This window comes from Artibeus jamaicensis, unplaced genomic scaffold (assembly GCF_021234435.1).
Source record: "Artibeus jamaicensis isolate MK-2021 breed Jamaican fruit bat unplaced genomic scaffold, CSHL_Jam_final scaffold_474, whole genome shotgun sequence".
Classification (NCBI taxonomy): domain Eukaryota; kingdom Metazoa; phylum Chordata; class Mammalia; order Chiroptera; family Phyllostomidae; genus Artibeus; species Artibeus jamaicensis.
The window spans coordinates 25786675-25858763 of record NW_026522046.1 but is presented as its reverse complement, the minus strand read 5'-3'; the positions used below and the strand labels follow the sequence as shown (position 1 = coordinate 25858763).

The window sequence follows — 72089 nt, the reverse complement described above, 5'->3', positions numbered from 1 at the left end:
CATAACAGGATCTCCAGGTTCAGAGAATCAAGTGCCTATAGAAGCAAGGCTCGCTGCTTGTAACCTATGTCTAACTTCCTGTTAAAGATGAAATCTAACAAAGAACTAGCCATGAGGAAAAGCATAAGATTAAGTCAGGCCACTGTCTTTATATCTTAATAAGTTAACGGTTTGAAACTTTTTTTGGGGGGTACACGATTCCCGAATGTATTCTCTTCTCCCTACCCTTACCCTGCAGCGTTAGGGGGAGGCAGCCACTGTGCATCTCCGAAAGGTGCTGCTGACCTCCTCCCATTGAGTTTCATTTCAGGAATCTTAGTGCCACGCATGCAACCTTTCTCTACCCAGTGGGTGGCCAGAGCATAACAACTTGCAACCAAAGGCAAAGGCGTTACTGGGATGACACACAAAGGGACTTGTGGGGTTTTATCTTCTCTGCACCCGAGAGCCAGCACAACCGTTGCTTTTGGGAGACTAGGGAGAACCTACCTTCTCCGCCTTCTCCGGGTTGGAGGACTGAGTGAATATGTTGCCTCTTGGCTCAGTATTTGTTTCTGCAATTTTGTCTTTTCATTTTACTATTATCCTCTAATAAACTGATGCATCTGCTTTGCAAAGTATAAGAATATGGAGTTATTACATGTGCTTATAAGCACACTTTTGGGTAAATGGTTCTTTTTATTTTCCAGTAGTCTTCATTTTCATCTCATTAATTTTCAGGTTTCAACAGTTATTTTTTTAAGTAAGGATTTAAATATAAAACAATATCCTAGGTAAAGAACTAAGGTATTTTGATATGTCATAGTTATTCTTTCTGTTTTTAGTAGTTATTTGACCCTTACAAATGTTCAGAATAGCCAGTCACTATTCCTGTTTTCTCTTCTGCTATAAAAATTATAATTCTAATATAATAATGCACTGTGTTTTAATCATAAGCTATAATGAAGTCTTTGTATTTGAACATAAACTACAATATGGATTTGTGAGATTCTATTTTTATATTAGCATCTATATTTTGTGATGTAGTGGTATATCTGTGTGTGGGGGGTATGTGTGTGTGTGTGTATATATATATTTTATATATATTTTATATACATTTGACTACGTTTATACCTTCACAGAGATTTATATGAAGGCATTAAAATAACAAACAGGCAGAGTCATTCACAGTGTTCATTATATATAAAGGTTATTGGGGATGCAAAGATATAAAAGATAGAAGAACCTAGTAATTGCCTTTAAGATCAGAGCACAAAGCATTAGTTTGGATTTTACAAGGCCAGCCAGCAACAAAAGAGCAGTAATTTATGAGCTCAGCGTAAAAGAATAGCATAATTGCATTAAAAATTAATGCTAATGAACACTAAAATGGGGAAGGTGGTTATGATGAAAGTTTGTATTCATCTTCTCTGGTTTGAATGATGGCTAGTGGCTTGATTAATGGCTTAATTTCTATCAATTAGCGGGGAAAAATCTCCTGCGAGACAAGGGTAAATTGAGCATTGAATTACATATCTTGCTTTTGTGTGCTAAGAAAAAAGAGCTGCGTATCTCTGATATTAGCCACAGTGACAAATGTGGTGTGCCCTGCGATGTCTGCATTAGCTCTCCTGACAGGCGAGTTGTGTGTGGTTATGGGGTGTTTGGAGATGGCTGGCAGACAGCATTCACTGCCAGTTCCTGGGAAACACACAACTCTTCCATCTACAGAATTTTAATTAGAGTCAATAAGAATTCTAGGATTAAAATGGACAGCAAATGGCCACTCTGGAGTTTGTATTCTGCCCTATTAATCTGGTAAACCTCAAATTATATTTATTTCTTCTATCCTATTAAAATAAGAAAACTTCCAATGGCTCTAGCTTTGTTAGAATGACTATTTCTTTCTTCTCTACTAAAGTCGATTTGACTACCATTGTTTATTTCATTTGAAACCCACGTAAGGCAGTAGTCTCTATAGTTGGACTGCGCAGTGGTTATTGGTTTAGCCAAATTCACAAATGCCATTCTTGATTTTTATAACAACAATTTTATACAATAGATACAGGACAGCTCTAAGTGGTAATTTACTACTCAGGTCGTTTTCAGGACTAAATGAAGAATGCTAGGTTTCCTAAAATTTTTATTTTTTGTATTTGTGAATAAAGGTTTTGGATGTGACAATTCCTTAAAAAAAAACTTTTTCAAATATGAAAGAGTCTGAAAATATACTTCTGCAATCTAACTCAAGAAAATGCCCAAAGACCAAGATATATATGGCATCTCCTCTACAAATAAAGCCACATTGTATTTTACTGAATGAATAAGCATTAAAATGCAGAATAAGAACAACAAACACCAAGAACACCTATCATTTCTTGTAAATGAATGGGAAGGAGGCAAAAAATAATTTGTTTTGGCAGGTGTGTGTAAAGAATTCATTTGACCAGGGAATAATGACTGGATCACAGTTCAGAGATTGTGCCCCTTTTCTATGGCTAGCTAGTCATGTGACCATGACCAAGGTTACTTAGCCTCAGTTTCTCATCCATATGAGAATTTTAATAGTTTTATCTCTCAATGGTTATGATAGTTAAATGAGGTAGTGTGTGAAGTGCTTAGCTCAGCAGAGTGCCATGAATGTAAGCTTTTGTTACTGTTGCAGTTACTACTTCTGCTACCAACATGGCTCATCTGGCCTTTTAAACAACCATTTAAATGAAAAATTAGCCAATATGACCTTCCTTGCTAGAAAACCATTCCAAATATTGATGATCGAAACAAAGTGTCTGTAGACCTACAGACACTAAACTAAAACACGTTTGCTCTTTAACATGATGTCTACCACACTGCTACCAATTTGGGCAGTTCGTGTTACTAGACATCCATTAGGAAGTAACAGGACCTCCCATCTCTTGAGTCACTGGAGTCTGGGAGGCCATGTGCCAGCAAAGCGCTGCTTCCCCACTCCCGATTAGTGAGTCAGCGTGGACTCCAGCGTCTTGGTGGGTGGTGAAATTCAGCTGGCCTTCTGTGCCTTCTCAGAGATGTGCCCAGACCTGTCCCCTCTTCCCGTCATTCCCACAAGGCTGCCGCGCCACAGGTGATGCCACAGGAGGTGCGACTGAAGCTGGTTACTGCCAGCTGAACTCAGATAAAGGTTGCCCTCTTCAGACCATATGGTCAGAAAGGGAGCTTATGTGCAAATTTTTAGCCAACTTCCATGTCTTTAGTACAATTACTAAATTAGCATGCTTGTACTATCATAGTACTATCAGTCATTTACTAAGAGCTTTTAATGCTTCTTTAGCCTTGTACTGAGCACGGATACCACCTCCCAGATTTTCACGACCAGCTCTTTTACACGATTGTTCTCGCTGCTATAATGTCCTCCTGTCAGAGTTCTTCCCCGGTGACCCCATCTGAAAGCACCCCTCCCTCCATGCTAGCCCTCTACCCTGCTCTGTTTTTCTTGATATTATATAGTTTATTTACAAGTTTATTATTTGTTTCTAAATCCTAATGTGTCCAGCAATGCCTAGTACATTAAATGTACTCAAATATTGGAAAGGACAGGAGGGAAGGAGAGTATATTGATCGTCGGTATTTGGAACGCCTTTCTAGGGAGGGAGGGAGCCAGCCTCTCGACTCTCCTGACCCGTGCAGCTGCTGACCCCGTGCCTCAGAGGGACAGTCCAGCCCACCACAGCTTGAACCACTTGCCAAGGTCACACAGCGAGTAAGTGGCAGAGGCCGGGTTTAACCTGGATAGTCTAAACCTATAGCTGTTCAAACTAACCACTTAAAGACATTTAATTTTTTGTTATTTTTATTTCTTTCAAGTACAGTTTACATTCACTGTTGTTTTGTGTTAGTTTCAGGTGTGCTGCGTAGTGGCCGGTCAGACAGCCCTACACTTGACAAAGTGGTCCCTTGATCCTCCCAGCACCCAGCTGGCACCACACGTAGTCATTGCATTACGGACTTTGTTTCCTCTGCAGGGGCATTTAATTTTTTAAGTTACAGAGACTTCTAATAATTTGACATTTCTTCCCCGTGAAGTTTTATTTTTTATATGTTTACTTTAATTCCTCTAATTTTTAGTTTTTCAACAAATGTTTATTGACAGCTTACTAAATAACAAAGCGCACTGCACCAGGCCCTGTAGTTGACACACGAGGGAATTCTCCGCCCTCTGGCTGGAGAATTGAAGGGGTTAATGCCAGCACAAGGCAACATACGGGGAGAGCCCCACGAGTTATGGAAGAGAGCCCGTTCTCACAGGTGGCAAGGGACAGCATCACGAAAAGGTGGGTGTCAGGCATGGCCTTAAATGACAGGAAGGATTCAGAAAAGTTGAGAGCATTCTGGGTAAGAGAAGCTAACTGAGGTATTCAGTGTGGATTTTGTTTTTAAGAATGCCTGGCCTAATACCTAATTCATTTGCACTTATTAAAGTATTTATCAGAAATTCTTCACTGGTACATTCACAGTAGAGTTATTCCTGTAACTTAATTTGATATGGAAAGCACTTTAATGTAGGATGACTCTATCTTGGAGTCCATCCAAGGGGTTTGTTACTGGAGACACTTCAGGAGCCTCACTGACACATAGAACTTGGTGCTGTAGCCTGGGCTTCCAGAGGACTAACAAACAAGCCGCGTTCTCCTTAGGGAGCTTTCTCGTCTCTCCAAGTATTTGTGGGTAGGAGCTCTGAGAGTTTATGTCCAGGGACGTGGGACTTAGGAGCACGGCCGTCAGACGTTGGGGTTGGTGGTTCTCTCGTCTGAGCTCGGGGTGCTTTGTTTCAGAAGGGAAAGCAGTGGCTGCATTTCGTTCAAGTTCAGGTTCATAACAAATTATTTTTAAAACTTTAGAATTTCAGGTCAGTTTTATGGTGTGTTTCATTTGCTTATAAATTTTATTGAGCAGTTTTGTTTATTTATTTATTGAATAGCCACTATGCTGCTGTCTGCTTTTTCCCATTCTTGTAAAGCACACGAAAACGCTTCACATTTCAGTATCCAAATGTTTTGTTTTCAGTATCTGTGTTGGACTCTAAAAAAGAATCTCACAGATATTTCCATTCTTGATGAAAATGTGAGTCAATTTAAACTGAAAGTAAGATACCCTTTTGTATTATTCATGTATTTGTGGCAGTACTGTTAGTGCACAAATATTTTTTTCATGGAAGAGTTGTATAAGTACCTCAATAACTGTGAAACCAACAATCCCAAACTCTTTGTAACATAAAATGCATTTTAACTTTGGGTAAATTCATGAAATATTAATATTCAAAAGGAGTCAGTTGAAGATGAGATTTTCACGAGTGAGAAAGTCCCGTTAGCTTATGCCATGATTACATCTTGGGTAATAGTGCCATCTGCTGTTCTCAGTGTGGTGTTGCTGCCAGTTTAGAGATCTGTTTATGTTTATAAATGATGTACAGATTAAAATTCTGTCTTTTCAACTAAAAGGTTTATATTGGAGTTTGTCTTCTTTACAACTTTAAATTTGTGTACCATTTGATAATATCTTAAAAGAAAGTTCTATAAATGTTGTATCATGTGAAATTGATTATCAAACATATAATGTGAAGTAGCAGATGAGCCTAATTTTCATATTTTAACATCAGCAGTAACTAATAAAACATTTGATTTTAACTTCCCATCACAAAAGTAGCAAAGTGATTTTCCATGCCCTGAGTTAGTATCGGCTGTCTCAGTCTGTCCTGACTTGCCTTTCTGACGCCGTTATTTTTTATTTCACTGCCTCCAAGTGTCTCCCTTCTACAGCGCCCTACAACCCTGTGCAAGTCATTTCACCGACCAGTGGTGTGTTTACCGAGTGCTAGTAGATACTTCTTTGTGTTTACCACATTAATATTTTAAGTCTCATCATTTTAATTCTCCAAGTAACTTTGTCAGTTATATTTTTACCTCACGTTGGATGAATTCAAGGTACTTTATATGCTAGGCATTCATGCCAAGTATGTAAACAATGGCTAGTTTTCATTCACATTTTTCTCAGTCTTAAAATCGGTACAGAATTTTTAAATGACAAAGTGGCATGAGTAACTTAACCTGAGTTTAAAACAATTGAATATGTATTACTAATCTGCTTTGTTGTGCGTCCCAAAAGGACAGGGTTATACTCAAGACATGCACTTGAGGGCGCTGATGTTAGAGTTTGCGTGTGGAGCAGTGCGAGGCCAATAGATACCTGTCGTTGCCAGACAGAGCGTTATGAGGCTGAAGTTGCGAATCTCCCAGGGATCTCTCAAATTTTAATTTAAAGATCACTTTTACTCTTTAATTTAAATATTATGCTCCTTAATTCAAATATCACCAGTAAAACGGTTCCCACGTTGAAAGGTAAAAGCTCTGCTGGTTGATTGTCAGATTCTAGGTCAGGCAACCCGGCTGTCCCCATCTGCCCTGTCTCTTTGTAGGGTGATTGGTAACAAGGCCCAGAGACAGTGTTCTGTTTTTCTCTAATCTTCCTTTCTTTATAATTCTCGAGTGCTATTTTGTGAAGCATACTAGTGGCTGTATGTCCATATTTAAAGTTCTGAACACTATAAGCTTTATACATCAAGTATGGCTTGTGAGCTCACCTCTGACATTTAATACTAATGACGTGCTTTTTAAATCCAAATGAGAGAATATGTTAAAAAAAAATTCCAAAGGCTAAACAGTTGATAATAGATGGGGCATCATTCTGAAATCAGAAATATTTGACTGTTGTTTGTGAAATAAGAGTGAGCTAATTAGGGCATGTACAAACAAATTTTCATATTGATAAATTAAAGTCGGACCATGTGGTATAGTACACAGTATAATTTTCCTCTGCTATATTAACACTAATAAAAATATTATCTACTGGTATGAGATATGTTAATATTAAAAATTAGCTGGGTAAAGAATCTCCTCTTATTTCACATGCTCCATTGGTACACTGCATAACTAAAATGCACAGGAGCTTTTATTCTGCAGCACGTGGAACTATTAGCTCTTCCATGACACTGTCCCAGTGCTCGCTTCTAAGTAGGAAAATACCTTCTTCCGAAGATGGGAGTGCTGGCTCTGGCGGCTCTTACTTCCAGCCATTCCGTGTGTGATTTCTCACGGGAGAGAAGGCTCGTTACAGCCGCCAGGGATGCACCTTAGGGGGCACTGTCTTTCTCTTAAGTTAACTGGAGCTTGCACAAGACTACAGTCATAACTTGTGATTGGCCATAAGTCGAGAAAAATATGTTTATAAAATGTTCATTTTTAGTGAAGTAATAAAATCAAATTTTTTTATATTTTCTAGAACATTTAACCTCTTCAGCTTATATCTGCTGGCATGTAAATATTACTTTGATGCAAATAATTTCACCTTCTAGTTACCGGTTATTACAGTTGTTTCTTAGAAACTAAATCCAGCTGTTAACCAGAGTCTAAAATCCCAACATTCTTGGATGACTTAGCTGAGTGTACGGTAGCTCCTAATTTCGCTTTTTATTCGTATTAGCTTAGAAGAAGGGTTTAAACAGCAAGAGTGTGAACCACAATGTTGCAGTTTCAGGCCCAGCTACTATGTGAAAAAATATATATATATGAAATGGCAAATGCATGTGGCTATTTATTAAAGCATTAATTGTAAATGCAAAAGACTAGAAACTATTCAAATGGCCATCAGTTGGGCATTGGTGGAGAAAACTATCATAAACTCTGAGATTGCTACAGCCCTGAAATAGAATGAGAAGTCTCCGTATTGCTATGGAGTGATAGTGAAGACATATTGTTAAGTGAAAGAATATACATAGGGATGTGTTATATGCTGTTTTGTGTAAGAAAGAAGAGACTGTGTATATACAGTTCTATTTTCAGAAATAAACAATGGGAGTATAAAACCCAAAACTTAATAAAAATGATTACCTGTGGCTTGGGGAGAGAACTAGGAGAGCAGGAATGGAAAGAAAATCTACACCTCTCTGATGTTGTTTTAAGTTTTTACTCTAGAACCATGCATTTTATACAATTTTAAAAAATGAGATATTAATTGCAAAATCAATAAAGCAAGACCTAAAAGTTAAAAATGAACTGAAACAATGACTCACTACAAAACAAGTGTTGAAAGCTATTTTTGCTTTTTGCCTTTTTCCATAAAAATGAAAATCCTCTTCAGATTATTCAGTTGACAAAAGCATGTACTAAGGTAGGTCTTTTGTAAAAGTGAAGTGGTGTAATGGGAACTTTGGAAAAGCAGGGGAATACATGTGTGTTCTGTCCCACTCGCTGAAGAGGCTGAGAAACAATGACAATCCAGCAACAATGCGCAGCCCTACTGCCCAGGTTATTGTCTCTAAAACCATTCCTCACTAAAAGGAGGCCAAGCTCTTTAGAGAAATGGCTACTTTCAAGTCTGGGGCAGGAACTATTGGATGAGCCTGGAACATCTTACCACATCTTAACTACTAGGGATCACATCAAAAGGATGCAGGAACCAACTTGAAGATGTTTCCACCACCCAAAGATAGGATAATTGGAGCATCAAACTATGAAAATGACTACCATGGACTGAAATACATTAACTATATAAATATTTATTAATTCATATTGGTCATCTTGGGGCCAAAACTGGTAGAGGGAATGAATTAAACGTATATTCTTTCTTCTGTATAGACTATGTTTTACAGTCCTCGAGTAGTCAATGAGGGAAGTTCTTCATTATAGAGGAATCAGAGCTAATAAATGTGGGAAGAATAATAGAAAATCACCACTTTGCAACCTCTAATGAAATGATAGATCTAAGCAACAAATTAGTGTCTGCTGAAACATTTAAGTAAGAGATGGGTGGAGAACTTCACAATAGAAGAGGCAGACTGATGTTGCTTTGGACCCACGCAAGCTCAACCTCACTGTAAGTGGGAGCAGCGCACCCTGCTGTAATGCAATAGGAATTACACAGCGGCGCCTGTGATGTATTCTGATCAAAGAAATTGAAACTGAATCTTATCAAGCCTCTAGACCTAACTACTGGCTTATACAAACCGTGAGGGGTAGAGGAATGTGTTAAGTGACACCATGAGAATGAAAATAAGCAAATTCCAGAAGGTGCAACTTTTTAAAGAATAAATGATCCAATTTCATCAATAAATAAATGGCAATGAAAGGAAGTACAGTGGACTGGAGGTGATGAAAAGGGATTTGAGATATTTGTTAACCAAGTGCAACATGTAGGCCTTGTTTAGATCCTGTTTGAAGCAAACCAACTGTATATAGAAGTGTTTTGACAATCAGTGCAAATAAAACACAATCTGCATAAGGTGATATTAAGAGAATTGTTGGCAATGCTGGATGTGAGAATGGTATTTTCATTATGTTGGTAGTTTTTTCTTAAGCCCTATCTGAGATGTCTTTCGAAATATGTAGGGATAAACGTGGTATGATATCTGGAATTTACTTTTAAATACTACAGGCCTACCCCCAAAAAACCAAAATGGGGATGGACAGATTGATTAAGAATGACAGAAAGTTAACGGCTGTAGAGCTGGATGATGACTGCAGGCGGATTTATTGTGCTTGTACGTGTATGTTCAAAATCAGGGGCCGGGGCATGCTTGTTGGGTTTTTTCAAAGTTCTCCTGCTAGATTAGCCCAGATCAGCTGAGATCATTGGAGCAGTGCCTTGTCGGCAGTGCTGTGGGTTTCAGGTGGGAGTCTTAGTGTGCAGGGACGTTGTATTTGCAGATCTTAAGGGAAGGAGAGTTTCTTGCTGTAGCTTAACCATAACTGTAGCTTTTCATCCAGTTATATTTGTCTTTTCATGCAGTTAAATTTTGTAAGGCAAAAATCACTTCATAGAAAGAAAGAACACCGCTTGGGCATAGTGGCGTTAACAAGCTCACACTGACATTGTACATTTTTTTAGACCAACCCACCCTGGTAGAACAAGTAAAAAGAGTAAAAGAAATCGAAGCCATTGAAAGTGATTCTTTTGTTCAGCAGACATTCAGATCAAGTAAAGAAGTCAAAAAGGTAAGTTTTCATCCAGGCATTATGAATAAACCTTTAGATTCCAACTGAAGAGATGTTTTATTAATGGATTTCACTTAAATGTAAGTGCTTCTTCTAATAGATAGATGAAGTAGGGTGAGAGCATGTCAGCATGTTATTGAGAGAGAGAGCGAATGAACCAGTGAGAATCAGTTTAAGTTTAACTTGTCAAAAATGTACTGTAGAAATGTATCCGGATGCCATTTTTGTTTTAAAATTCACTGCAGAGACAAAACGTCGGCCCAGCAGTCCTGTAGCAGTAACACGCATTTCATGGACACACATGCATGGTTTCCTCTTCAGGTGCACATGCCTGCTTTTTGAATTGACGTTGGTAGAGGAAAATTAGAAAAGGGCTTTAACAATAAAATTATAATCCAAATAGTGTCATAACATGTATCTCCACTCTGGCCCAGGTGGGCGTCGCTTACTCTAGTAAAGGGGGCTTTCACTGGCATTTTTTTTTCTGTTGAATATTTTGTTTATTCTTTCAGTCATCATGAGGACTGCTTTCTTTTTCCTTTGGTAGGAAAATGCATTCTACATGAAAGACATGTAGTTCTTAGTAACATACATATAACAAAGACAGAGAATTACAAATTATTCAAAAATATTTTAGGTCTAGGTCTACAAATCATAGAAAATAATAAAATCCATTGGAAAGCCCAGAATTAGCTAGTTTTAGGTTGGATAAGTATGACACAGAAGCAAAAACTGCCTAGAAACATGATTAATTCAGCACTGAGATGAGCCAGTTATAAATGTATTTAGTTAAAATATTTTACCAGCATTTTTGTTACTTTTTTGTAAAATCACAACTGAATTACAGAAACCTAGGGTTTAGCGATGGGGAAGCAGTGATCAAAAGCATGAAATGTAGAGTCAGACACACGTGGAACCATTCTGATTCCACCATTTACTGGCTGTGAATCCTTAAACTACGTAACTTCATTAAACGTTGGTTTTTCTTAGTCACTGCATTTCACAGTGATCAGAAGAGCAGTGATGGGCCAACAATGAGTAAATTCACACTCCACTGTAATATAAAACAGGGAGCCAATTTATTAGTTTAGAAAGTGATATCCTTTTTCAGTTTCTAAAATATCTGTGTCTACAGTATAAGGTAGGAATTCAGAACGCCCAAGAAGCTGAATTATTTATTAGGAGATTACTTAGCACAGGGAAGTAAATTATCTTGTTTCATCCAGATCATGGGGAGACAGGATGGGCTATCCCTGACACATAGCAGAGACTCTCATAGGACTAAGTTACCCATGACCCAGATTTCAACATCCTTCTCTCCTAGAGAGTTCTGCATTCATGGGTACAGTGTGTATCTCTGCTAAAGGCTTTTCTATACTAGCCACCCCCTCAGGTGGTAGAGTCTTTATCTGTGTCAATTCCACTAATTAAGCTAGGGAGCTGTTACCAGAAAAGTAGCTATTACTAATGACATGCTAGACATTGTGTCGTGTGTGACACACATCGAAGTAACTAGAGTCACCCTCTGCAATCATACTTCTCTTGTAAGTAGATGATCGGATAGCTCCTGCTGCAGCATCAACTGCAAGAACCAAGATGCAGCCGGTTTTCAAACTGCTGTCCCTAATAAGCTTATTTCCAGTTATTCAGCCCTAAAATTGTTATATCTGGCAGATATCCACTTATGTTTAAAAAGATGGCAATTTGTTCTTTAACTTGGAAATACAATTTCAAAATAGTTTTTTCTAAACTGAACCACCAGGTGGCTGTACTACCCAAAGACAGATGCGTGATAGTGACCGTTCTGAAGGGGCTTTAACAGTTAGGTTTTCGCTAACAGTTCTCCTCACTTAAAGAAGCAGTTAGTGATTCTCCTCACACATTTTAAATTACATATTATTGAATAACTTCCATTGAATAACGTCCACACTCTGATCCAGACCTCTGAGAACTACACTTATGTGTGCGTAAGGACTTCTCAAAGAAGTAGGGACTGTGTAGGTAAAAATATAATGAGATTGCTTGATTTTTGTAATAAAATGTTATCCCTGACATACATTTGGCAACTAGAATAACAGCAGTCCACAATTGTTCAAGGCAGTTGTACACAGACAACCAATCTTCTAGCTAAGTCCTATCAGAACAGCTGAGACACACAGAATGACATGCTCTTATATTTTCTGCACAGCACCAGGCTACCAAGAGATGCCCTGGCCCCCACTGGATTAGAATACTTCCCATTTTTCCCTGTGTAGAATATTGGGCTTTACTGTTATATGTCCTCAGTTTTATAAAGAGCCAGTATAATACCACTTTATGTAAGGGCTATGAGTCTTCCAGGCCCATATGCTGGAGGCATAGAAATGTTTGACACTTGGCACAGTGGGGCCAGGTCGGGAGGGGGGCAGTATTGCTCCGAAATATCAGAATAATGCTGCCAAATCAAATTTAACAAATATTTCTTTGAATATTTTTATGTCACTTGTTACAATTTGCGATTCTGTGTTTATTTTGGTATTTGTTAGCAATCTGTCAGTCCTGTTAGCAAAATGGAAACTCCAATTGGAACAGAAAACACAACTATTCCATTCTACCTTGTGTACCTAGTGCTTAGTAATTAGTAGCACTCAGTAAATACTGATTAAATAGATGAATCTCTATTTCTAAGGTAAGTTATTCTAAGAAAGGACCAACTCATTCATGCATGTTTCACTTTCTAAATGATGTTCTCAGGGAAATCTGTCTTGCACTTCATTCAGAGAAGTGAATGTTCAGAAGTAGAAATCAAAAAGAAAATGGAAATTAAAAAATAATAGGTACAGAAAAAAAGCTAATACATTGAATTAATCTCCAATTGTCTTGCCTTTTTATTTTATTTTTTTTTATCTTTAGGGGGGAAGGGAAGAAGAGAGGGAGAGAAACATCAATGTACGGTTGCCTTTTGTGTGTCCCCTGCTGGGAACTGGCCTGCAGGGAACCCGCCTGCAACCCAGGCATGTGCCCTGACTGGGAATCGAACTGCGATTGTCTGATTCGCAGGCCCGTGCTCAATCCACTGAGCTACACCAGCCAGGGCCTTATTTTACTTTTTAATTTCAACTTCTCCTCCAATCTGTTTTATATTATGCCTGAAATTTTTCTGCTAATCAGCTACTTCCCTGGCTTTCTCTTTTTCCAGAGAAAGAGATACTGGGATGAGCCCAGGTCAGCGCACACTGCTGGCTTTCCCAGGCAGGAGCTGTGATTTACTGGTCCTTTTGTCCCCAGCACTTAACACGGTGCCTGGTACATGTTATTCAGCAATAAAATAAGTGAAGTCCTGATACACGATATAACATGAATGAACCTTGAAAACTGTGCTGAATGAAAGAAGCCAGTCACAAAAAACACACATATTTTATGATTTCTCATATATGAGTGTCCAGAATAGACATCCATAGAGGCAGACAGCAGATTAGTGGTTGCCAAGGGATGGGAGGGTTGGGGAGAAATGGGAGCAGTGACTTCTAATGGATACGGAGTTTGGGAGAGGATGATGAAGGTGTTCAGATGTTGCTTGTGGTCATGGTTGCAAAACTATGATTAGGCTAAAAACTCCATAATTGTAATATGTAAATTAGATCTCAGGAAGACTGCTATTTTTAAAAATAACCTATGAATTTGCCTTTTATAGAGGCCAACTAAGTGCTAGAGATTTGTTGCAAGCTTGTTTTCTGATAGAATTTACACATATGAAGTATTTTTTCAATAGTATAGACTCATAAGTACCAATTTCTTAAGAAAATTATGCTGATCATACAAAATGATAAACATTTTCCCAGTGTTTTTTGGAGGGGGGTTGCTTCTTTTAGGAATAATTATTTCTTCTCCAGTAATCTAGGGCTTTTTCATGATTAGTATCATCTCAAATGAGACTATTGTACAATTGTTATTCAAACTCAGAAATATTATTAATGCAAAATTCTGTTTCCAATGGTAAAATCAGTATGGATTGTGTGTTTCAGTCAGCAGAACCCAGTGAGGTGAAGCCTGCAGCAGCAGCACCAGGACCAGCATCGGTGGTTGCTGATCTGCCCAGTAGTGAAAAAGAGGTGGACCCTAACAGCATCCCTACTGCCATCAAGTACCAAGATGACAATTCTCTGGCTCATCCAAATGTAAGATCTTTAAACCTTAAGACTGTCCGTTGAAGTCTGGTTGACTGAAATTAATTCATACTGTTGTCCTTTTGCCTTGGTGATAAGAAGACCATTGAAGGAAATGGATTCATATGTTCTGATTTGCTAAACACAGGCAGATGAGCCAGAGGGCAGGGAGGAAAGGAGAAAGGTGGGAAGAAGGGGAAGGGACTAGTCAGAAAGCATGTATGAATGACCCGTGGACAACGGGGCGAGGCCTGACTGTGGGGTCGTGTGTGGGCTGGGTGGAGGGGGACAAAGGGGGAAAATTGTAATACAATAAACAATAATAAACAAATAGGCAACTGACCCTCGGCCCTTGGAGCTGTCGCATGTTTTTGAATATGGTATGTCCAACACATGTTGCCTGACCTTTAGAAGTGGTTTTTCTATGGTTAAGAAAAAGTATCAAAAAGAAGAGTTTTGTTCTGTGTTTAGTGTGCCGCTGACAGACCTAATTCAGGCTCAGCTCTCGTGGACTCACTGACTACGAGCAAGCACATCACGGACATATTCCGTGACCTCTGTAAAACGGTCTCATCTCACTCTGTCCCACAGAAAGACTGTAGGAGATACACTTCACAAAATAAGGTGTAAAGTTGGAAACTGGTGATGCTGATGTTAGTCCTTTTACTCCACAATTGTCTGGTCATTAGTAATTCCAAACAGATGATCTTCGATTAAGAAATCATCAGAAGTTAAAACGGTACCCAAATCTCATACTGAAAGATTATTTTATAAAGGCAATTGGTGTCATTTAAGGTCAAATCCAAGTTATTGGCAGACAATAACATTTTTTCTTTCTTTTTTTTTATTTCAGCTATTTATTGAGAAAGCTGATGCTGAGGAAAAGTGGTTCAAGAGATTAATTGCTCTTCGACAAGAAAGGCTAATGGGCAGTCCTGTGGCCTAAATAATATGTGTGGTTGAATCAACAGCAACATTGAAAATTTAGGCTTTTAAATCCCAATTTAACTTTTTATTCATAAAAAAATTGACCCAATTATATAAAAAGGTAATCTTACTTCATTCTTTTCTCAAGTGGGCTTAAATATTTGTTTATTTGAACTTAAACATTGTGAATATTAAAATTAGTATAAGATTGAGGAATGCATGAAATTGTCCTACTGTTAATAAAACTAATGCAAAAAATATCAGTCTTAATAAATAGCACACGGTAGTGTTTCTGTGTGTAAGTTTTAAAATATCAAATTGTCATTTAAAGACATAGTTTTGATTGACCATGCATATGTAAGAATCAAACTCTATGCTATAAATCAAGATTTCCTCTTCCATGTATTATGAAACCATTTTGAATCTTTTATTTTACCTTACTGGAAAATTTTAGGCCCAATAAAAAGCACTCTTAACAATCTAAGCAGAACAAGCATGTTACTATTAAAAGAATAATTTCTTTAATGAAAAACTTTGTAGAAAATGAACTACATTGATGATTTATGGCTTAGAGATCAGGTTTCACTAAGCACTTCTTTTCAGCATGTTAGCAGCGCTCAGTCCATCCTTGTAGAAATCACATGTCCCTGCTAGACCTGATGAGCTGGCCAAACAGCCGTCATAGGGAAGGCCCGTCTGAGGAAGCAGGTAAGAGTTCTCGCCTCAGTCCTGCTTCATATTCCACTGTCCCCGGGAGAGGAAGCCAGCTACCTGTAATTCTGAGGAGACCGTCTCTCACTGTAGAATGAATGCCTTTCTCTAGTAGCTGAAGGGAAATCAACAGCGAGTCCATCCTGAACATGCCAGAGATAAGGACTTTCAGGCCTTGTGTTATAAAACTAGTTTTCACCAGCTGGCCATAAATATTTCCCTTTCCTATTTTGTTCTGTTGCCTGGTCTCACTCTGAGTTAGTCTCTGTGAAGACTGTACCTCAGAACACAAGATAAACATGAAGAATTTTGGGACAGGATGACCAATCTGTGGGATAGCTAATGGTATCTTTTTTTATGTTTCTGAAACTTCAAAGGCTAATTCCTGTTAAAAATGAAAACTATAAAGAGCTTACACTTCATTTTAAAAGGTACGGAGAGGAGACTCGTGGTAAAGTACACGTTTTCAGACACAGTTTTTCACATTTTAAGCAGACGCCAGTGCCCTTTTTGCCTTGGCTGTAAGTGCCCAGTATGAACTCAGGTCTGCATGGGTTTTAATTCAGATAGATACATTTTTAGTGACTTTAAAAAAAGATTACTGTTTCTGAAATATTTTGTATTTCATTCTTTGCCTAACTCGTGAACTGTAAAAGCACTGCCCCCCTTCTGGAAAGTACATTCTAGTGGCAAGAATATGGGTTGTCACTGGGGCCCCGAGAGAGTCTCCGAGGACCTGGACGGGGCACTTTTTCTCAGAGCGACCGACGTTCCTCGCCTGCGAATACTGGGAACACTGTGATGTACTTTAATTACGAGTAATGCCAGTGTTCTTCCGTGGTGAGTTGCCTGAAATACAGAAGCTTGTACTGCCATGGATCTGTATTTTAAAGCTAAGTTTTTCATGAAGACAGAGAATCGGTTTTCTTTTTAATAACTAAACTCTAGTCCCTGCAGGAACTCTATGACTATTCCCCCTTCTTCCTGATCCCTTTCTAATGTGATTCATTTGAAGGCATTATTAGCTGCATTTACCTACATTCCTGTTGAAGACGACAGTATTACCACACAAGCCAAATCAAATTTAATGAGGAAGACTTCGTAGAACACTATCAAACATATCACCAAACTCGGGCTAAGTGATGAGTGTCCTAACATACCTCTAGGATCCTAACATAATGAGCCTGTAAAGCAGAGCAGTACCTTTCATGTCACTTGAATGGTGACAGTGATTTGGACTTAAATGAGACCTCCAAGTGTTTTCTGAAATGTTGACTTTGTGTACAATGACAAGTACTAATTATACAAGTTGGATTTTCATTACTGAAGTGAGTCCATTCTCAGGAAAAATGAGTAAGAACACCTTTTTTTTCTGGCTCTCCTTACTTACGGGGAGGGAGGTACATAAGTACTAAGGACAGAACACTTTGAGTCATTAACCTGCTTCCCTTCAGCATCCCCACGTGTGAAATGAGGTTACTGATTGTGGACTTGCCTACTTTGACTTTTCAGTAAAATAACCTAAAAGAAAGCCCTAGATAGAAAAGGTTTACTATTTATGCCAGTGTGACATTTGACTTGGTAGCCATCTTAACGTGATATGAAGCGAACAGTTGCACAGAGAACTTGAAAACGCTGCACCCCAGCTTCTGTACAGTGCGCTTCCTCTGCATGTGTTTGAATGGGGGCCAGTGGGCCTCCATCCCGCTGTCCCCAGCCGCCCCTGATCCCCCTGCCTGCCAAGACCACAGGAAGCCCTGTTGGCTCTGCAGTTACGCCCTAACTGACTCAAGGAGTCTCGGGTCTTCTTTGGTCAGATTTACCCACTTTTTAAACTTTTTCTTAGATACCTAGCTTTTTAAATATCTAGGCACAATGAGGGCAGCTGGGTATACAGAGGTTTCATTGTGAAGCCAAGAGAGGAAATATTCAGTGGCAGGGGAGAGGGAATGATTGCAAAGAGGACAGAAATTACTCGTTACAAAATTAAGGTGGGCTTCATGGAGAAACCTCAGCTGAACGAAGACCGGAAGGAGAAGAAGGCACTAGGAAGTACAGAACTCACGTCCAGCCACTGTCTGTCTGATGGCTGCACTAAGCGGCTGGGGACTGTTGCAGCTCTAACCCAGGGAAGAGTCCCTTTCATAAAAGACCCAAGTGGCCCTTCCCTCTCAATCTTATGAAAAATCCAGAAAAAAATTTAGGTACCTGGTCACTCTCTGGCATTCTCTGAGCCGTTCTTCCTTTCGGTGGAGAATTGGCGGAATAAGCTAGCCCTTCATTTGGCCACTAGCTTCGGCAGGCTTCGGCTCACTACTGCCTGTCAGCCAAGGTGACACGAGCCAAGCTGTGCAATGGTAGTTGAACGGAGATTTCCGGTACCTCTGGGAAAGAGTCATATCTGCCAGGAAGGCCTTGCACAGCCACATGGACCACTGCATGTCCCCTGGCACTCTCTGTTTCTCTACTGTGTGTTATACAAATCATCAGTTTAAAGCTGAAGGACACAGTTCACTTACCTATGATGAGATCTCTCCGTAAATGTCCTTTGGTTGGGCATCAATGAAAAGTGTTAAGTGAGCAAATGAGATCATAACAAAAGCTAAGAATGAAACAAGACGTGGAAGATTTTTGGTCCCCAAACCATGGATGAATTGATCTAGAATTCTTATACCTGTGTTACTCCTTTGTCCCCCCATTTCCCAACCCCCATGCTCCTGGTGAGTATTACAAATGAGATTTTAAACCAGCTCTTCGCTATTACTCAGTTGAATCAGTGCTTGAATTGTTTAGGAAGTGTCTAAATGCCATCCTTTAAATGTAAGCCTTACTCTTTGGAACTCCCTTGTGGAATAAATGGAAAAACAAATCGTCTTGATAAGAAACGTCTTAGTGTGTGCAGCAAGACAGGAATGAAAACGGAGGTGAGAAAGAACACTGAATTCTCAGGTCATGTTCATCTTTCATCACAGGAATGGACGTCGGTCAGTATATTCAGCTCTTTTTGGTGGGTTTTTTCCTAAATCAAAGAAAATGTTCTGTCATGATATTTTACAGTTATTTTTGCTATTCTTTTTTAAATATTTTATTTATTTATCTTTAGAGGGGAAGGAGAGAGGGAGAGAAACATCAGTGTGTGGTTGCCTCTTGTGGGTCCGCTGCTGGTAACTGGTCTGCAACCCAGGCATGTGCCCTGACTGGGAATCGAACTGTGATCCTTTGTTCGCAGGCTCATGCTCAATCCACTGAGCTACATCAGCCAGGGCTTGCTATTCTTGTGTCCCCAGAATCAAGCCCATGCCTGACACAAGGTTTTCAATAAATATTTTTCAATGAAAGAAGAGTGGATTTCTTCATCTCAAGTGGGCAGTCTGTTTAACAATCTGGTTATTTAAGTTACTGAAGTTATTTGGAGCCAGCGCAAAAATAAATGGGTGTCTGGGTGTGTAGACCCACGACTGAAAGCAGAGTCTTGCAGAGATATTCCTACACCTATATCCAAAACAGCATTATCCATAGTAGCTAAACCATGGAAGCAACCCAGATGTCCACGGCTGGTTGAATGGATAAGTAAAATATGGTACATACCTACAGTGAAATATTATTCGGCCTTGTGGAGGAAGGAAATTATTCTACAATGTGGATGAACCTTCAGGACATTATGCCAAGTGAAATAATCCAGTCACTACTTTCTTAGAATAAGTAGTCAAAATCATAGAGACAGAAAGTGTAATGAAGGAAGGTTGCCAGGGGCTGGGGGAGGAGAAAGGGGGGAGTGGCTGTTCAGTGGGGACAGAGTTTCAGTTTTGCAGGAGGAAAGTTGTGGGCGGCTGGGCGGCTGCGGGTGGCGGCTGCACGACTATGAATATGTAATACACTGAGTTGCACATTTAAAAATGGTCAGTATAGAAAATGTCACGTGTATTTTACCACGGTAAATATATGTAAAATTTCATACACATACATTAAATAGATAAATAGGTGAGTTTTATAACCCAGTTTGTTTGGTTTCTCTGATTTATATGTCCAAATGTCTCTGAGCAGACAAAGACCGTTGGATGTCAAGGAGAAGCACAGAGGACGTCATGCCTGCTCTTGCATTAGGGACTGACCACAGGGGCTCGACTTGGTCAGTGCTGTACTTGCCGGGCTGTCTTCTGGCCTGATTTTCTTACTGTACAAATAACACTTCAACTGACGTGGATGTGGTCATTCAGGGCCCACCCACTGTCTCCTGTCGGAGGTGGCTCTCCCTGGCAAGCCACAGGTCAATTTTCAAGAAATAAAGGCCACCAGTATTGTAAGACAACACTCAACTCAACAATGTACCACTTTATTTTTAGGTCTGAAAAGGAGTGGCAAAACGATCCTGCTGCAGTTCTCAGAGTGATGAACTGAACTGACCCTCCCTTACTAGCATCTCCTAACATGACACTCGGGCTTCAACCCCACGGTGTAAAAACCTAGTGTACGGCACACAGTCTTCGTGATCATTTAAAATGAACAGCGAAAATCCCGCATCCCAGATAAAACCCAAAACTACAGTCTCTACCTGTGTATGTATCACAGAAGTTGTCATAAACTTAAAACCAAATTGAAAACATATATTTGAGAAATCAGTGTTTTCCAATTACCAGCACCACAGATTGAATTGACTATATTGATGACTGGGTAAATTTTTTAAAAAACAAATTCTGTAACTGCATTACTTTTATAGCCCCATCGGAGCTGTTCTCTTTCCTCTTCCTACTCTGGTAAGTCTAATTGATCTGCAGAAAACAACTCATGATAACTTATTTTAATAGTTTGGGAAAAATACTTTTTTTTTGAAATGCTGTGTATCTGAATCAACTGCAGTCTCATTATTAAGTAAAAATAGGAAGTCATCCAAAGTTATAATCTTGGATAAATACACTTATCTCTATGTTGAAACGTTTCATTAAAAGATGTGTGCACCTACCACAGAGCATCATTAGCAGCCCAAGCCGTGTCGCTTAATGGTTGTTCCACCAGAAACACTTGAACCTTCAAGGAGAAAACCATTTTCACATTAACACATGTTCTCTAATGACCACACCTTTCGAAGATCATGTGTGCTGTTTTCAGCAAAGGTGCTCAGAGACTTTTATTTCACTTGCTTTATAATTAATAAGGTGACAAGTGATTGGTAAGTAGATTAGCATCACCACGGCCTAGAAAATACCAGAGACCCAGTTTCTATTTGGAGCCCTTAACATCCCACCAAATATTTTATCTTGCTATGAAAACGGCAATGCAATTCCCAAGAGACATTGTTCAACTAATTTCTAAATTCCTTTGAAAGGCATTTACAGAGACCTTAGAAAGCTGTGAGTTATAAAAATATTGTGCTTTTTCTTTTATTTTTTGAAAAACCCATGTTAGAATTCCCACAATCTATGACAAAAAAAATCTGTTCTTTTACTAACAAAGGCAGCATGGATTTGAGATGTATTGTTTACTTTTGGAGTTAAAAAAAATCAATATAATTTAAACATCAGTGAGGGTTTGAATATTGGATTCCAGTTCAAATGGGCAGTTTTTTAATTAAATATGAATGGCCACCATTTACTAATTCTCTTTCTGCTAGCCACTTCGACATTCTTTTCAATATGCATGTACACATTTTCTAGAAAATTACATAAACATGGCAGCAAATGGTCACATGCAGTTTATTAAATGCGCTCATTTGCTCACCTTGTGTGAACACAGGCGACCTGATGGGAGAATAAAAGTGATATCAAGAATTACACTTTCTATGTGTTGGTTTCATAATTTTGTGATTCGCATTTTACTTTTTCATCAGAAAATACTAAAAACACAGAAGGAAAGTAAATTGACTCGCATTCAACCAATCTGTGAATGCGAAGAAATGCCTGCTCCTGGTGTCCTGCTGCTCTGTGCTGCGCCAGGTAACCACGGTCCTCCCAGCCTCTCCCTGTGCTTAAACACACACAGCTCTAGAGATACCGACATGGGCACTCTGTTCAGACCATGAAAACACTGGTGTGCCTCTAACTTTTTCCCTGGACATAAGCCTTGGATACTCTCCGAATGGTGCTTACTCTTTGTAACAGCCGCATGGAGTCCTGAGACTGGAACTGCTGAGGTGTAGGGCACGTGCCTTTCACACATAAACTACTGTAGGAACAGCAACAATAAGTAAACTTCCAAATAGATGATTTCATGCAAAGTAAGATTGTATCAGTCTCTTCAAATCATTTAAAAGCTAAAAGGTCGTTTTTTAAATTGGTGTATATTGTATGTAGCTAGTTCTCTCCATCACCCTTCATAATTGTTCTCCACTTTCTTTTCCCTCTGTAGTGTGCCAGGAGGCTGACTTTTACAGAGGCCATTGCCCAGTTCTCCTTGCCCTCTGCTTCTGGTTAGGTCCAGCTGATGGGACGCTCGACCGCAAAGCAAAGGGGAGAGAACTGGACATCTGTAACCATGCTGGACCAGGTCTCTGGTGTGGCTGCTTTCCTGAGGCCGCAACTCCTGGGGGCTGGCCCCTCCCTCAGGATGCAGCTCTCACCGCGTTACAGTAGCAGCTCCCTCCTCCTGCCTCTTCCCACCTGGAGGCTGGAACAGTTTCCTGTAACTGCTAGTCCCTGACTGCCTCCCTTAACCCTGTCCACATCCCTGTGAGCAGGGCTTTCATTAACCTTTTGAGGTTATGTCATCATCTACTGCCAGGACGGAAGCTGATGAAATTACCTTTGGTGTATCAATTAGGGTTAATTAAGTATACCAGTTTGGTTTTTCATAAATAATGGCAATAGCAGCAACAGTGAACAGTGCCTTACATTTCTTAAATGTTTATTTTTCAAGAGAAAGTCATTTAAAGGCAGCTGTGGTGGGTTCGTGTGTCAGGGACACAAGCTCCAGTTCCACCTTCCTCAGTAGGCGGCCCCCCACCGCGCGGTGGGGGACGGCTGCTGAAGCTGTGGCCCTCGTGCCCACATTCCAGGCTGGGTGAAGGATTGGCTCCCTTTTGAGAAGACTCGGGCATCAAAACTAAAGGATACTTGGAAGTCTGTACCTCACAGACTAGAACTTGGTCGAATGACTATTCCCCTGTTGCAAGAGAGAGTGGGAAATGCAGTATTTCAGCTTGTCATGGCAGAAAACATCCTGTTCATCGCAAATCAGAAGATGATATTTTCTTTAAAGTCAAACCCTGAAGAAACCCAGCTATATAGCATATCTACCCATTCAAATTTTCATTAATTTTGAAAACCATTTTGTGGAATACTGCTGAGTGGCATCGGCCCTTTCTCGGCCCTCCAGAGGCTGCTAGGCAACCGCCCTTTCCACGAGCTTGTATGAAGCAGTAGCCACAGTAGCTGTATGCACGAACGTTCCAGGTGGCGTGAGTGGCATTTAGACCCCGAGAGTGCCTCATCACCATTGCTCCTCAGCTCTATTCCAGGCCCATACTAATCAGTTAAGGCTGTTCTCTGAACCTGAATATATCCCGTCTAGAGAGGTCCGGCGTGAGTGTTTCAGCTCGTCTCTATGTCATCATGCTGTATCTTGGGGGAAGGCTCCAGGGGAAAGGAGGCACCAAGTCATCAATTTAACTCTGGTGCCTCATCACCTGCTCTTCCATTTAAATAGTTTCCACGTCTTTATTCAACTTTTTATCCTTTAAAGGTTAAGAAAAAACACCTTTCATTGATCTTGTATTGTAAGCACATGGACAATGCTCGATTCAATTATAATTCTACATTTGTCAACCAACCTTGATCAATGATTTCTGTCTCCACCAGCAGGGTCTTCCTGTCAACAAGTATTTTAATTTACTGAAGATTGATTTAGCCAAGTGCATGATCTCATGCGAGTGAAGCAATAAATTTGAATTTTTTCAGCCTGCTCTTGTTCCTGAAAAGCCAAGAGAAACCGTCTAAGGTAAATGATAGGCATATTCTGGCTCTCTCGGTCTTCGAAAGGAAAAGTTGAAAGGAGTCTGCCAATTCAACAAGGTAGCAGATCAGCTAGGGATGAGGGCAAGGGCCCCACCTGGTAGTAGAGGTACATTTGCCTGGGCATGCTTGTAATTCTGGGAACCGAGTGAGCTGGCAGGCAGGGTCCCACAAGGGACATAAATAAGAACTCCCACTCCAACATCTGAGCCACAAGAAACAATGTGTAGTTGCGTGTTTGTTACCCACTGTGATTTGCATGTCTACCAATTCTTTAATACTCCCATGGAGAGATAGGGTCGCTGTGCCCTTCCTTGAATCTGGGCCATTCTTAGTGACTTGCTTGTAACCAACAGAATATACTAGAAGTGAGTGGCACATCATAACTTCTGAGGCTAATTCAGAGAAGGCTAATGCCTAATTCTCTTGGAATACCCCTGGAGCACTAAACTGCCATGTACAGCAACCAACTATTGAGGGACAGTCCTATTCTAAGAAAACCAAGGCGACGTGGACAGTCTGTCTGCATGTCGCTGTTCTGTCTGGCAGCCGCATCTGAGGTTCCGGTCAACCAGCATGTGAGCAGAGGCTCGTCCAGCCACAGAGTCTCCCCGGCTGAGTCTCCTAGAGGTAAACTGTCCATTTCTCTGCCTAAAATCCTTATCCACAGACTCGATGAGCCTAAGAAAATGGTTCTTTTATATCACAAAGTTTGGGGTGTTTGTTACACAGCAATAGTGACCAGAACACCAACCCTACAGAGTCACTAAATACCTGTTTGAAGCACATACTGATAAACACTGACATTTATTGGAGTTCTGAAAGCCGGGTGGCTGCCACCGTGGATGGAGAGGCTGCATGACATTATGTCATGAATATATATACGCTCTTGTCAGTGATCCTTTTGTATAAAGCCAACCCACCAAATGCAGGTAAGTTGCACAGGCAAATCTATAAGAGTATTTGGGTTAAATGACAAATATAATTAGAAAACAAGAGTGCCATGTAAAAACAAATACAGGGTTATTTAGTGCCTTTAGCCAGCAGTCAGCTTGTCCTATAAAGCCAACTGCCATGAGTAAGATTGAACGAGCTGTAATCATTAAAGTGACTGAGAATTAGGAAAGAAAATTAATTCCTAAAGGAAATCACTATAGATCTCATTAGTTCAGGAATAACCCACCTTAGGACTTTAATTAAAAATAATATTTATTCCAAATAAATGAGTGTTGGCAGGTTTCCATAGAATCCACAATCTTGGTTATGCCGAATCTTCTCTGATATTAAGGCAGACATCATTAATCTTGTCTGAGATGCCCTCCAGCCCGACAGCCCTCCCAGCGCTGGGGCGGTTTCTTGCAGCAGCCTTTTTATCTTCAGAAAAGCGTTATAACTCATGCAGATACCTAATGTAAAAAGGTCTAGGCAATTAGAGACAGCACTCTGAGATCTTCCCTGGCATTTTATCACCTTAGAAAGCACCTCATAATGAGTTTGTTCCCCAATGGAGGCCCGCGTCCCAGCGCTACCATCAAATGAACAGTGGTTACTTTATTGTCTTATTTCTTTCCACCATTCTTTGTTCCAGGAAGGTATCAAGTGTTTTATAAACACATGCATGGAATATGAGCAGATAAAAGAGAAATTTCAACAAGTCAGTGAAGAAAGTAGGGCAAAGGAGAGGCTGACAGTAGAAAGGTAGGAGGAACTTTCATGAGATGAGGTTAATATCCAAAGTGCGTGACATAAAGCTCTGTAAAGGTACACGCTTCCTAGCTTGCCATCTGAGTTTTGGATGATAGTTTTGAAAACTTTGTCCTGTACCTGTTTTATTATTTTTGTACCTGTTACTAATAGATGCACTGGGTTGAATCGTGTACCCCCCAAAATTCATGTCTCCCTGGAACCTATGACTGGGACCTTATTTGGCAGGATCCTTGCCAATGTAACCTAGTTAAGATGAGGTCACACTGGATTAGAGGGGTCCCCCAATCCAGTGACTAGTGTCCATATAAGAGAAGGAAACTCGTACTGAGAGGCACACAGGGGAGAGGGACGTGAGATGCCCAGTGACAGAGGCAGAGGTCGGAGGGATACACGGCCGGCCGGTGAGCACTGAACACTGTCCGCTAGGAGGAGGCGAGGAGGCCGGAGTCTTCAGACGGCGCGGCCCTGCGGGCAGCGCGGCTTCCAGACCCCAGAACTGTGAGAGAGCACGGTTCTGTCATAAAAGTCCCCCTTCTGTGGTGCTGTTATGACAGCCTCAAGACACTAACATAACACTGAAACATGTTTTCCTAAGGACCTGGAGCACAAGGCCGGTACAAATATAAAGGCTTGGAAGGGAAACAATGAAGAAAAAGAAACAACATTCTGAAAACGTTGCCTGGTAACTTTCTGTTTTAACACCTGTGGTTTTCCCATGCTCGCTGGCTGGTGACAAAACAAGTAGCAAGTAAACTGGTGACAAATCTTAAGAGGGAACAAAACAATCTGGGAAGCATCTGGTCACATGAAGTTTAATAGGCTGTTTTTATATGGATAAGTAGGCTTTTGATTTTTTTATTTGTTTATCTTTAGAGGGGAAGGGAAGGAGAGAAATATCAATGTATGGTTGCCTCTCGTGGGTCCCCTGCTGGGAACTGGCCTGCCACCCAGGCATGTGCCCTGACTGGAAATCGAACCGTGATCCTTTGGTTTGCAGGCCTGCACTCAATCCACTGAGCTACACCAGCCAGGGCAGCTTTTGATATTTTATTGCATACTTTAAGAGCCTACTATTTCCAAAACCGTACAGGGAGGACCGTGTTCAATAAACACGAATCTGGAATGCAGGCATTCTAGAGCATAGGCAAGGCAATTTCAGATCCACTTTGAGGCTGAGCAGAATGAGAAAGCGAATATAATACCCAGAACCAGATAAACTTATGCCAAACTCCGAATCAGATGCAATCAATAGTTTGTAACCTAAATAGCCTACAAAAATGAAACTACTACCTAATGGCCCTCCTATTTTAACATATGAACAGCCACTAATGAGGTAGTGATTGGTGTTCACTTATAAAACCCTTCTGCCCAGATTTGCCATCAACCCAGTTTTGAGTTACATTCAGAAGCCAATATGTGGGTACGAATGGGTTCGGGCATCTTATGCCATGAAAACTCAAGCTCTCAATTGTTGAAGACCGCTCTGCCTAGTTTTAGGAATTGTATCTCTACCCCTTGTAGCTAAGGGCGAGAGACGACCTCTGGAATGCCAGCCACAGGAGAAAAAGCCTGTCTCTGGTAGCAAACGCTGCCTCAGTTCCTCTCCTTACCCCCAGAGCTTGGTTGGAAGTCAGTGACAAGTAAGACCCCTCACAGCAGGGTGCAACCTAAGCCAGAATGGATCACTTGGGAGGCCTTCATGGAAGGACTGGTGGGGGACTGCAACAAAGAGCAATGGACTCTCGCCCCCGGCTTTGACATAGCCCGAGTCCTCATGTTCTTTGGGAGAAGTGCTTCCTGGCTGTAATCCCCTTAAGCCTGAATACCTGATGGGGAGGGGTGCAGCTCCTTGCCTTGCTAGAGTGTGTCCTGGGGAAAAATCTGGCACCACAAAGACTTCCTGATAAACCTGTGAAATTTGTTCTGCTAAGAGTGCTTCCATTCATATGATAAGGGTCTGAGAGGAAATGAGTATGTCTCCCAAAGTTTCTGCAACTCTCTTCCTGACGGACACTGACTCATAGTAAGCCCTTAGATTTATTTGTAATGTTATCTACTGTTTGATCCTTGCTGCCCTGTATTCCTATGTATTACAACCCAGTAAAAGGCTATGGAAAAAGGTGCTCAGGGCCTTTTTCTCCTCAGAGGAACTGGCAGCTGCTGGCCTTTGTCTCCCCTGAGAAACTGGCCACAGCCCACTCCACCATCCCCAAACAGATCTCATCTTGTCTCGGCCATATTTATTCACTCACGCGTGTCCGTGGCACCGGGGGGACCTCACAAAAGAAGCCGCCCTCACATTCAATAACCAGATCGCACACGCGAAGCCTGTGGGCCAGACTCAGCCCAGAAGCTTGTTTTGTTGGCGTGCTCGCCAGCTTTGTTTTAAATTCATTGCTCACTTTAAAAAATTGGAAGTTATTATGTGAAATCCCGTATTACCAGTGAACATGAACTTCTGCAGGGCAATCACCTGGAGCTGAATAGCAGCTGCCCCCCTTTGCTGGAGTCAAGCCCCCTCCAGTTCCCCAGAGTGCCCACCCTTCTGGGGGCCTGTGTCTACACAGACAGAACAAGGTTAACAGAGCAGGTTCTCAGCCAGACTCCTGGAATGTGTGACCTTGAGCCAGGAGTGTCTCTTCTCTGACCTTTAGCTTCCTGTCCTGTCAAATGGGCATAATAATGGCAGCTATTCCATCAGATTGTTTGGGGGATTAAGGGAATTAAAACATGCAAGGCACATGCCCCTCACAATGAAACTCAATACATGTTTGGTATTATTTTGATTATTGTTAATCCTTATCCTCTTACCTATCCCATTTCCCTCGCCTTTATTACCTGTGTGCGGTTTGTGTTTTTGACTCCAGCTCTAAGTAAAGCCCCACCTGCAGTGGGAGGTGGAGGAGACGTCTGGTCTCCTGTGTGCAGTGGGGTGGCAGGGGTTAGACTGGGTGTATTGATGAATAGCTGAGAGTCTACAGCCAGACAGCCCGGCTTCCAGACCCAACCCTTCTACTTTCTATAAATATGTCCTTCGACAAATAACAACTCTCTGAACCATGTGTTTACTTCCATAAAATAGTAATGGGACTGTTGTGAATCAACACGCCTAGTACATGGTACATTTTAGCTTAATATTATCAACAAACACAGAAGACCACAGCATTCTCCTGCCAACCAGCAAACCTAGGCCTCGGCTGCCAGGGCCATTCAGTGGTGTGAGCCTGCAGGAGGTCGTGTTCCGGGCGGTTTCCAGGTCCAAGGGAGAAATGAATTAGAAGGAAATCAGGTATAGCTTGAAGCTACTCATTATTCTTTCCCCATCGCCCCTTTGTGAGCCCAAAATATATGCCTCAGATAGTATTAAAACTTGCATGCCCTTGAAATTAAGAACAGTTCTTCCAGGATGGAAGCAGATTCTTCCTGCCATTTCAAATAGTAAAAGCATCTATGCATACGACAAAGGATGAAAGTGTTTCAAGTCCTTGATGTTTTCCAAAATAATTTTCTCATTCCCTGCACAGTCTTCTCAAATGGTTGCCTTCGAAGTGGGACATCCACCCACAGCTTGAATTCTTTCCAAATCTTATCAGACTTAAAAATAACCTTTAAAATAATGCTTTAGACCATCACATCAAATAGTTCCTGAGACAGATGACCTCAACAGTATTTCTTAAAGAATGCTTTCTACTCCTCAACTTGTTTTAGGCTCCATGGTTCCAAAGTTAATCATTTTTTTAAAAGAAGCAACAAAGTGTTTCTTCTATTTCATACATGAAAGCAATGTAGACAGTTACAGACATCAAAGTGTTGACGCGATGAGAAAAGCCTCTCTAGGAAATTGTCTACAGGAAAAAAGCTTTTCCAATCTTACTGGCAATAAAGATTTTAAAGTAGCTGAATGTTAGACTTACTTTAAAAAGTAATCAAGATACACAGAAGAATGGTCACAGAGCTTTAGTCTTAAAAGAAAAAAAAATCCAAAAAGCTATCAATTGTAGTTGGGCAAATTACATGGGGTGAATCCATACAATAAAATACTACACATAAACCAGGAAGAATAAACCACTGTGACACCCAACAATACAAATGAATTTTGCAAACATAATTTAAGCAGGAGAAGAAAGTCTCAGAATACTGGTCTTTTTTGAGAGAGACTGACTGAGAGCAAGCCAGAGGGAATTTTCTGGGATATTTTGGAAATACTTTATATCTTCAACTGAGCAGTGTTCACATAAGTTTATGCATCTGTAAAAATGTATTACAGTATGTGCTTAAGGTGAGTGGGCTTTACCATATCTAAATTATCACTCAGTTTAAAAGTAAATTTAAAAAACTAATCAGGCCTTAGCTGTGGATTTTCAGCTATGCCCCATTATGGGTTCTGCAGAAAGTCTGGGTTTTGTTGCTAAGAGAAAGTTAGTGTAACATACTTGCATTTTACATTGTCACTCAAATCCTTGGTCTTTGGAGTAATGGCTGTGATTTTAGTCATGAAAGGACAGCGTCGTTGTTCTTCAGGAAAACACAGAAACCCCCTCGTGTATTTAAACCAAACAGTCCGCGTCCAGGTTTGCTCGGTCCCGACAGCCTCGTGTGTACGGGACTGTACGCTGTCCGGTCCTTTCTCGTCGTGAGTGCTCTCCACGGGCGTTCGGAGACAAAAATGGCCCTGCCAGGGTCGGGGCTGGGTCTCGGCCAGGTCCTGTTCTACTGGTCACCAGCTAGAGAACCCTGGTGAGTCAGCCACTCTGCCTCCCTCAGTCTCTGGGTTCTCACCTGCAAACTGGAGGGCTGCTGAGAGCGTCAATTGGAATAACGTTTGCAAAAATCTTGGTAAACACTTTTTAAATGGAAGTTATTACTAAATGCAAATGAGCATGTATCTACATCTCTATTTTAAATAAGATTATGACACATGCTCCAAAGTGTCCAAGCCTCAAAAATTTACTTACATCTAAGAAATGTGGGAAAGGCCAAAACTTTTGGACCATATTTATTAACCGTAATATAATCTTTGGCTTGGCCCTGTTCCTACAGTGGGTCCTCGCTTCCTCCTCAGGTTTTTCTAGCATCCCTACCCCCTCTGGCCTTCCACCACTGGAGCAGAACATTCCTCTCTTATCTCCTCCCAACCCACTCTCTGCCACCGAATGTTAAAACCCTGTCCCTGGGGGACGGAAGCCTCAGCGTCTGCCCCCAAGAGACTGCCTGGAGCATCTTTCCTCAAAGGCCGTCTCATCACCAACACCCCAGAAGGTGACGTTTTCTGATGTTTCCAAGTAAAATATGACCCAATGACAATTTGTGCAAAACCAACTCCCAGCCATGGATAGGCACAGCCACTGAGAAAATGAGCTGTAACAGTCAACATGGCTGAAACAGGCTGCTGCCTGTTCACAGTTTGCCGTGAACAAAACTCCTGGCCCTCACCTCAGTGGCAGGCACCACAGAGGAGAATTTACAGTAGGTACTTCCCTCTGTGAACTCAGATTTGCTTGGAAGTTTTACTTCACTGGAGGAAAACGTGCTCTAGAGAGTGTGCTCCTTAAGGGAGGCATGCTGTTGGCATTCAGGACAAGACAGTTCTTCACTGTGCCAGCCGGCGCCCCACGCTGTGAGATGCTCAGAGTCCTTGGCTCCACCCAGTGAGGAGAATAAGGACGTCTTCAGGGATGCAGTGTGGTTGACAACCAACTACACCTTGACATTGTCTGGCTGGGGAGGAGGGGTGTCACTTCCAGTGGAATGGGAATCAAGAACATAAATTCATTAGCAGGAAAAGTACATATTTGCACATGAGTTTGGATGGAATTTGGCACTCACACCCTTATGTTAGTTGAAAGAATTCGGGCTCGAGAGTGGGGCTGCCAAGTACGAGTGTGCAAGACCAGAGAGGGCCCCAGGCATATCATACACATGGCTGATTTATGTATTTATTAGACATATATTGCCATTAATGATGCATTGTGAAAAGGCACCTGTTCCTAATTGAACAAAGATGCCATGTGGACTAGAGGCAGCCCTGAGAGGGGGTTTGAAGACCCTGGGACCTACGCTGTCATCGATCAGTCATGTAACTTCTCTGCCCCTTTCCCCACCTGTAATAAGGGTACTGTGCAGCCTTGCTAGGGGAATGGTAAGACAGCTAGGTGAAAAAAAGGTAAACACTGAAGAGAAAATGAATCATATCCTTTAGAGAAAATGGATTCATGATATGACTTTAAATTATTTTTAAAATTGAAAAAAAGAAACATCGAGGGATGAGGACAGAGGCCCCCAAACTGTTAGTGTCTCGGTAGTACTTCCACGGTGCCCCCAGAACCAAAGAAAGTCTGAGTGGTTGTGTTGATTATGTAGAAAGGTCCAAACAACTTAGGTATTTATGTTCTAAAAACTCAGCATCCTTGTAGAAAATAATACAGGTAAGTGGATAAAACATACGTCATTCTTTTTTTTTTCTTTTTTTTTTTTATATTTTATTTATTTATTTTCCGAGAGAAGGGAAGGGAAGGAGAAAGAGTGGGAGAGAAACATCAATGTGTGGTTGCCTCTTATGCGTCCCTTGCTGGGAACTGGCCTGCAACCCAGGCATGTGCCCTGACTGGGAATCGAACCGCAATACTCTGGTTCACAGGCCCGCACTCAATCCACTGAGCTACTCCAGCCAGGGCTAAACATATGTCATTCTTAAATAATCACACTTAATGGGTGTGTGTGCGGGTCAAGCACAGCTCAACCTCTCAAACTCTGTAAATAGACTGGTCTCTGCCACCGGCATTTCCTGTTCCACACTGATTTCCACAAGCTACTTCCTCTTCACCGTGTCAACTTTTAGACACCTAGCTTCCCAAAGATAGGACATCATGTCAAGGGATGGAACACAATCCAATATTGAAATATGTGAACCATGGCAAGGTAGGAGTTTGCACAATGTCAAACAGATGTCAAGTTTCTCTATTTCTCTAAAAAAAATTTAACTGTGTCGTGGTGCTCCTTGTGAATTTGTTGTGATGGCTCACTTCCAGACCACCTCCGTGCAGTTCAAGGCAAAGCATCAGGACAATGAAACCCTAGACACCTTGAAGTGAACTGATGTGCAGGGGTTTATAATGGCGGGACATCCATGGCTCTGTAAAACTATAATAAGTCTGAAAGTCCAGCACTCAAGAGCCTGTTTCTTTCTCCTTGGGCACTTCAGACAATGTCCTCAGAAGCATTTGGAAAATTCTGGTGGGCTGTACCAAGGGTAACCACAGAACTGACTGGTGAAGGAGCTAGCCGGTAGAATGTAAGCTCCAAGAGGCCGGAGAGTTTTGTGTTCTCGGTATGGAGAAGAGTGCCTGGGATGTAATTGGGCCTTAATAAATATTTAAATTAACAAATGGAAAAAAAGAGGACCATTTTGAATTCTTAGTGTTTTTAATAGAACTGTAGGGTTGGCTTGGGTTTCACACTTTTCTCTGTTCTCTCAACAAGGTCAGTGACCTTCCAAATGAACCATAAGTCATAATGCAGTTGTAGAATATACAAGGTCTGTCCAGAAAAAGCCCAGCCATTGTTAATATAAAGAGAATGGTTTGCTCAACGTCGATGAACCTGGCAGCAAAGGAGGATGGACTTGAACAACGATGACTTCACCGAACTAGTCAGTGGGGGTGGTAGACACCGTTGAGTAAGTATGTGTACGTGTGGCCGTCACATTCAAAGTGACCAAGTGAATAGAGCAACAAATCTGCATCAAATTTTGCATTAAACCTGAATGTTCCTCCACAGAGACTATTTGGCTGACTCAGAAGTCTGGAGCTCTGGGCAACTGGTGATTGGCAGCTTCAGTGTGACAACACGCCTGCTCACACATTGCATCTCATGCAGAGTTTTTTGGTGAAACATCAAATCACCTAGGGGACTCAGCCCTCCTGCAGCCCAGATTTGGCACCCTGCTACTTCTGGCTTTTCCCCAAACTAAAATCACCTTTGAAAGGGAAGAGATTTCAGACCATCAATGAGATTCAGGAAAATACAATAGGGCAGTTGGTGGTGATTGGGAGAACTGTGTGAGGTCCCAAGGTGCCTGCCTACTTTGAAGGGCACAGGCACCATTGTCTTATGTACAATGTTTCTTGTATCTTATATCTTCTTCAGTAAATATCTTATTTTTCACATTACATGGCTGGATACCTTTTGGACGGACTTCGTATATGTAGAAGTGCCTAGTACACAGAGGTGCTCAGTAAATGGTTAATTTAACATTTCATAGGGAGGCAAAGTTGGGTAGCGGGAAGAATATAAAATTTAGAGTAGGACTAACCTGGATTTGAATTGACTTTTGAATTTGAACGAACAATCACCAAATTTCTTTGGGTCTCCGTGTTTTCATATGTAATATGGGAATAACATAATATACAAGGTTGTTGTTACAAGGACTTAATGAGAAAATGTATGTAAGGCACTTAATGCAATGCCTGGAACAAGGAAGTGTAGGCAGAACTATTATCCTAATATTTAATTTTCTCTTTATTTGGCTTATCTCATTCCTCTGAAGGCAAGTTTCAGGACATATGAGTAGACCATACATTATTACACCAAGCACAGGCTTCCTCAGCACCTTTGCGCTGGCCTGGAATGCTGCTCCCACAGTTGTCTGCTTCCTCCCAGTGAGTCTGCTCGGATTCACCTTCCTATTGAGGCCTCCACGGAATGCCCTACTCATAAGTGCACACCTCCATCTCCCTTAATACCCTAACACCTGTCACCTTTCCACATACTGCTTTCGGTGTCCTTTATTTTCATTGTGCCCTCACAAGAGTATGAACGACAGGAACAGGGATGTTTATTTGTTTTGTTCATCAATGCCGCCACGTCTAGGTCAGGGCCTGACATAGGTTAGGCACTCAGTATTTGTAAAAATGGGATTTGAATATATTCTTACTGAATTTTATACTTTTTAGCTTGGGCCCATTATTTAGTTTGTCAGCATGGTTCTGAGAAATGATTACCTGCCTTTACGCTGAATCTCCAGGTGTGGCCCATCATCCCCACTCCATGCGAGCAGCCCGCACGAGGCAGAACTCCAGGCAGCCAGCCCAGTCCCATTTCTAGCTGTGAGAACTGTGCCAATCCACTTAGCCCTTCTGTGTCTCACTTACATCATCTACAAATGGGGATAAAAACCATCCCTACTCCATAAAAGTCTTTTGAAGATCCAATGACTTAATGTGCATGAAGTGCCTACAAGTGCCTGGCACATATTCAATAAATACTAGCTACTGTGATTCTACGTACAGACGAGGCCAGGACCCTCCCCTTTAGTCTTGCTCGGCATCTCTATCCTCCCCTGCTTGGGCTGCATCCTCTCCCGAGTGACCTGTTATCTCCCACTTCTTACCCATCCTGTCTGAAAGGGATGAGGTCTCTCCAGCTTCGACTCCATTTCTTCTACTAACTTTTTAAAAAGCATTTGCCATTAGGCCCAAAATGCCTTTAAAAGCTCCAGGTAACTCCCTGATTAACATGTGCCACTAAAGTTTTCATGTTTTAACTACGTGATTCTAAGATAAATCCTTGTGGGAACAACGGGGCAATTTTCTCACAAGTTGCTACACTTGACCTTAATCCAGAAGTACAGGCAAACCTCATTTTTCGACTGTCTTGGTTCTCAGACAATTTGGTTCTCAACCAGGTTGTTCATGGAAAAAATGTCTCTGTTGTTTAACAAAACTTCAGGTCTCGATTCTCTCCCTGACAACCCTTTCATGCTGATACCCGTGTGATCACTCGCGCATCTCTCAGGTGCGAACGAAACAAAGGAGATTTGGTTTTTGAACAAATCACTTCTCGAACAGTTAGAATTAATTTCAAGGACAAAGGTTCCATTGTATTTTAATGTTGCCATGTTCACCAATAACTTACCCCATCTCATTTATTTTTTCCCACATGTAGCTTCTTTAACATCTTGGGTTGTAGTATTTTAAAGAGAAAATAATTCAGGTCTTCTAAAACAATTTTTTCCTGAACCTAATTTAGAAATTTTGTAACATGTATATGCTTCCTGAGCTTCCTTCTGAGGTCAGAGGAGAAGAAAATATCCTCTTCCTTGGGAGAGCGATACTATCCTCCCTTGGGCCATGAAGTCTGCCTGACCTCATGCCACCAGTCTCAGAAAAAGGAGGCTACCAGAGACCTTGGCAAACAGTAGAGAGGTAAAAAGTCCAAAGGATTAAATTTCCAAGTCCCAAAATAACCCCTAAGTACTGCTGCCACCTCCAAATCAGGCCCTGCACGCTTCTTCATGCTGGCTGAGTGCCACTCTCTGGCTCCATCCCAGGAAGCCCCGTGAGCTGTGGGTGACCCTCTGTCTCCACAGAACAGCACCCTACAGAATGTAGGGAGTGCAATGAATTAGAGGTGGATGTGCAAGGTGCATTTTGTCTCTTCTTACAGTATTACCACTCCTTCTTTAATGTACTCTCTTCCCTCTTCTCCTCCACCTGCCTCTAGTTTCCTGGAAGCCCGCAGGACCGTGTTTCACAAAACTCAGTGAGCACCATTGTCACGATCTTTCTGCCCCCATGCTCAAATTCCACCTGCACTGTTTAAGTTAGCTCACTTTTCACTTAAATTTTTAAAGACTACTTATTAATGTGTGCTTTGAATTTAAAACCAGTTTCACTTGCCATAAAAAGAAGACTCACATATAATTAAAAAGTGTATAGTAATGGAATTTGAGTTGGATAGGATTGCTTGCTGCCAGCCTTGTGCCCTGAGTCCTGCTCTGCTAGGTTAAAGAACGGCGAAGAACTGTTGAGGACATGCCAGCATCAGTGAGACCTGCTCCTTGAAATAGACTTGTAGGGGTGTCCGTCCAACCTGGGACCCCCAGGGTCACATGCAGCCCAGGATGGCTGTGAATGCAGCCCAATACAAAATCGTGAATTTACCTGAAACATTATGAATTTTTTTGTGATTACGTGTCACAGTATATTTGATGTGTGGCCCAAAACAACTCTTCTTCTTCCTGGGTGGCCCAGAGATGCCAAAAGGTTGGACACCCTGAATAATAGAGACTGGAAAGAGGACCAACAAGAAAACAGTTTTCTCATCTTATTGTTGATGTGTGTGCACATCAACAAATACCGTGTGTGCATATAACTTAAGCATTTCCCACTTTGGGATATGCTACTCTGCGTTTTACACTTACAAAAGGTTAAGTTTGTCGAACTCTGACAGACGCCATCCAGCCATTTCCTTCAAGCTCTCAGTACTCTATTTACTACCTATACTCAAAAACTTTCTGCACATTTTTCCTCATAATTTTCGCACAGCTTTGACCAACTACCACAGACAATATTCCGGATATAAGCCTCTCTCCAGTGGGTTACAAAACTTGGCGAGTGAATGGGTGTTTGGATACCACCAAGCCCCCATCTCCACTTTCCTGAAAACAGACTTGGGAGTTCCAGGCGGAGGGCGATTCGCCCAAGGTCACACGGAGGGCAGGCGGGAGCACAGGTTATCTAAGCCCCCAGGAGGCTGCAAGAGGGCTGCACCAGGCGCCGGGCCCAAGTCCCACCTGCTTGTTGATCGCAGTTGTCATGGCAGCGGCTCTTGTCCCCGCCTTGTCGTTGTGACGTAAGGAAACCAGCGTTCAATGGGAAAGCAGATCTGCGTCACGCTCCGCCTTTTCCCGGCGGGCACCGCCTTCGCCGCCTACAGTGAAGCGAGGACCGTGCGGGGCGAGCGGGCCGGCGCTCCAGCCTCGGCTGCGGCGAGTTACAGCGTTTCCAATCTGTCCGCGTCCGCCGCCTGAGCCGGAGCCGGGATGTTCAGGATGCTGAGCAGCGGTTTTGAGGATGATCCCTTCTTCTCGTGAGTGTCAGGGATCGTAGCCCGCGATCCCGCGGGAATTTAGGGATTTTCGAGGGGGGCTATTTTAAGGGGAAAGAGCGTTTTAGAGAGTGAGAGGTTTTTCGGAGGGTTTCAGGAAGAGGAAGAGACTTGAGGAAGAGGAGGGCTAGGGGAGAGGAGGATATGGGGGCTCAGTGAAGAAGGAGGGTTTGGGGCCCTGGGGTAAAATTAGAAGGATTTGGGGGGCGAGATGGGAAAGGACTTGGGGACATGGCAGAGGGGACGAGTAGGATTGGGGGCGCTTGAGGAGAGGTCCGAGCAGCCCTCCCCTGCTCAGCCCCCGACCCGAGGAGCCCTCCCCTGTCCCCCCTCCCCTGTCACCCCGCCCCAAGCTGCTCTCAACTTGGCCGGACCTCTTGCGCCCGCTTTGCTTCCCGCCTTCGGAGTGACGCCTTCGCAGCTGCAAGGACTTTGCAGGTGACGGTAACTGCCACCTCGGTGAAACTTCTGGTGAGAATTTTTGCATGCTCACAGGATCCTTTCCACACACACCTGTTTTAGTTCCAAATATGGGGTGAGGAATGCCCTTTAGGATTACAATTCTTTGTAAAGGGAAAAGTTTTTAAAACCACATTTTTAATAATATATGTCTGTATGCGAGCACAATAAAGTTGGAGAACTGTGCTGTCTCCTCCAAGGGCTGGGCAGTTGCCATGTGCAATGTTTGTTTTCTTTCCTCGCTCTGTTACAAAGCTAGCCTTGTTTGGGAAGGGACTCTGCTTTCTGCGAGAAGTACAAATAGGTCAGCGAAGCAGGGAGAGGGTGCATTTAAGACCTCGGGTAACAAGTGCCAACCCTGTGAACGGTTCCAAGTGAGAGAAATAATGTGATGCCTTAGGAAGATGATACTCAGAAGTTAGTTACTTGTTTCGTTATGATCTAGATTTCTGGCTTGTTTATTTTTAATTCCCCCTTTGGTGATTATATAAAAGTAATGATCTACTGGCATTTCTGAAGACAGGAAGATTTGTGATACTTTTGCCCAAATGTTTTGTCAGTTTGAATTTTGACTAGGTGTCCTAATTTAATTTGGTAGCTTAAATTCTCTCTCTAGGCAACTTAGGGATTTTCTTTTTAAGGTTAAAATGTTAACAACTTACTACATAATTTTTTTTCAAGTAAAATACTGACTTAAATGTGTCAATACCATTTTAAAACCAAATAACATCAGGATAATAATTGAAAGAACAATTTAAAAGTAGAATAGATGAAATTGTTAATAAGGAAAGTAATAATATATTATTTTAAAAGTTATTCATTATAATTAATGTGTATATGGACTCAAGCCAAGTATTTATGCTGTTTTAGTTCATTTGATTACAGTCTGTTGGGACATTTACAATCAGTGTGTCATTTTAACAAATTTCAAATTTTGTGTTTTGATTTGCACTTGTAAAAGCCTCTGAGAGTAGGGACTAAATATATCCATGGATTAGTTGAGCTGTAGGCGTGGTTCTTATGTAATTGTGACAGTAGTACTATGCGTTAAGAAGATTATGATGGACACCTTTTCTGTTTTATGTCCTTGATTATATCAAAAAGAACAATGGCCTTAACTGAACTATGAATGTATAATTAGTACCTTCTTTAAAATGTCTAGCAAAAGTGTAATTTAAACTCTTGGGTGACTCTTTTTGAGCAAAGGCAATGAACCCAAGAGTCAGGGTCAGAAATAGTAACAGACCACAAATAGAAGGCACGCACCGAAGAACACTCTCCCCCTGAGCTCAGCTTGGGCAGAACCATCAGTTACTAGGCCGTAGGTCTTTCAATCATCACTCTCTGTAGCCTTCCCTCTTCAAGTGTAGGGAGCTATCTCATAAAAATTTAGGTTACAGTTATTGTAATTAATTTTATAAAACTGATTCATAGTTATAATTTTGTTGCTCCACAATTAATGATATAGAGAGTAAACATACTTTGGGGAGGTTAGAGAGGAAAAAAAGGTGAGTTTATAGTTATTTCAAGTGATAATCATTTGACACATCCCTTGCACCCCAACCTCAAACAAAATGATTTTACATTACTTAAGTCTAGCATAAGAAATTTACCCCATGTCTTATACAAACATTATCCCTATTGCTGACATTATGTGTCTGGTCATTGGGCTCTTTAGTGTGGGTCGTTTAATGTCTGACATGTGGAAAGTATTCAATAAATATTGTGTAATAATAATCTGGTGTCATTTACTTTCTGTCTTCTAGTTAATCTGCTATTTATTGCTGAAAGTGATTATTTGCATTCAACAGATGCCACTGTGGATGTTGGCACTTCCTAATCAGAACACAACCATTTTCTAAATAACCCATCAGTTCATAGTCAAGGATATCAATATAAGTAATACTGTATCACTTTACTAGTTATTCAAAAGTGAGATGAAAAATACATACTTCTTAGATGTAACATTAGAATTGTTTAATAATTTGAGACTGGTGAAATACTGTGGTCAAATTGTCAAATGCTTAAAATATCTGAATGAAAAAAACAAACTGTGCTTTTGAATTCAAATATATCCATTTTAAAGATTTACCTCCACATAATAACATATATTAAATGTTTCATCAGAAAATTAAAGAGAAACTTTAAAGGAGATATTTTAAAGTTTGTTTTATTATATATTTGGGGCTTTTTATATTGGCATCTTTTTATGTTTCTGAGCTGAAATTATTTCAGTGAAAATTGACCCATGGCACACCTTTATATATACCTTGTAAATAAATAAGACTTATAATCTGGTTAAAAATACAAAGGCTAAAAAAAATGCTCTGGTACTTCCTGGCATGCAGTTTTCATTCAAGAATACTACTTCCCCCTCCCGTTAGAAGTAAAAGTATGTATGTATAGGCAGGAAAATTTATTTGAGGTTGAAGTGATTTTGGTATCTATCCTAAACCCTAAAAGAGTTGATTATTTACTGTAAAAGTTTACATATATCTAGAACAACCTGTAAATTTCTACTTTGTACAGAAACATGAGTCTTCTGAGCTACAGACATGGAATTCCAATCGGAGAAGTCCACAAAAAACACCTACATTACCACTTACAAGCTATTAGACATTAAAGGCTCAGAAGCAATCATAAATCCTTATATGTCTTGGTCAAAGAACTGCATACATTCGTAGGAGGCTGCTTTTTCCATCCATAGAAGCTATAACTTTTTTCTCTAAAATCTGTTTAATTTTTGTTTAAAAAGGAAAGGAATTATTTTTTTAAAAGTTATACAGACTTAGAGTAATGACTTCATGTTTTCATTAAAATACTAAAGTTCTTTAGAATAGCCACAGATGCCCACAGTCCTTCCTTCTCCCCCTGCCCAGTCCTGGGTACCATATCTCAGGAAAAGAAGCAGAAGTCTGTGACTCAGGTTCCTGGCACCATCAGCTGTGTTGCCGCTGTGACTTCCAGTTAATCCCAAACCATGTGGCACCTTCTCGTGGCCGCCAGCAAGAGTCCTTTCACCCCTTTTCTCTATTTAATTTTTTTAAATTTTTACTTACTTTGCACTTTGGATGTACTTATTTTACACTTCTTTGGCATATTCACTGACTGAGTTGAAAGTAACTATATTCCATGTACAAGGAAGGTATTGACTGATATTTTCTTGGTTGAGAATATTGTCATAGCAGGAAATGACAAAATTACTCTATTAGATAAGTTTTTGTGAACAGTGTTTGACTTACTTACATATTTGTTTTCAGACACAAACATAGTTTGAGGTAGGGTCTCCATTAAGATGATTTAGTTTGGTGCTAATTAGTATTCTAATTATAACCACTTAATAAAGGTAGCTTGAGATTACTCAGCTCAAATTTAAACTTTTGATTTTCAGGATCTTTTTTATGCTATGACTCCTGACAGCTACTGTGAGTTTTAGCACTTAAAATTTTGTTCTCTGAAATATAGATATAGATACTATATAGATACTTCTTATAAATGAACTTTGCATATTTCAGAATATCATATATGATAGAATGAAGCACTATAAACCTTGAACTGAAAGATTTTCTAAGATAGATTTGATTTGGGGCAGTTTTGGGTAATGAAGGAGCACAGCATACTGGTGACATAGTTGCTGGGTCAGGGAGTGCCATTGGATGGTTTCTCATCATGTCATAATGCTTAGTTCTATCAATAAACATGAATATCCACACAAAGGTAGGAGACACTTGCAGGATGGGAGGGGGCCGCAGTCATTCCTACAGCTGTCTTAGCATCAAAGGTTTATGCCAGACCGCCATTTTAAACTGTGCTTCTACTCACTGGGAAAACGGAATTGCCTGTAGCAATGTAATTTATTCTTCACTTATTACTTAGGTTTCCACCATATGCTCAGCCCTCTGGACTCTAACATATATTTGTAGTAGTTATGGCCCGTACCCTCAAGATTTTCTTAGGAATCTTATATGTGTTATTTCTAGCTTCAAAACTTGAATCACCAGAGGCATTTTCTTTATGGACCCATACACCTCATTGAAATTAGGCAGCATTTCGTAAGGATCAAGAGAACCTTAACAATCTGCTGGCTAAGCTTTTGCTACACTATGGATAGTGAACAGAAGGAAGGAGTGCTCCCTGATGCATGGGATTGCCACGTCAGTCTGAGACCCTTATGTAATAAGTAATGTGATGGTTTTACTTAAGAGCATAAATATCTGTATTCTTGTACAGGCCAAGTGAAATCGTAAGCTGTCCCTGCCAAATATATCTGCGCATGTAGATACATAGATATGTGTATATGTTTAAAAATAGGACTTATCCTGAAGTGAAACTATACCAGCCCTTAAAATTTTTTTATTTTGAAATTCCTAAGAGACCCAGAATCAATTTAAGAGTTAAAATTTTTTGTGGGGGGAAGGAACAATAATTAATTTTTCCTAGCTTGTCATGGATTAATAATATGGAGTAGAAAACTATATTTAGTACCAAATGTCATTACGTTTTGTTATGGTTTGTGTCAGTGGTTTTGCAAAAGGTAGTGTGGCCATCATAATAGTATAAGTAAATTTTTCTTGAAAGCATGAAACACTAATTTACAAAAGAGAACAATATGAATAGATAGAAACATATAAAATGATAGACTTCTCACCCAATTCACTCTGTATTAGGTTAAATTAAAAACATTAAAACAGCTGTTTACTACCACAAGAGATTTTGGGCTTTGATGAAAAAGAATTCAGGCTAGAACAAGAGAAATCATAGTCTTTTCTCCAAGCTGTTGCTGTTCTAGGTAGACAGGACTTGAAGTTACTTAAGGGTCCATCCAGCCAGATTTCTTCCTGAATGGCTCCGACAGGTGCAAAAGCCAGGCTGTAAGCTCACTTTTATATTAATGCTTTTTCCAACAGGCAGCCTCTTGTTCATGTCACTCAGAAAATAAAGATTTTTTTAGCATTTGCCATACATATAAATATACCTACTCCTGTTCAATTAAAGAGAAACCTGGGGAACATTTTAAATTAGCCACATTTAGTTGTGGAATTTCTGGCCCAATTGTAATGCAATTGGAAAAATAAATCTCACTAAATTTTATGTTTCTATAGGAAAATAATAGCTGTTTAATAGTCATTTATCCATAGTGCAAATGCTAGTATTCCCTGAAGTATCTTTCTTCATTGCAGTTAAATCTCATCCACACACCTAAAGGGAAGGTTAATGGTTTTCTTGAGTAACTGCATATTAATGAGAATGAATATTTTAATTTCAATCTCTGTCCTTGTAGCCATCTTCTAAGCTCTAAATATCCAGTGATTACGGAGCTCTGAGCAAAAGGGCTTTCTTGTGAATGGTTCATTTCAAACTATCAGGTGGGGCCCTGACCCCGTAGCTCAGCTGGTTAGAGTGTCCTGCCAGTTCACCAGTATTGCAGGTTTGTTCCTCAGTCAGGGCACATAAAAGCAGCAACCAATGACTGCATCAAGAAATGAAACAACAAACATGTTTCTCTCTCTCCCCCATCTCTCTCTTTCTCCCTCCTTCCTTTCCTCTCTCGCTCTAAGATAAGTAAATACAAAGTTAAAATATCTCAGGTGGTTATGATTTCCTTTAACTCTTCATAGTTCTATTTCTTTTTTATTCTTTAAAGATATTTTTATGATAAGAATTTAAAAGATATACTATGAAAGTATAATTATATCAATAGTGTGTACTAAATACCCAGAATTTCAAAATTCACACCTGCTAATCCATCTCTATAACTGCTGCTATCTCCAAAGTGTTTTAAAAGCAAATTCCAGACTTTTTGTCCATCTCACCCATATGTCCCTATGTATTTCCAAATACATCTATCTGTGAAAAATATGGTTACCTTCTTACTTAACCACAATACAAAATCACGTCAAACAAAATTAACAAAAATCCAATCCAAAAATGCCAATTCCATCTGACATTATCATTGAGATATGAAATGCTTTGGAATGATCTAGTTTTAGAGGTAAGACTTAGCAACTGTTTCTTAGACAGCTCACTTAGGGTCTTAGAACTACTTGAAACTTTTTTTTAATGTAAAATGTAGGGAGATACACCAAATTCTGATTCCTTAATTTTCAAGTAACTTTTGATCTTCAGAACTTGACTTAGAAAAACGTAAAACAACTTCCTGTTTTCTAGAAGTGCCCTAAAACGTAAGCTGCTTGTTGTGTGCATCAATCCATTTAATTTTTAAAGTGTACGAACTCCCCATAATGGAGTTACCCGTGATTCAGCCACAAGAGTGATTCTTCAATTTTTAACAGGTATAAAATCCAGAATTGGTAGTCTGTTAAATTTTTGGTGCCTGACACTCCTATCAATACTACAAAAATCCAAAACCAAAAATCCCACAAAAATTCATGGAAAATGAACTTACTTATATTTTCATGCATTGCATGTATAATATCTGTACTTGTTTCTTCCTTAATATGTTAGAGTATGTTTCTCATTGAAAAGGACATAAAATATAATATCTAAATAAACCAAATGCTCTTGTGTCTTTATTTCCTAACTGAATTTAATACAGCTATGTTCCTTCAGTTAATACTCAGTGTTCATCTGAAGAGTTGCTTCATTCTGACCCAGTTACTAATTCGGTTAAGAATGATTTAATTTCTGCACTCCTGTTGAAATTCTTCTGTTCCCTTGCAGACAAAAGGGTTGTGGCAGGAGCACAAATGAAGGAGTGAGAGTACTGACGTGTTAAAATTCTTTAAATACCACCAGCAGTGGTCCTAATGCAGAGATGGTTGGACACTGTCATACCAGTCAAGCATGCAGAGCTCCTGCTAGTTATTTTGCTGTTTCATAACTACATTTCTTTTTCTATTTAACAGCTTCCTTTAAAACAGTTGGTATTGCACACGAATAAAGAGCTCTGTAGAACAAAATAGTCTGGAGACACTCATATACAGCCTCCTTATTAGATTTATTTAGAGAATGCTCATCTTTTTTTTGTTTAATACTTTGTAATATCGTCAAATGTACCTAGGAAATGGCACAGCTTTCTGAGTAAAAGCCTAGATTATGATTGCTGAAGTGTTAACGTCATGTTTTTTATTTTTAGTAAAACTTCACTGCTGAGATACTACGTTTCTGAACTGCAAAGCAGCAATCTAATTTAGTTGACCTCAGTAGTTTCAAAAAAAAATTTTAATGTAACTTAAAACACCTTTACACAATTTATGATAAAATCAACTTAACCATTTGAAGCATTCTACGTAACAAATTTCTCCATTCAGTTTTCAATAACTATGTTAAAGTTTGCTTAAGGCAATAAAGCCTCAGAACTACTTAGTGTTTTTAGAGTACAGTATCTACCTTAGCATATTTCAACTAGTGCCTGACTAATAACAGCTGGGAAATATGAAATTTATCAAAACAAAACTCAGTAGCATCTTATTGTGAACACCAAACTTTGACAAGCTAACATACATTACAGTTTTCACTGAATGAGATAAATAAGCATAATTTTTAATAGCATTTTAGTGAGAATTGCCACAAAATAATCTATTACTATTATAAAAGAAAAAAAATTACAGGCTGGACGGAAGATGCACATTTGATTTGGAATTACAGGAATTTTTTTTCCATTCTAACTTTCCATATTTATACATGCACTATTAAGACTTTAAAAAATGAGGTACAGACTTCTGGCCAAGATGGAGGTGTACATAGACATGCTTTGCCTTGCACAGCCATAAGAAGGATCACAACCAACCTCAAAACATAAAACAACCAGATCTGCCAGAGAATCAAACTGGGTGGAAGTCCGACAACCAAGGATTTAAAGAAGAAACATTCATCCAGATGGGTAGGAGGAGCAGAGATGGGCTAGGGAGAGGACCCAGTGTGGTAGTGGCCAGTGAACAGGCGGTCTTAAATTCATGTGTGGCAGATAAAAACCTGGAGGGACACCTGGGAAGTGGGCAATCCCAGCCCCAGGCCAGACTGTGCAGCCCAGGATTCCAGCACCAGGAAATAAAGCCTCATAACTTCTGGCTGTAAGAGAGTGGGTGTTGGGGTAGGGGAACAAACTGCCAGTCTCTCGGGAGAGTCCACTCAGAGGGCCCTTACTGTCCTGGAACATACGCAAACCCGCCTGCTCTGGGAACCACCACCAGGGCAACAGCTGTTGGGGCACCAACCGCACACAGGGAGTGGGTAAAGGGACTGGAAACAGGACAAATTCCAAGTAAGAAGCATTGTTCCCTCTGCAGCCCCTCCTGCACATACAGCACCACAAAGTGGCAAAGTAGGTAGTCACACCCTGGCTGATACCTAAGGTTCCAGTTCATACAGTGTAATAGGTGTTCCAAGACAAGGAGTCAAGCAGCTCTACCTAGTACACAGAAACAAACAAGGAGGCTGCCAAATTGAGGAGACAGAAATATGGCCCAAATAAAAGAACAGATCAAAACTCCAGAGAACTAAGTGAAATGGAGATAGCCGACCTGTCAGATGCAGGAGTTCAAAACATCAGTGATAATGCTCAGAGAACTCGTTGAGTACAGCAAATGCATAAGGGAAGAAATGAAGGCTATAATACATGAAATAAAGAAAAGTCCACAGGGAACCAACAGTGAAGGGAAGGATCAATGATTTGGAACATAAGGAAGAAATAAACAGTCTTCCAGTATAGAATGAAGAAACAAGGATTCAAAAAATGAGAAAAGAAGACTTTGGGACATCTCAAAAAGTGCCAACATCCAAATTATATGGATGCCAGAAGGAGAAGAGGAAGAGCTAGAAATTGAGAACTTCTTTAAAAAAAATAATGAAAGAAAACTTCCCTAATTTGGTGAAGGAAATAGACATACAAGTCCAGGAAGCACAGAGAGTCCCAAGCAAGTTGGACCCAAAGAGGACCACACTGAGACACATCATAATTAAAATGTCAAAGGTAAAAGATAAAGAGACAATCTTAAAAGCAGCAAGAGAAAAGCAGAGCATTACCTACAAAGGAGTTCCCATTAGATTATCAGCTGGTTTCTCAAAAGAAACTTTGCAGGCAAGAAGGGACTGGCATGAAGTATTCAAAGTGATAAAAAGCAAGGACCTACAACCTAGATTACTCTGTCTGGCAAAGCTGTCATTTTGATGGAAGGGCAGACAAAGTGCCTCCCAAAGTAAAGCTAAAACAGTGCATCATCACCAAGCCCTTATTATATGACATGTTAAAGAGACTTATTTAAGAAAAAGAAGATAAAAACTATAAACAGTAAAATGACAACAAATCTACAACTATTAACTGAATCTAAAAAAGAAAGAAAACTAAGCACACAACTAGAACAGAAACAGAATCATAGATATGGAGATCACATGGAAGGTTAACAGCAGGAGGGGAAAGGGGGAGAATCAGAGGAAAAGGTATAAGAATTAAGAAGAGTAATTGGTAGGTACAAAATAGACAGGGGGATGCTAAGAATACTATAGGAAACAAGCCAACGAACTTACACGCACGACCCATGGACATGAACTGAGGGTGGGACATTGCCAGAAGGAAGTGGGGTACTGGGCAGAAGGGGCAAAGGGGGAAAATATGGGACAACTGTAATAGCCTAATCAACAAAATATTCTTAAAAAATGAAAAAACTTGTTTAAAATTCAGTAACACCCAAAATCTGGCAATTAATACCTTATTTTATGAAGTACCAAGGTCCTTTACATTTTCAAAAGTGTATTTTTGGAATATGTAATAAAAAACTCAAAAGGTACAGAAGACTACATGGTTAAAGGACTCCCTCATCACACTAATGTAAATATACACTTAATCAGCAAACTGTACATTTAAAAATGTCTAAGATGGGGGAAAAGCTCTTTGAGCTGTACACATTATCTGTCATTTCTCTGTATGTGCTATACTTCAACAAAATAAGATTTTTTAAAAAAAGGATTTCCACCGTTGGCCCTTAACTACCTAGTGACTCTCCCAGAATACAGTCACTCTGATCTGATTGCTGGATAGCCTCCTGGGATTTTTTTCTGTACATTTATAAGCATGTATACATGAATTTTTGTTCATTTGTTGGGAGCTGTATATTACAAACCTTTTTAAAATTGTTTTATCTATTGAATTTATTAGTTAATAGAGTTACATAGGTTTCAGGTGTACAGTTCTATAACACATCATTAATATATTGTGTGTTTACCACCCCAAGTTTAAATGTTCCTCCATCAGCATTTACCCCCTGCCTTTACCTTCTCCTTCCCCCTTCCCCCTTTCCCACTATGAGCTTTTTGTGTCTACAAGGTTTTTTCTTTAATCCCTTCACCTTTTTCACCTAGCTGTCCTTGTCGTGGAGATGGAGATACAAAGAGGAAAAGCTGTCTAGGGAAAAAGGCAGTTAGAAATGTTAGGTTTAAAGACTTAGGATAGAAATAGCAAATGTTCAATAATCATTCTATCATTATTTGTATTTATATTCTGAATACTTTAGCAAGAATGGTAAGTTTCCGGCCAAGCGGAAGGTGAAAATCGGTGGCCCTCCGAAAGTCAGGGTTCTATTCCCACTGCCTGGCACAGTGTCCTTTACATAGCTATTCAGTAAATGTTTGTTAAATAAATGGATATGGTTTGTGTCAGAAAAAGCAGAAATTGAAGTAGAGGTTCTGGATAAAGTGGTTGAGGAGAGTAGATTAGTGTTCATTCATTAGTGTTTATCCTTGAAACATCTGCATTAAGTTTACTTAAAATGCTTGTTGAAATCCTGACTACTGGTGTACGCTCCGGATATGCTGAACCCCAAATCCCTGGGTGTATGCCTGACTCTGCGTTTTATTAAGTACCTGTAGTGATTTTTTAAGCATGTTCAAAATAAAGGAAATAGTCCACAGAAGGCAGGGGAAAGAAGTCCAGAGAAAGTATGTTTTTAGTGGGCAGTGACCATGGGCTTCTGCAGGCAGGTTCAGGCCCTGCTCGCTCGCCCAAGGCTAAGGGTCCAAGATTTTGAAACAGCAGTAATGTGTCTGTGGGACCAGGAAGCGGTGCCGAGGACAAGAAGGAAACTGAACTATCAAAGGAGATTTTAGAGAAGTTCATAAAACAAGGCTCCGAATAGTGTATTGTCCCTCAGGTTAGAAACGCTGGAGAATTCAAGGGTTAGGAAAGCAACTTCGGGTTTCAGTGATTGGAGAGTTAGGCTGATTTGGGGAGTTTTAATTTAGAGGTGGAAGGAAGGAAAAAGGACTTGTAAAGAAATAAAGTGAATGAGCTACAAGAAAGTAAAGGACCCAAGTATAAATGACAGAGATTTTCAGTGATAAAGGAGACAGTATCAGGAAAGGGCTTAGGGGAGGGGTCAGGGGTGTGTGTACTAGAAGCTTCTTTGCTACATTAGGAACAGAAAGTTGTTTTTATTGTTATGGAGTTCATAAACTCCTGTTTTTAACTTTGCAATCATTTACTGGTTTCATAAATACCTCAAAAGCCCCCTTGAATTATAGCAGGAAATAACAGTTACAAATCGGGCTGTTAGTGCAGAGAGCGCGCTGCCCTTGATGTGGATACTTCTTCAGGAGCTGATGCTTTCAAAATCCCGTTTGGCTTATCCTAACTCAGGTTTATGTTCTTTATTGCGGTCTTAATCGTCAGCCATAGAAATCCCATTCAGCGTACTGGTGCCAGGTTACTCACAGGCTGCATTGCATAGCATTTCAATCTTCTAAGACTATCTTATATAGACAGGCAAGAGCAGTTGGAATTGTTTTACATAATGTGATTCTAGGAATATATCAGTGATAGGCAGAATAATGGACCCACTAAAGATGTCCAAGTCCTAATGCTTAAAACCATTTAATACATTATCGTACATGGCCAGGGGGAATTAAAATTACAGATGAAATTAAGGTTGTTAATCAGCTAACCTTAATGTAGGAGAGTAACCTGGATTATTTACGCGGGCAGCATTTACCAGGAGAGTCCTTTAAATATGAAAGAGTCAGTGGGAGATTTGAAGACACTATGCTGCAGACTTTGAAGGTGGAGAAAGGGACTGCAAGCCAAGGAACACGGGCATTTTCTAGAAGCTGCGAAGAGCAAGGACACTGTCTGTGCCCTGCTACAAGGAACATGGCCCTGCCAACACCTTGACTCTTGCCCACAAATACCCATTCTGGGCTTCTGACCCCCAGAGCTATACGAAAATAATTTGTGTTGTTTTAAGTTACTAAATTTGTGGTAATTTGTCACAGAAGCAATAGTAAACTACAATGTCCAAGTTTTATAACCTTAATTTTAAAACATAAGTCTCACTTCTCTGTCAGACTCTAAATTCCTCCAGCCTCTGTGCTTAACACACAGTATGCATAAAAATGTTTATTGAATTTTCCTTTGTATCAGATCATCTCTCCCTCATTTGGGAGCAGTGGTTTACCATTCTTAAATAGAGTGCTCACTCAGCTGGGCGCATGCTGTAAGAGAGAAGCACCTCCATCGTGAGCAGTGCCTGCAGTTCTGAACTTCCTCCTTGATTAGGAAGGTGACTCCTGATTACGAGGGTGTGATGTGCTCATTTACATCAGGGTTGGTTCTTTTCTGGCCCAAGTGTTTTAATTCATGAACCTGTGTCTCCTGGTCGACAGCTCCACGGGCTTCTCGTACCTCACTTTCAGCTGCTCTGGAATGAGACTGAGTCTGTCTGAGAGCCCCACCCTCCAATGAGGTTGTTTTATGCCTTAGAATCTTGTGTTTTAATTCATTTGATCCCAAATGCAGTCTAAAATTTTGTGAAAAATCTGTAGAACATTTCTTAAGATGCAGAAATAGATCTACTGGTAAACTACTTATTTTTATAGATTTGTATTTATTTCTCTTCCAGTCTTTAGATGAAGCCAACAAAATAGAACACTTAGAATGAAGGGAGTTTTAAATGTGCTATTCACTGCTCTTTGGGATGTAACATGTATTAGTGATCTATTGCTGCCTAACCTAGCTTAAAACAAATACTTATTATGTCCTAATTCCTGTCACTCAGGAATTCAGAAACATCTTCCCTGGGTGGTTCTGACTTACCGTTACTTAGGAAGCTGCAAACAGGCCTGAGTCCAGGTTGTGGTCATCTCAAAGCCTGACTGATGTAGAATCCACTTCCACTTCCAACATGGTTGCTGGCTGGTCTCAGAACTCTGCTTCCAAGCTCATCTGTGTGGGCCTCTCCATAGGGCTGCCTCACACGAGACAGCTGCTTCTGCAAGAGTAAGCCATCCCGCTGAGAGAACACCCAAGCAGAAGCCACAGTCGTTTTAAAAACCTAACTTTGGAAGTGAAACCCCATCACTTCTGTTGTTTTCTGTTAGAAGCAAGTCCAGCTCATACTTAAGGGGAGGAGACTATGTGAGGGCATGAACACTAGTGAGGGGAGATCATTAGGGGTCATTGTGGAAGCTGTCTACCACACACATATATATGGTGAGTTCATTAGTCTAGCAGACTACATAATCAAGTTTATAGTATTCCTAACTGAAATTAAGTTGAATTATGTCAAAACATTTTGCAAAATATACTACAGTTCAATGTCCTATATTAGAAGATGTAAAATAAAAACGGAAACCTTTTAACTTTTCAGATGGGAAATCCAAGAAGATACGATAGAACAATCAACATAAATTACTCTTTTATCTTACTCCCCTTAGATTGTCTACTTCTGCCTTCCTCTTACAATTCTTTCCTTTACTTTTAAGCTCTACTTATTCTTCATATTGTAAAAGTAATCAAATACAATTTATAAAGATATGTGAAATGTTATGAGAACTGGAATTGGTTCCCCACCTGGCATTGTACATAGATTTCACAGTATTGTCCACTGTATTCCCAGTGCTGTACTTTACATCACTGTGACTGTTTGTAACTGCCAATCTGTACTCCTTAATTCTTTCCAAATTCCTTAGTAACCATCAGTCAGTTCTATCTATGAATCTGTTTCTCTTTTGTTTCAAGTCTCAGGGGAAGTATGTATCTGTGTAACCACTATGCTGTATACCTGAAACTAAAATAAAATAATATTGAAAGGGAACTTTAATTAAAAAATAAAATATAAAAAAAGACTTGGAATTAGAGAAACAAAGATGAAAGAAAAGACAAACAGAAAACTAAGTTAGAAGTAACTACTGCACAAAGGTCATAGTCTGGTGAATACAAAAAAAACTAACAAAAATTCATGGTTGTATGGCTGAATAAGTTGTATGGCTGAATAAGAAAACAATCCAATTTAAAAAATGGAAAAAGGACCTGAATAAACACTTCTTCAATGAAGACATACAGAGGACCCAGAGACATGTGAAAGGATGCTTCACATTAGTCAGAATGGCCATCATAACCAAATCAACAAACAAGTGCTGGCCAGGTTGTGGAGAAAAGGAAACCCTAGTGCACTGTTGGTGGGAATGCAGACTGGTGCAGCCACTTTGGAAAACACTATGGAATTTCCTCAGAAAACTAAAAGTGGAACTGTCCTTTGACCCAGCAACTCCACTGCTGGGATTATACCCTAAGAATCCTGAAACACCAATTCAAAAGAACCTATACACCCCACTGTTCAAAGCAGCACAATTTACAATAGCCAAGTGCTGAAAACAACCTAAGCACCTATCAGTAAATGAATGGATCAAAAAATTGTGGTACATTTACACAATGGAATACTATGCAGCAGAAAGAAGGAAGGAGCTCCTACCTTTTGTGCCAGCATGGATGGAACTGGAGAGTATTATGCTGAGTGAAATAAGCCAGGTGGTGAAAGACAAATACGACATGATCTCACCGTTAACTGGACCTAATTAACAAAACAAACAAGCAAAATAGAACCAGGCACATGGAAATAAAGAACAAACTGACAGTGACCAAGAGGGGCACAGCGAGGGGCATAATGGGCAAAAGAAGAGGAAGGGTCATTAAGGAACAAGTATAAAGGACCCATGGACAAGGCAAAGGTGTTGGGGGGATTAAATGTGGGAGCTGGGAGTGGGTAGGGCAGGGGAGAGTAATGGGGAAGAAATGAGGACAACTATAATTGAATTAAAATTTTTTAAAAATTGAAAAGCAAGTTAAAGACTGGGAAAAAATGCAAATATATATCTGATAAAAGTCATGTCTAGAGTACAGATCCTTAATAAGACAAACAACCTGGTGTTTTAAATTGAACAGTCATTTTTACCAAAGAAGATATATGAATGACAAATAATACAAAATAAAGCCCAATAAGATATTATTACAACACCTCTGAAATAGCTAAAATTAAGAAGATTGACAATACCAAGTGTCAGCACGAATGTAGCACACCTGGAACTCTCAGTTCACTGTTTTATACAATTAAACACACTCTTACCATGCAATCCAGCAATCCCACTTTTAGGTATTTTACTCAAGAGAAATGAAACTATGAACACACAAAGACCAGTTCATCGATGTTAGTAGAAGCTTTATTCATAACAGCAAAAACTTAGGCACAGTTTTGTTACTTTATTGTGATATAATCATATACACATTATACAATGGACCTAGCAATAAAAATGAATGAACTCCTGATAGGTCCCCAGTAGGGGCTGTGTGAGAAGCAATCACACACTGACATTTCTATCTTTCTCCCTCCTTTCCCCTCTCTCTAAAAATAAATTTTAAAAAATCTTTTTAAAAAATTGAGAATTTAGTTACCATATGACCCAGCACCCCCTCTTCTGGTATCTCCCCTAACATTTTGAAAACTTTAATTCATAAAGATATGTGTACCTCTGTGTTTACTGCAGTATTACTGACAGTGGCCAAGGTGTGGAAATAACTGAAGTGTCCTTCAGTAGATGGTTGCATGGAGAAGATGTGGCGCGTGTATGCAATGGAATACTGCTGAGCCATAAGAAAACATGAAATACCCTCATCTGTGACAACATGGATAGATCTTGAGAGTGCTGTGCCAAGCAAATAAGTCAGATGGAGGCAGGAGAAAGCAGCCGGGGGTTGGGGATGGGCGGAATTGGGACAACTGTAATTGAGCAATAAAAAAAATGAGTCAGTTGGAAAAAGTCGAGAACCATATGATTTCGCTTAGATATGGGACATAAAACTGGAAGCAGCAAATGAACAAACAAGACAAAAACTCATAGAGACAACAGCGTGGTGGTCACTGGAGGGAACGGAGGGTGGGGGGCTGTAGTAGGGGGTAAAAGGGAGATTTGTCTTTGGGTGGTAAACAATGCAATACAGAGATGATTTATTGTACTCTTGAAACATACATAATTTTATCATCCAATGTCTCCCCAATAAATTTAATTTTAAAAAGTAAGTAATGAGCCAGCATTCTTTCTCAGTGCTGACTAGAATTTATACTGTTGACTGCCCATGCTGGTCTCCACCTGGTAGCAGAGTTTTTCAGTCTTTGTGCCATTGCCCTCAGTGCAGGTGTTTGCTAACAGACGTGTGTTACTTTATGTTTATCATTTATATTTTATAAGGGCAAGGGAAGGTATATTTTTATTATTATACATAAGTGAATTACAGTGAATAAGAAATAGAACAGTTTTGTATTTATGAATAGTAGGTCTTTATAAAGTTAATTCCATTTCCACAAATTGTATTCATGACTAGCAGGTTTTTATGAGGTAATTCTATTCTCCTCAATTGTCCTTTTGTCTCTTTTAACAAACATATTTCCTCAAAATACCTCTGTAGTATTTGCCTACTTATTGCTTAAATTCCAACATTTATTCTTACACGATTATATGTATTTTCAACAGTGATTCTTTTAATGCTCACCGAGAAAGTATGCGCCAGATGATGAGAAGTTTTTCTGAACCTTTTGGAAGAGACTTGCTTAGCATCTCTGATGGCAGAAGAAGAGCTCATGGTCGTACAGGACGTGATGATGGGGAAAATCACTTGACCGTAAGTTCTTTCTTTTAACGTTAGTGAGAAGGTCCTGTCGGAATTTGAAGAATGGTGTTACGGAAGAATATATCTATCATGCTCAGATATGGCTGGAACATATGTTATGGAAATAACTATTCTGCAAAGTGAGGGGCCTGTTGGAAAGTTGAACTCTTTCACAATGAAATGGAGCTGTGTAGCATTTCACGGTGCCACCAAAACTTTTTGGGTCATAGGGTTACATATTATAAGCCAAGCTTAAAGCATTATTTTTTATATGTATATTTGTGATTTGTCCTCACCTTAGAATTGTTCACCTGTCTTAAATTAGAACGGGCAAAGAGATATCCTTCCTATCCCTTATAACACTTTCTTTTTTTCACTTTAAAATAGAAGCCAAAGCTATAGCATGATGCTTTATCCTTATTGAACAAGGAAAATCCAGTCTTCTTCATAGTCAATTGACTTCTTCAAAGTCAATCTAAGTTTCAGAAATTTAACACTTAGATTAACTTGTAACTATATCAAAAGTCTTGGTAACTGCAATGTATTTTCATAAGTCTTGTCTGAGAGCAAAGCTAGAAGGTTACAAACATACTCAACATAAAAACAAACCTCAGGATGGTTATATATCTTAACTATTTTCTGTTTATTCCTTTTTCAGACTCAGGAATGGTAGTTCTAGAACACAAAATCCATAGGAGTTTCTATAAAGATGAATCTGCAGGTGAAATGTGGATATTTGGAACTTAGTAAGCGTTAAATCAGTCAATTAGAAAAGCTCCAGAATCTTCCATGAAAAAAGTTATATATTTTATGTTTGCAATCATCTTAAATACAGCAAAATATTTTAAGTACTACTAAGAAGTTTGATGGATAGAATTGCATTTGCAATTTAAGTGAAAGTATGTTCACATCCTTTTTTATATACATATTTACTCTATTATTCACACTCTAATTAGTTTTCTATAATTAGTGAATAGTGGTGTTCATACATATATATAAAGAGAGAGAGACTGACTTTTATCAATTTCCATTAGTGTCTAAAATTAAGATCCAGGGAAAAATTACCAAAGAGGGCAGAAAAATCAAATGTGACATTCTGAAATTTTATTTATCACATGAGCACTGAAATATCTTGAATATCTGCTATAACCAAAGCAAGGAAAGAGTACGGCTATTATACAGGGTTTTGTATTTATGTACATAAATGCGCCACTCATAGCTTTGTGAAAGAAGCAAGAAGTGACCATTTTATCCCCTCGTAAGTATAGAAAGGAGATGTGTTTTTAATTCAGCTGTAAAGTTCTTATAGAGGCTGCCTATCAACATCAGCTGTAATCTTGCTGGTCATCATCCACTGGAGATGAAAGTAAATCCAACTTTCCTGGATACCTGTGCCTAAAACAAAAATTAGAAATTAACTACAGAAGATGGAAGCCAGTGCTGCTAAGTTCGAAAAGAGCACAGCCAAGTAAACCAGAGGCTTTTCGAGCATGCTACCTCTCCTGATCTATTTGACCTATCTTTTAGGATTTTAGTTATTTAAATTTTAGAGAAAGAGGAAGGGAAGGGGAAGGAGAGGGATAGAAATACCTAGTGAGAGAGAAACGTGGATTGGTTACCTCTTATACACACCCCCCCAGGACTGAACCCACAACCCAGGCATGTGCCCTGACTGGGAATTGAACCGATAGCCTTTCACTTTGTGGAACGATGCCCAGTCAGTTTAGCCACATGGGTCAGGACAGTCTATTTGAATTTTTTAAAAGATTTTACTTATTTTTAGAGGGGAAGGGAAGGAGAGAGGGAGAGAAATATCAGTGTATGGTTGTTTCTCATGAGTCCCCCTGCTGGGAACTGGCCTGCAACCTAGGCATGTGCCTTGATTGAGAATTGAACCGCTATCCTTTGGTTCGCATGCCTGCGCTCAATCCACTGAGCTACACCAGCCAGGGCTTATTTGAACTTTTAATAAAAATGTATACAAAGCTCTTCTCTCTTTTCATGAAGTTATGTTTTAAAATGAGAGTGTTTTGATGGAGCGGTAAGAAATTATGCTGATGCTTTTAAGCATAGTAGATGAAAAATATATTTAAATATATTTAAAATAGACACCTTAATCCTTTCAAAAATATTTTTGGCCCACGTTCTGACACTTGTCATTTTCATCATCCATATTATGAGGGAAAACAGACTCCTACAGCTATGCATCAGCTATGCAGTATTCTTGCGTTCGTCTTAAGAGCATTTTTTTTCATTTCATGATTTCTTAATGGGACTAGTTTTAAGGCAGTTCTCCATTTTGGGTAGGTTAATGTTTAAAACTAAATAATTTAATATTTATATTTATTTATTCTTTAATTATAATTTATTGATTATGCTATTACAGTTGTCCCAATTTTTCCCCTTTATTCCCCTTCACTCCCCTTCACCAGCACCCTCCACTGGCTCAGGCAACCACTACACCATGTTCACGTCCATGGGTCATGCATATAAGTTCTCTGGCTGCTCCATTTCCTACACTGTACCTTACACCCCCAAGGCTACTCTGTAACTTCCTATTTGTACTTCATAATCCCCTCACCTCTTCACCCATTCCCACATATCTCCTCCCATCTGGCAACCATCAAAACATTCTCCATATTCATGATTCTGACTTTCCTTCTTGTTTGCTTAGTTTGTTTTTTTTAGATTTCAGTTGTTGATAGATATGTATTCATTGCCATTTTATTGTTCATAGTTTTGATCTTCCTAAATAAGTCCCTTTAACATTTCATATAATAATAGTTTGGTGGTGATGAACTCCTTTAGTTTTTTTGTTTTTATTGGGTTTTTTTTTTTTGGTCTGGGAAGCTCTTTGTCTGCCCTTCCATTCTAATGATAGCTTTGCAGGGTGGAGCAATCTTGGCCGTAGGTCCCTGCTTTTCTTGACTTTGACTGTGTCTTGCCAGTCCCCTCTAGCCTGCAAAGTTTCTTTTGATAAATCACTGACATTTTTATGGGAACCTCCTTGTACGTAACTAACTGGTATTCTCTTGCTGCAATTAAGACTGTCTCTATATCTTCCACCTTTGGCATTTTAATTATAATGTGTCTTGAGGTGGGCCTCTTTGCATCCATCTTGTTTGGGACTCTCTGTATTTCCTGGACTTACATGTCTATTTCCTTCACCACATTAGGGAAGGTTTCTTTCATTATTTTTTCAAATAGCTTTCCAATTTCTTGCTCTTTCTCTTCTCCTTTTGGCACCCCCATGATGCAAATGTTGGAAAACTTGAAGTTGTTCTAGAGGCTACTTACACGACCCTCATTTTTTTGGATTCTTTTTCTCTCTTGTTATTCTGACTGGTTGTGGTTTTGTTTTTTGTTTGTTTGTTTGTTTGTTTTGCTTTATTTTGCTTCCTTGTGTTCCTAATCATTGATTGGATTCCTGGCTTTATTCATTTTACTGTTGTTTCACTGTAAATTATTCTTTATTTCAATTAGTGTATCCTTCATATCTGACTAGATCTTTTTTATGCTGGGGAGGTCCTCACTAAATTTTTTCAGCATCCTTATAACCAGTGTTTTGAACTCTGTATCTGATAGATTGCTTATCTCCACTTTCTTTAGCTCTTTTTCTGGAGTTTTGATCTGTTCTTTCATTTGGGCCATGTTTCTTTGTCTCCTCAATATGGCAGCCTCCCTGTGTTTGTTTCTGTGTATTAGGTAGAGCTGCTATGACTCCCTGTCTTAGTAGTGTGGCATAATGTAGTAGGTGTTCTGTAGGGTCCAGTCACACAGCTTCCCCTATTACCCAATCGTGGGGCTCAGTGTGTGCCATTTGTTTAGGCTAACTATACCCTTCTCTTGTAGGTGAATCTTGGTTGATGTTGGCAGATCAATGGCAGAGATTTACCCAGGCCAGTCAGTTACAAAGATTAGGTGTGACCACTGACCACTAGCCTTCACCCTCTGTGGGGGATCAGCCATGCAAGGGCAGGGTCATGGTACTCCAGAAGTGATCTGTAGCTGTCCACTAGGTGCACAGGGCTTGGATTTTCACTGGTGATGCAGGCCAGGGTCAGCCCACACCCAACCTGTGCTGGGCTTGGAGATTCCCCAGGGAAAGCGAAGCTGTGAATCTAGGCTGGCTCTGCTAGTGCCCTGCCTGGGACCACTTAGCAAGAGGTACAGGGGCTGGGGTATCACTGGGGCCTCACTGAGGCCAGCTGTTGCATGTTTGGAAGGATATAAGAAGTTGTGAAGCTTGAGCCTAGACCAGCCATTCATATGGAAAAAACTACTATTAACAGCTGTAAGTTGGGAGGGATAGAGCCCGAGGGGATGTCCAGGATGAGGCAAACAGTGTTAGCCAGGTTGATGGAGTCTCAGATGTGGCAACTGCCAGCTGGCTCTGTGTCTCTGCCCTCCTTTCTGTCTGGGAAAAAGCTGTCCCCCAGCTCTTGCCTTGATGCCAGACACTTCCCTTCTGCTCTGTATGCCTTTCAGGCTGCTACCCCAGTGCTGAAGCTCAGAGGGAATGAGTCTCAGTTTTTTATGGTACTTTAAGAGGTAGTGCTTGGGACTCCAAAAGTTTCTTCCACCGACTCAGTCCCTGTTGGTTTTCGCAGCCAGAAGTTATGGGGATTTAACTTCTTGGGACTGGAGCCCTGGGCTGGGGGGCCCGGTGTGGGGCTGGGCCTCCTCACTCCCAAGATATCCCTCCTGAATTTTTATCTATCACACATGTGTGTGGGGCCAGCCTGTTCCACATCTCCACCCCTCCTACCAGTCTGGATGGATGTGGTTTGATTCCATAGTTGTCAGACTTCCATTCAACTCTATTTCTGTCAATTCGGACTGATATTGTTCTATAATCTAGTTGTAATTTTAATGTGGTTGTGTAAAGAGGTGAGCCATATTTACCTATGCCACCATTTTGTTTGGAAGTTTTTAAAATGTATTTAATTAGGCAATTTATAATGGAAGATGTGACTTCTGGACAGCTAACATTTAGATTGAGTGATGGTGCCAGAGTCAATAAAAAAGAAATAAAAAGAGGAATTTTATTGGTGTGTTCAATACAGTTTGGAATTTACTGTTGTAGATACACAATATAAGTATAAATAATTTGACATATAATTTTTAATTTAAACAATTTTCTCTATTTTTCAACATTGTTACACGAGAAGAAAATTATCTATCACTGACTATATATACCTTTCACCCAGAAATTCAAAATTTATTTTCAACATTCGAAACTCTCAAGTAATGAAAGTTTTTAATTTGTAGACATGTATTTAAAATTTTATTTTTATTCATCTGTACCTATTAAGGAGTATAATTTTTGAACTATTACACTTGATTATTCCATTTTAACATTCTGATACTTAACATTCTTTTGCCTATCAAAGACCTTAAACACTTTTAAATCTGTTTGTGAGATTCTTTCTGAAGTTTGTATTGTTTACTAAACAAATTAGTTCTTAGGAGGTATTTATTAAATTTTTTGTCAAAAATCTCTACAAATTTTTTGAAGTGTTATTAATGTAGATAAATTTTTATTTTTAATCAGTTGCAGGCAAGATTAATTGACCTTTTAAAAATATGAAATAGCTAAGCAAAGATGGTATAATCTTAATTATTGTACATTATGTTTTAATTAATGTTGGTGTGAATTTGCTTTTCCTTTGATAAATCTATGTCTTAATCTATAGCAAATACTTTTTCAACTGCCTTGAATAAATACTAGAGTAGTCATATTTAAAAGTGATATATGGCCTCCCCAATTTGTCCACCAGGCTCCCGCGAGGCTATTCAATGAACAATGAGCAGAGAATTGAAAAAAATGTATGTTGAGTTCTGTTTGATTAAAAAGCTCTGTAATTTTATTAGTGCTGAACTATGTGAGCATATAATGCATTTCTTTTTTCAAGGATTATCATGTAATAAATATCATAACCAAAATTAATTGGATTTTTTTTCTAGGCAAGGAGTTCTCTTGTGCCTTTTGGCAGTTTTGGTGGTATGGTTCGTATCATTAGACATACAAAATTATTTTTAACAGATATTTATTTTTCATTAACTCAGGCAAATTTAATTGGCATGCAATTTCACTTTTATAATGGCTTTTTAATATTTGTACTGAAAACCTGTTTCATGTATTAAATTTATTTTAGAGCATTTTGGCATCTGTTTTCTAAAGTGCTGTTAACCTATATAAAATCACTCTTCAAAAATAAAAAGGAGATTTTTGTACACGAATGAACATTCACTTGATGTACAAAAGGGACTGAAAGTTGGAGACGTGCTTATGGTGACTCTCCAAAGGGTGAAGAAGCAGCGGACTGTAGACACGCAGGCACATCTGGACAAGCCCAGATCATCTGCTTTCTGTTGGCAGTTTGTTCACGCTGCTTTTTCTTTCCCACGTCCAGATATGCCTGCTCCGCAACCAGCCCTTCTCCCACTTGTTTCTTTGGGCTTGGGTCCTAATTTCTGTGATGCTAGTTTCTAACCCACTCAAAGGCCATCTGAGGAGTAGCAGAGAATGGCATGACTTTGGAACATTTCCTATGGATGCATCTACACTCTCGTGAAAAAAACTTCTGTTTTAATTCTCTGGTGCCAGACTTCAGCCATCTGTCTCCTTAAAGTTTCACCTATAACATTTGTTCTTTCTGATGTAAGTTTTTAGTGGGAGAAATGAAGAAAAGAAGCAGTTATAGCAGGGTCATCAGTGAAACGTCAGGAAGTTCAGCAGGCTGTGGGAGCACAGAGAGAAAAAAGCCTGTAACCCTTTGGTCATGAGGGGTAAGATGTTTAGCAGTATCCCTGGCCTCTCTGCACTACACGCCAGTCATTCACCCTCCTCAACTGTGACAAACAGTATTTCCCTGGAGAATGCCCCTGGAGTCACAATGTCTCTTGACTAAGAAACCACTGTTCTAGAGGATTATTAGCTTTCCTCCTGCAAGAGTATAGTTGTGCTTCAAAGGCGTGCCCTACTGAGCCGTCAGTGCTAGGCAACAAATTCAAGGCCTATTAGTAGAGTGAGTTAACTCCTATTGCTCGGACACTACGATGGTGGAAAGGAGGGCTGACTCCACTTCTGTCAGCCACGTGGCACTGGAGGTGACCCTGGTATCTTATGCCCAAGTTTTATTTGTTTGTGTGGTGGGGTGTTAGAAGAGGGAAGAAGGAAAGATTTAAAGACTAGTCTATGCTAGAGCTATTCCAGCCCAGACTTATCATTCTGTGTTTAAATATTAACTAAATTATGTTTTGAGCAAGCTGACGAATGACATGTGTATGTATATTTGTATGTTCTTGCATGTACAGGGTGAGGCAAAAGTAGGCTTGTGGTTCTTACAGAAAATAATACATAGTTAATAATACAAGAAGAAGCTGTTTTGATGCAATTGTATGTTTGTGTATATATGCTTGTATTTATAGTATTATGGCCTCCTAATCATTTTTAAGTTGGCCGTTTGGGATTTTGTGTATTCTTTAATTCTTTCTTTAACAAATCATTTTCATCATACAGTCTTTAAATTATCTTTGTTTGGACAATTACTGCATGAGATCCTGCTGCATAACTTGAGAAACAAAATTTTGGAAAGGTTGGTTTGTTTCTTTTGTGTTATAGTTAATAACATACTTCTTAATGCCCTGTAGCGTACAGATGTCAACCCTTTTCAGGCCATGGACCGAATGATGTTAAATATGCGAAACAGTGTGCAGGAATTACAAAGAAACTTTGTAAGTACTAAAAAAATGGATGGGAACATTGTTTTCAGTTATCGGCACCAAATTTTAAAGTAGCCTTCAAACTCTTTTTAACCACAGTACAAGTAGTTGAAAAATACATCTTATATCATGATCCTGAATATACCTGAAAAATATTTCATGAGAAAATGATCATAACATTTACAATATGTGCTGATATTTTCTATTTTATTTAATATTTTCAAAATCTTGGTCACAACCCACAATATTGGTTTCACAACCTACAAGTTTAAAAAATAGCATTAATTTTCAAAATGAAAAAAATGCAACCTCAGAAGAATTTGTTCTGCTGAAGGTCACTGCTGTAACTGAACATTTTATATGAATTTAGATTTTTTTATTACTTTATAACATGTCTACTTAAAAGGAATTGTGTCATCTAGGAAGTTAAGTTTGGGTGTTTAAGAAAAAAATCTGACAATAGAAATCTCAGGTATGATGTTCAGACATTGGATTGGATTCATATAGTCCAAATACTTATTAAAAACATACTAAAACTCTTACTTTTCTGCTCATAATATTAATGTCAAAACAGTAACTTGAGTTGATATGAAACAGATCCATATTATTTTAGTCATCTAATTTGAAATCTAAGGATCATTTCAGAGCAATTTTAGTAATGCAGCAAACTGGTACCCACAGGAGGTATAAACTCTTGGTATATACTGATTGGTTCAACATGGGCAAGTTGGCACACAAGCATCAACCACTGACTCAAACTATCATGGCGTCTACAATGTATTTAAATCTAAGCCGAAAGTCTTAGGTCCCAAAGACTTAAGAATCTTCGGGTGAATCACGTATTACTCCTCGAGAGGACAGCGGAAACTGGTGGCTAAGATGGAAGGAAGTTAGGCCCTTCCTGGGGTGCCATTGGACATGCCGTACTGATGGTGCAGTGTCCTTCCTAGAACTTCCAGTCAGTGTGGTTACTTACTTGAGTTCTCTGACACCAACTCTTCATTTGACTAAACTCTCTGGATTTACAACTTATATTTCTAGGATCACCTTTCAATGGATCCAAATGGACATTCGTTTACTTCTTCCTCAGTTATGACTTATTCCAAAGTAGGAGACGAACCACCCAAGGTTTTCCAGGCCTCAACTCAAACCCGTCGGGCTCCAGGAGGAGTGAGTGTTTTCTAAGCATTCTTAGAGCTTTATAAAGTTGTGGGAAAGTAGAGCGCCTATGCCAAATGCTAATTATTAAAATCCAACCTGGTACTCGGGGTGTGTGGAGCGGAGAAGACCCACGTTACTGTGAAGAACAATTAAGCATTTCTTGTCTCCCCAATCCCACGTTTTTTCCATGTAACTATCTATTGATGTGTAGTACCTTTACATGTTGACAGTTACGTAGACACTGAAAGGAGTCTATGTTTCATAAAATAAGTGTCTACTTTTAATATATTATATTTGAAGTAAATATATTTTTTCAACTCATGAAATATTACAAGTAGACAGAAAGGATATAAAGAATCGTATGATATTCCTTTCACCCAGTTTAGTCAAATCACATTTTTCTTTTTTTTTCTGGGTTTTTTATTGTTGTTCAAGTACGGTTGTCTCCATTTTCCTGATGCCACTTTCTCCTGCCCCACCCACCCCCACTTCCCACCCTCAGTCCTCCCCACCTTTGGCTTTGTCCACAGATCCTTTATATGTGTTCCTTGATGACCTTTGCCCTTCTTTCCCATTATCCCCCCCACCTTCCAGTTACTGTCAGTTTCTTCTTTATTTCAATGTCTCTTGTTCTATTTTGCTTGCTTGTTTGTTTTGTTGACTGGGTTCCACTTATAGGTGAGATTATATGGTATTATTCTTTTGTCACCTGGCTTATTTCACTTAGCATAATGCTCTCCAGATCTGTCTATTCTGTCATAAAGGGTAGGAGCTCCCTCTTTCTTTCTGCTGCATAGTATTCCATTGTGTAAATGTACCTCAGTTTTTTGATACACTCACTTACTGATGGGCACTTAGGTTGCTTCCAACACTTGGCTATTGTAAATTGTGCTGCTATGAACAGTGGGGTACATAGGTTCCTTTGGATTGGTGTTTCAGGATTCTTAGGGTATAATACCAGCAGTGTGATCACTTGGGCAAAAAGCAGTTCTATTTTTAGTTTTCTGAGGAAATTCCATAGTGTTTTCTACAGTGACTGCACCAATCTGCATTCCCACCAATAAATAGTGCACTAGGGTTCCCTTTTCTCCATGATCTCACCAGCAGTTATTGTTTGTTGGTTTGCTTATGATGACCAGTGTGCAGTGGTTCCGTATTTGCTTTAAGCGGCCTCTTTTTTATTTTCTTTGGAAGCAAAAACTTTGCAGATGCAGTCAAAGCTTCCAGTACACTCTGCCCTCCTGATCCCATTTCCTTTTCTCCCCCTCAAAGAGAGCTGTTTTCTTATATCTGGAATTTATTGTTCTTATGCATGTTTTTACAATTTTATTACATGTGCTTCATTAACAATATAAGGAATTATTTTCAAGTTTCTAAACTTTGTATAAATGGCTTCACATTGCATGTCCTCTGCTACTTGACTTTGCTCAATGATATGCTTCTGAGATTTAGTCAAGTAGATATGTGTATGTCTGGTTTCTTTGCCTTCTTAACAGTATCCAAAATATGAATATACCACAGTTTTAAAATCTATTTTTCTATTGATAAGTAATGAGGTATTTCTAATTTTGTTATTTATTCATATTTAAACATGTCTCTTTGTGCAAGGGGTCTAGGAATAGTATTGTTGGTTTGTAGGAGATTTGTGTCATTTTCATTGGAAATTACTAAGTTACTCTCACAGCTTCCACCAACTCTGGTATGAGAGTTCTCATTTCTCCCTATCTTGGTTAGTACTTATATTTAAAAAAGTAGATTTGCCTGTCCCAGTGATGTGAGTGGTTCATTTTTTTAGTTCTTACATATAAGGTATGCCTGTTAATCATGCTTTTGCAAGTGCAGCTAATTCATCTCAGATGTTGTAATTTCACCTTGTTGTAAGTGACATGCTTCTTAAATGGAAACAGAATATAAATGAGATATCCCACAGCAAACCATGTTAGCAGTTTGGGGCTATCGTCGATATTCTAATAATCCATAGGGTTCATAGGTGGGAGTCATGAGATTCAATCGCGTCGACGTGCCTGCTGAGTCATCACTTGCTGTCACTCGCAGGCACGTTGCTGGACGCTTCCCATCTGTTCCGGCACATGTGCAACGGCAGTGTAGAAGGCACTGCGCTTTGTTTCATTGCTTTTCTTTGTTCTTGTATTTATTACACTTTTGAAAAGGTTAAATTGTATTGGTTCTGTTTGTCCTGGGCATTTTAATTTCAAGCAGTTCAGGAAAGATCAGCACTATTACCATAATTTTACTGCAGGTTGGTAGTGGAACTGAGTATCCATTACTTTTATACCAGTAGAGTTATTGTTTATTTTTACTTGAGGGTCTTATTCTTATAGTGAGTAGTCCCTGAGGAGTTTAGAATTATATCCATTCTCTCTATGTTTAAATAGTAGTTAATTTTTGCCTCGGTTGGTGTGGCTCAGTGGATTGAGTGCTGCCATGTGAGCCAAAAGGTTACTAGTTCAATTCCAGGTCAGGGCACATGTTTGAGTTGCAGGCTGGGTCCCCAGTTGGGGACATGTGAGAGGCAACCAATCAATGTATCTCTCACACATCAATGTTTCACCCCTGCTCTTTCTTCACCCCTTCCCATCTCTCAAAAAATAAGTAAATAAAATGTAAAAGAAAGATAATAATAAGTAATAGTAATAATAAGTAATTTTTATTTTTTACTTTTACAGATAAAGGAAACTAGGAAGGCATTGAGAGACTCTGACAGTGGAGTAGAAAAAATGGCCATTGGCCATCATCTCCATGACCGAGCTCATGTCATTAAGAAATCAAAGAACAACAAGACCGGAGATGAAGAGGTCAACCAGGAGTTCATCAATATGAATGAAAGTAAGTTATTGCAGAAGATGGCATTCCTCCTCTTAAAGTCAAAGCAGCACCTGGTGCTGCTGGACCTTAAATGTGTTTCATAGAAACATTTCATAAAATGTCAGTTTGAGGTAGTTTATGAATGTGTATGCAATACTTTAACAAAGTAATGTAATTTTGATTTCATAATTCACAACAGATCTGTTTTTATAGTAATTTTTGGTAATGCTCAGTATCATTTATTTTTTTCTATTTGGAAAATGGAATATTTTGAATTGTTATTTACTAAGATTAAGTAAGCAAAATGGGTGTTAAATATTTCTTATTTTCAAAGAAGTACATTTGAAAAGTATAAGAAAACATAAAGAAGAAAATTAAAATCATCTGTAATCTCAATTTTAAATATTGAATGTATTTCTCTTTAATAATTTCATGTATAAATAAATATACCTACTTTTTAAAAGTTAATATTTTACTATCTATATAATTTATATTGTGCTTATTTTAATTCTCCATTATGATTGTGAACAGTCATCTATATTTTTCAAAAGCATTCTAAATGGCTACCTAAAAATTTTATCATGAATATGCCATAATTTATTTAAAAGTTTCTATATTGTTGGATATTTAAGCTTTTATGTAGATAAAATTGTAATATCTGGTATTGTTAGAAATATATATTATAAATATATAGCATATCATGTGTATATCAAGTAAATCTTCTCAACTGTCTAGATTTTATATTCATTCTTGAAGAACTTGTCTTTCCTGTATCATAACTTTTATCATTGTTGTTTTTAAGTTATATTCATCTCCTGTTTTCAGAAAATATCCTGAATAAATATATTTTATCATAGTAAAGGGTTTGAATTATTGTATAATTTTAGAAAAAGAATATCTCTTAGGGTTGGAGTTTGATAAACTTATTCTTGTGTAATTAGATGGAGGCCACAATGTCTTAACCTTTCTGTAATTTTAACCTCTGTAATTATGTCACGTTGAAATATGTACAGAATACTTCGCCATAATTAACATGTTGAAGAAAAATTTAGTGAAGGGATACATTATGATAAAGATAATCTGAAAGAATGAATGTTGTCATTTACCTATTGCTGTTATTATGGAAGGTAGATTACCTATTTCATAATAACATAAGTTGACAGTCAAGGTGGGAGACTTGCCTTCAGACACTGACAACAGAAGTGTATGAGGCTAAAGTGACATAGGAAAATGGTAAGGTTAATAGGAAGTGCTGGCCACAGGTGGAGTGTTTACTTGCCGAGAAAAAGATGATCACTACGGGAAACCCAGTAATAAAGACTGTACAAGTCAGTGAATTGGGTCAAGCGCTCCACTGGGTAGAGTAATATGATATGCAGGCAGGTACGTGAGAAACCAGATCATCCAAAACAAAATTGTCAGGAGGAACAAACAGAAAAGGCGATATCACCCTGAGTCAGAACCTTTATAGCTGAAGCAGTTTTCTGCCTCCACCTTGAGGTTAGGCTGATGGACAGATCAGGGTAGTGTGACGTGCCTGGGGAGCAAGGCATTTACTGACAATTGTGCCTTAACACTTGCCCTTTGTTTCAATACTGAGTGTAGGTGATGCCCATGCCTTTGACGATGAGTGGCAAAATGAGGTTTTAAAGTACAAACCGGGGGGACGGTGGCGCAATCTGGAAAACACCAGGGTGCGGAGCGCTGGGCATGAGGATTCAGGATTCCGAGAACTTAAAAGAAGGTAAACATTATTTCTAAAATAAATGCTGTTCTTTTAAGAAGACTTAGGAAAAAAAGGTTATGTAATTTTACCTCTGTCATCAAGAAGTTCCCATGAACATCCTAGCGGTTTGTTGTCAACAGTATCTTTTGTGAAAGATGTAATTTTACATTATGTCTGGGTATACCACACAAATTTAATTTTATGCCTAAAAACAATACTATTTCTGGCTTACATGATTAGTAACTCACTTCAGATTATCCTTCAGAAGATAAGGGCTGAATTCTCCAAGGAACAGTGACGTGCTACAATGTAGTTTTCTTGTGAAACAGATTTCAATGTGGATATACAGTAGGTGGAAGTCACATTTTGCGTCAGGTAAAGACACTGGTATCAAGAGAGGTGATAAAGGCTAAAGGACTGTATTTGAAAGGCTTAACAAAAGTTTCCTAATCAGTCAAAAAGCAGTATTTAATAAAAGTCTAAATGTACTTTTAGACACTTGTTTATTCATCCTTTGGAATTACCTTTGGAATAGCTGCGAAGTATAGCTGTTTAGTGTATGAGTGTTTAGCATTTAGTGTATTTTCTAGAGGCGCGATTTAAATTTGGGTCTCTGGGTGTGGGAATGGAGAACACGATACCTAATTCCTATTGAAATTACACGTGCATGAGAGAGAGACCTCAACAGGCCTTGAAACAGCAGGCCTGCTGGGGGTATAGGAGGGGGGTCCCATGCATAGGGCGGAAGGCTTCACACAGCCGGTGGGGGGCCAGGGGTTATTAAATAAATCAGAAAGTCTGTGCAGAATTCTATGTGCTAGCATCTTTCATTTTAAAATACTTGTTTAGGAGTTTAGAGCCCTAATATTTACTATGGAAAATCTGCTCCCATATTAACTTTAGATAATATTTGTCCCACTTTAAAAAGTTTGTTGATCAAAACCTAACAGTGATAAGACTGACTACGAAATCCAGGTGCCAGTAAAAGAAAGCATGTCCTTGGTAGATGATCTCTAAATCTATGGTCCTATGAGGTGCATTTTCTGTAAACTAGTAAAACCATGTGGCAGAACTTTCTGAAATGATGTTCTATAAGGATGAAATGTTATGTATCTGTCCTGCCCCAAAATGTAGCCACATGTCGCTATTGAGTCACATTTTAAATGTGGCCGGGACACTGAGAAGCTGAATTTTTAATTTTTATTTTAATTAATTTAAATATAAGTGATATGGCTACCACGTTGGGCAGCATGGTCAAAACCCTACATGGTGAAATCTTTCTCAGGAAAGCAGCTGCCACTTCCTTAAATGTTAGGCGAAATAGTCCGCCATGTGTTTTTCAAAGCCATTAAGGAACTGTTAAGATAAATCTGTGCTTAACTCACAGTGGTTTTAAACATGTTTGCATTGATTTGTAAACCATTGACCATTTAAAAAATGGTATTAATGTTCGTATGTACATTTCTCAGGGAGAAACCTCATCAAAGTCCAGCCATTGAATATGGAAGAAGAGCAAATGCTTTTGTGGACAAACTCAACATCAAAGGCTCACCTGTGAAAATCAACAAAAAATAAATAGCCTTGCATTTGAAGTGTTTAGTTGGGTTGTTTTAACAGAGAAAATAATGGTGCTGGGTAATACACATAAGACCAATCTCTTGTCGTTAAATCAATACTGTACTTTGCAATTTTCTTCTGATATCTCAGTGTAATGGAAGTGCTAGCTTTATAATTGTCCCTACTGGAAGAATAAAACTTTGATTTTCAACAACATGGCAAAGTTGTCAAACATTCTATCAAACTCTACTTTAAAACATACTGTTTTTAAAGTCCACATGCTTGATTTTGCTTTTCCGGTTATTTTCTGATTGGCTAGGTATTCTTTTATACAAGATTGAATGTGGAGCTAGTTTTATATAATTAGTTACAAGAAAGTTCAGTTGTGCCCTGGCTGGTGTAGCTCAGTGGATTGAGTGTGGGCTGCGAACCAAGGTGTCGCTGGTTCAATTCCCAGTCAGGACACGTGCCTGGGTTGTAGGCCAAGTCCCCACTTGGGGGCACATGAGAGGCAACTGTACATTGATGTTTCTCTCCTTCTCTTCCTCTCTCTCTAAATATAAATAAAAATAAAATTTAAATTGTTTTAAAAAAAGAAAGTTAAATTGTTAAAGTGGTCTTGATTTTTACTAACACTACACTAGAGTCATGCTAATAAAGGTTAAAATTATTTAGCTCAAATGTTATGTGTTGTAATGCCAGCTAGCATAGAGCTTTTTTTATTTTTATTTTTATTTATTTATCTTTAGAAGGGAAGGGAAGGAGAGAAGGAGAGAAATATCAATGTATGGTTGCTTCTGGTGCATCCCCTGCTGGGAACTGGCCTGCAACCCAGCCATGTGCCCTGACAGGGAATCGAACCATGATCTTTTGGTTCGCAGGCCCGTACTCAATCCACTGAAGCTTCACCAGCCAGGGCAAGAGTTTTTTAAAGATAAAGCAAAACTATACTAGTGCTGTCTTATGAGAAATTAGTTATTATTTTGATAAAGAAAATAAAGAATCAAATAGTTTGTTTTAAAGAAATATTTTCAATTGCTAATTTTTGTGAATTTCCTTCTTGTAGTTTTTTATATAGTATTTTTTGTCCTATATTCTTAACGTTTATTAGACTTTACATTGACCTTTCTGTGTAACTTCTCAAGATGGCATATTTCCACTCTCCTGTCTTACAAACAGCTTAATCTGTCTCTGTGGTTAACACTCTAAAGTCAGAGTGTCCTTGAAGAGAGTGTCCTGCTCAGCCTTTCTGTGACATTTAGAAAAATGCATTTGGTATTCTGCAAACCCGAATGACTGATTGTCTCAAAATTTCTTAGACAGGTGATGTGTGTGTTTGAGCAAGGTATTTAATAATTCAGTTGTTCCCTTTTTAATTATACCATTTACAAAGTCAGCTCTAGCGTTTTTATTCTAGAATTCAAACATTAATTTGTTTTGATAAAAGTTAGGTTTGAACTTTATTAGAATCTAAAACTTTATCCCTTATGTCTTTGTTGTGTCAAGAGGAAAAATAAAGCAGAAAGTCCACTATCGCTCTACAATTCAAATAGCGTCCTTTTTTTGCTTGGGAGGTAGAATCATGTGATTGCGCTCATACTCTTCTAGTGTCTGCATTGTCTCTTGTTAATGTTACTAATCATTGTTTCATGCTTCTAATTAGTCACTAAGATAAGGTGCATATGTATCAATTTTTATAACAAAAAGTGCACAAGAATTAAAGATGTTTAAATTTTTTCTTTTCTACACACTTTAGTGTTCATAACATACTATAACAATTGGGTGATTGTTGTAAGGCATAAATTTTAAAGAACACTTTTGTAGAAATTCATTTGATAGAGTAAAACCTCGAGAGTAGACACTATAATGAAACTCCTTTTGCCTAAATCATTATATTCATGATAACTGAAATCATTATATTCAAATATGAAGGTACTTTCATAAATAATTGTACTTAAAACAGTATAACTTCTGTGCATCATATAGTAGTTTGAGAATTCATGGACACTTTTCCTCCTAGTTTGTTTACCATTAAAATTAAATAAAAATTGAAGTAAATATATGTATTTCTTATCCCACAGTGCTTCCTAAAGGGCCACTAGACATACAGAGATTAAATGTCAAATTTTTTTACATTCGCATCATGCTGACATTGTCTTTTTTCCAGAATTTATTTTTACCATAGTGCAGAAGTCAACCAGCATCAAAAAGAAGGCCCTCTGTGGCTTGCAGTTCGCATATTGTATTATTTTTCCTTAATGGGCAACATTGATCTTTTTGGAGCTCTGGGTCTTCTGGGAATGCAAGGATATTAACAGTTTGGTGGGTGTGGCCTTAATAATAAGGCTGAGTTGCATACTTAGGCTCCTTGCCACTTGAAAGGTTTTCCTGGTGCTGGCAAGTCCCAGTGATAAGTTTCCA

At 39.3% G+C, this 72089-nt stretch overlaps 2 protein-coding genes across 4 annotated transcripts in view; both read left to right on the top strand.

Annotated features, from left to right (window-relative positions):
* RSRC1 (arginine and serine rich coiled-coil 1) overlaps positions 1 to 19038 on the top strand; it is a 321547-nt gene extending 302509 nt beyond the window's left edge. The window contains exons 9-11 of the mRNA XM_053657700.1: positions 9898 to 10004; positions 14009 to 14161; positions 15003 to 19038. Coding sequence (XP_053513675.1) covers positions 9898 to 10004; positions 14009 to 14161; positions 15003 to 15095 — 353 coding nt within the window. The 3' untranslated portion in view covers positions 15096 to 19038. The remainder of the gene's footprint in view (positions 1 to 9897; positions 10005 to 14008; positions 14162 to 15002) is intronic.
* An 18098-nt stretch (positions 19039 to 37136) lies between these two features.
* On the top strand, positions 37137 to 69884 carry MLF1 (myeloid leukemia factor 1). 3 transcript variants are annotated; one of them, XM_053658020.1, is made up of 9 exons: positions 37137 to 37305; positions 37677 to 37794; positions 54535 to 54682; positions 60638 to 60679; positions 62327 to 62410; positions 63440 to 63568; positions 66247 to 66406; positions 67991 to 68129; positions 69581 to 69884. In XM_053658020.1, exons 3-9 carry the CDS (start codon positions 54563 to 54565, stop codon positions 69684 to 69686), a joined length of 780 nt encoding a protein of 259 aa, XP_053513995.1. In that variant the 5' UTR covers positions 37137 to 37305; positions 37677 to 37794; positions 54535 to 54562; the 3' UTR covers positions 69687 to 69884. The 3 variants fall into 3 exon arrangements, with proteins under 3 accessions (XP_053513995.1, XP_053513994.1, XP_036982273.1); XM_053658019.1 differs by lacking the exon at positions 37677 to 37794; XM_037126378.2 differs by lacking the exons at positions 37677 to 37794; positions 60638 to 60679.
* The last annotated feature ends 2205 nt before the right edge of the window (positions 69885 to 72089 follow it).

Bases quoted from the DNA above. Each gene is read 5' to 3' on its own strand.
- MLF1 (XM_053658019.1), top strand. From the start codon at position 37,259: ATGTTCAGGATGCTGAGCAGCGGTTTTGAGGATGATCCCTTCTTCTC. The intron at 62,411-63,439 runs GTAAGTACTAAA...TTATATTTCTAG, and splicing joins AGGAATTACAAAGAAACTTT to GATCACCTTTCAATGGATCC. The intron at 66,407-67,990 runs GTAAGTTATTGC...TACTGAGTGTAG, and splicing joins GTTCATCAATATGAATGAAA to GTGATGCCCATGCCTTTGAC.